Consider the following 72,089-nt stretch of genomic DNA (forward strand, 5'->3'; position numbering starts at 1 on the left):
ACTAGAATTTATGCAAGGTACTGTAAGCTCAATAAATTTTTAATGCTAAAAGTAATTAAGGGACTGATAAAGACAATGGTGCCGGTCTTAATTTTCTACATCAGAGTACCATTCCAAATTAAAATTGGCATGCGTTTTCTATCTCTTTCATCTCCCATTCAAGCATATAATGTTATCTGAATTCATGCAGAATACTAATCTACAAGATAAGCTCAAGATTCAAGTTGGAATCTCAACTTCTTAATAGATTTAAACTATATAGTTGAGCTAATAGAACGCAAATGTTGTTTAATTGCTAATATAAACTTTTCTAATCTGTCTGCCTATAAATACAATGACTTACTGGTAATGCTTGAAGAGTGATAAGTGCCAGTCCAAGAAAGACTGCGTCCAAACTTGATGGCCTGCATAAAAGGAACAATGCATGTAGATACATAATCAGCATGATAGTATTAATTGCCACTTTGCGTGTAAAAAACATACTAGTACTAAAGAAAGGAAGTTAAATAATAACAAGCAGTTCCCATGATTTCATGTAAAAGGAAATAGGTACCTAGAATAGGATAGAAAATCACCTGTCTTCAAATAAAAACTTTTGTTCCTCCAACCGACGTGACAGAGCTCCAAATGCAAGGCTGGCTCTCCTGTATATCTGTCCATCAATTTTTCAAATCAATATAACCGCATGATTTGAATAATAATCAAACAAGACAGCACTTATTACTTAGCACAAAGTAGTAGGGTCAGTGAGAAAAAAGTACATGTTCTTCTACTTTCTCAGCGCTGTCATTAGTAATCCCAAGTTGCTGCTTTACAGTGTAAAATTTCTTATAGAATAGAATCTTTCCAATTGGCCATGGGAGATCAGAATAATATATCTCTTTGGCAGAACAACCATCAGTTCCCACCCAGAGTTCATACGTAAGGGCATCAGAAATCCAGGAGCTGATCATTGCCTTTGTAGATATCCATTCTGGGTTTGTGTGAAATTCAGTGTCCAAATCAGTGATGCGATCTTCTTTCAGTCTTTCGATAATGCCACCCTTCTCATTATTATAGATCACATACTCACCAGATTCAATGTAAGGGATTTTATCTACACAAAAGCCATAACCGATACCATGATTTTCATCTTCTTGATATATATGTGAATGCTTACATGCATACTAAAATATAAATGCGAAACAATAAACCAACAGAAGTGCAACCATAGAAACTAAACTCGTTCTTATATTAATTCAAATATATTCAGCAAGTGAAAAAAGAAACAGTTGCCAATGTCAAGGCTCCAGCACAAGCACAGTGGCAATTGTTCTGGCCATGTTTGTCCAGTTACATAAGATATACCTTAACTATACAAAGAAGCCCATTTAAATACATACCAAACACACAAATCCTATATATTTTTAGCTACATACATATCCCAATTGTATACATAACAGCACCATTCACAGAACCAACGATACATCCAAAAAAGTTGGGAGGGACTTATAGCATGGGTACACAGCCACCGTGGCAACCCGTGCAAATGATATAATGACGTGTAAGATTTTGTCCGCCCATCATTGAATTGTTAGCACAGGATGCCTACAGTGGCAGTGTACCCTTACCATGTAAGGTACTCTCCTACAGTTGCCAATATAATACAGAACTATATGAATTAAAAAGCAGTTGGTAATTAAGAACACATTCAAGTAGCAAGCTATTCCTCTTCACTTGTATGTAAAAAGTCTTAGGTTCAGTTCTCGCCAAATGCGAATTTGAGTCATATTATTGCTAGCTCATTGTGAAGCTTAGCGTAGATAATATTGTTTGTTCAAAAAATAAATAAAGTAACAAATCCAAAACCCATATGCCATGGAAGTTGGAACAATCAACTCAATGCATGTAAAAATAAAACCCCAATTCAAAAAATTAGCAGCAACGAATTTCAGACCACCAAACCTGCCAAACCCTCCCAAAAAAAATAAAATCAAATTAAATTAAATATTTGCAGAGAAGGGAAAGATTTGATTACCAGAGTCGGGGTAGGTAAGATTGAAATCTAAGCGGAAAGGAACTTTGGCAAATTTGAGGTAAAAGTAGACGGGCAAGCATGAAGGGCATGCAGTGGGCAAGCCGAAGCAGGACTTTCTCGCGACGAGAGTGTAACCTTCCATATAACCTGTAAAACCCAGTCAGATGCTGCCTTTCTGAATTCAAATCCAGAAGCAAGCAGGTTAGGGTTTTTTTTCTTGTCAATGGCGGGTGTTGCAGAATAACAGTGAGAGAGAGAGAGAGAGAGAGACTGGGGAGGGGGGTGGGGGGCTCTTGCCTCGGGGTTCTGGGAAATTGGGTGTTTCCGCAAATGGGTCGTGGAGTATTAAATGGGCCGGATCCAAGCCAAGGCCCAACTACCAAAAGGCCTAGGGCATTCACTTCAATTTTTCGTTCAAACTACTGTATCCGATGAGCCGCTACATGCCAAAACCCTAAACCTTTGGATAGGAACGACTCATTTCACTGGTGTCTTCTCCCTCTTATTCACTGGTATATTTTCCCTCTAATTCCCCCAATCATCATCGACTTTCGGTGACCTCTGCAACTTGACTTCGAGAAGTCATTTCCACGACTGGAAGCACGAGATTCTAATAGAATGTCGTCGGGATTTGCACTTTGAAACTTGACAAGTAATTGAGGCATCTCTTGTGCTCCTTACAGTATATTACCTTAACTAGTTGCGTTTGTTGCTTAGTTTATGTCTCGTCCAACAAACACTCATCTTAGTACTAGTGGCAGATTCAAGAATATTATTGTGGGTCAGTACGAATAGTGCAACGTGCAAAATCTTTTGGACAGTTGAGCGTGCAAATTGGTAATTAATCAAGCCTTAGGCCTGAGGTTATTTGTCAAGTCATATTGCACACATGTCTTCATATGCTAATAACTTCCGAGCTAGCATGTCGACTTATGTCAATAGTTTTTTAACGATCATGCCTACAGATGTCAACATGTGCCAACTAAACATATCGACAAGATGCCTATAGAAATGTATACAAGGGCATGAGACTAGTAACTACCCTGCCTAGTGCCCCTAGAGTCAATTCGTCAAGCATTTGGAAAGCAACTTTTAAGGGCATCTTAGATTTTCAAAGCGTTGCACCCAAATCTTCCATTGAGGAATTCTTAGCTTGGGGTGTTGATAGGATACTAAGAATGGTTATCCAAATTAATGTGGATGTGTATATTTCAACTAGGTCAAGGGACCCTTGTTAGATGTTTGACACTTGTCATTAGATTAGAAGATTAGTTGTAGTGATTATTGTTGTGGAATCTTAGCTTGCAAGACTAAGATAGATATATATCAAACTAATTGTGCAAGGTGGATTATTGTAGACATCAAAATTTTGATGAAGTAAATGTTTACCAACAGATTAAAGTTTCGATATATTATGGCTTATGTGGCATGCGCCATGTGTCTCACAAATCGTATACATGGATGTGACTTATCCATATCGGACGAGACATCAAGAAAGACCAGTGTCAACACTTGGCGGAAATGAATTATTCGATTTTAATTTAATTAAATCAAATATTAATTGATGGGGTTAAATCACAAACTAAGCCACATATCAAGTCTTGGTTATTTCGTCAATTAATCAAGTCCACATTCAAGGTCAAATCTATCCATAAGCAAGGCTTAGAAAGTCCATAAATAAGAGGATCCAAGACAGAGAAAGGGGTTAGAAAATCATTCAAACACTCGGACTAATATTTGGAGTTTTGCTTACCTACAATTTCTCACTCTAGTCCAATGTGAGTGTTGTGCCCAGTTTAATATCGTTTCTTTCATGCGCTCAATCTAATAGTTAGCGAGAATTATCCACAAAGCATCCCGAAGGAAAAGCAAGTCCTAGAGAATGTTTTGTTATTCTTCCAGCAGCTCATAGGTGCTTGGTCTGGTGTTATGTTAAATGCTTCATCATTAATGAAGTGTTTCCGGTGGCTTTGAGGATGATCTATTGAGGTGCTTCTTGTGGTTGTTGATGTGAAAATAAACTCGACACACAAATTCCTATTAAACATGTAATTGTAGTATTAAGCAAGTAGGGATCGTTCTAGACCGGGGATTAACTAGGGCTGCTAATCAACACAAATAAGACTTTAAAATACTAAACTAGACTAAAAAAACACATAACTAGACACTTAAGACTTAAAATTGACTCAAAACAACACAACTAAGTGAAATTGACTTCAAACATACTCTAAGGAGTTATTTGGACGAATTCAAGACTATTAAGACTCAAAACGGTAAATTGGACAAATTTAAACATTTTTCTAACTAATCTAACACACTTAATTAAAAGGGGAATTGATTTGGACGAAATTAATTAAACTAAACAGATTGCAAAACTAAAGAAAATTAGGTACGAAATCAGGTGAATTGAATGGTGAAATATACTAGTTAGAGGGTCCTTCTCCACACATGACATGTGCAAACAAACCAATTTCCAGTTATTATTCCTTTAAACCATGAATGACAACACCCCAAGTTAACCGTGATAGCACAAATTAACCATCATATTTTCCTTAATTCATTGAATTGGATGGAATACGCATCGCAACCAAATTATCCTTCTCAAAGTCCCCTAACTATGAAAAGCATGATAGAAAGACATATCAAAGGTCATTAAGTTCCTTGAAAACCATAAGTATTGACGAGGCATTCGTAACTATGAAAAGCATGATACTCCTGCCTAGGATTCACTTAACACAATCATGACTAGTGACTTTTACTACTTGTAAATATAAGTTCATAATGATTAGGTAAAATTCCCTTATACTCTAGCATCAAGTTCATGCATGCAAATTAAGTATGCATCCTCAATCAACATACATAAACAAGTTTTAATAACTTAGATAAGCAAATCACATTCAAGACTCAAGAAACAATAACTTGACGTAATCAGTTCATATACAGCATATAATCATGGCTTCGAATTCACTTCCAACTATAAAGAAATTAGTTCCTCATGTCTTTGAAAACATAAAACCAAATTAAAACAAACATTGAAACAAATCTAAGGATAGAAAGAACCAGAAACGTCCCAGCAACTCCAATGGCAAATTCGAACCCCCTTGGATTGCAAGCCACGACACAAAGCTCCTTCATTCCTTCCTTCCACGCAAGCACACCTTTGAACTCTCTGAAATCTCTCAATTGTATCTGAATATATAGGTGCGTGGGTAGTCTGAATTATGCAGCAAAGATGTATATTTATAGCTAGGGTTATGCACAATTTCTGAAAGGAAAATGATTGCACAATCCTTGGGGAAAAGGTTAGGGTTAGGGAGAAACCAAGGGGGAAAAGGATTAAGGACTTGTTTGGTATCCTATTTGAAATTTTTATAATTTCTCAAAACATTTCTTAAGAATTTTTCTTGAAAACAATTTTCTTTAAGACTCAAAAACTTGTTTGGTATGCAATTTAAAAAATTTAAATCTTACAACTTAAATTGGACAAAAAGATCCATAGAAAGGGGGTCGAGAGAGAAAGAGAGAGAAAGAGGAGAGAGGAGGAAAGAAAGTAAGAGATGATTGGAGAAAAGAGAAAGAAGTGAGAAGATCGGAGGAGATAGAGAGGAAGAGGAGTGAGAGAAAGAATTGAGAGAATGAAGAGAGCGGATTGGAGAAGAGACAAAAAAGGTAAAAGAAAAAAGAGAAGGGGGAGAGAGAAAGAAGAAAAGAGAGATAGATTTGGAGTGAGAGGGGGGAGGGAGAGAAAGAAAAGAGTGAGCTTAAGTATCAAAACTTTAAAAGCTCACTTTTTGTGTTTTTAGATAATAGACTATATTTTTGAGTTAGTCTTGAGTTTAGTTTTTGAAAATAGTCCTACCAAACAAGTTTTTAAGGCCTAAAACTTAAAAATTGTTTTTGAGTTTAAAAAGTTGAATTCAAGTAGAGTACCAAACAGGCTCTAAGGTTTCCAGCAGATTTTAGGGCTTCTAGAAGATGAAAGGTGTGGCACTCTTTTAGGGGTTCTAGAAGGAATGTCTTATGGAAGATTCTTATGCTTCTAAAAAAGGGGAAGGCACCACCTTTCTAGGGATTCTAGAAAGGGTGGTGCGGCATAAGTTTAGGGGAAAAGATAGACCTTCTCGAAATAAGATATTTAGGTCCCCTTGCAGCTGGATTTAAGGCATGATTAGGTTAGGATAGGATAGGATAGGATAAGATAAGGTTAGTTTGGATAAGATAAGGTTGGATAAGGTTTCATTCTTTTGAGCTGATTCCTTATCTTCTTTGTCTTGGATTTATTTCTTCAACACTTTAGCACATTCCTTGACATCTTTGGTCTTCAAATTCGTCCATCTATCTTGCTCCACTCATAAGCTATCCATTTGATACCCAAAACTGCTCCAAAATGCTCCAAATTGCACTTTCTTGCCAACTTTGTCATTTGGACCTACAAACACACGAAAAAAGATTAAAACACTATAATAAGTAAGAACTAGCTATGAAAATGCAAGAAAACAAGCTAACTAAATCACATAAATATGCTCCTATCAAATTCCCCCACATTCTAAATCGCACAAATATACTCCTATCAAATTCCCCCACACTTAGCTTTTGTTAGTCCTCGAGCAAAACGAAACAAACAAAACAAACAAAACATAACCTAGACCTTCCAATGTTTGCCTCAGGGATTTCCAGTGACATATGACATGTTAAAAATCACTACTCCCACAGATTTTAGTTATCCTTACCCTCGAGCACACACTTAATCATAGTCACCACTCACTAGCTCGCATTTAATCAATTAAAACAACATTTTCATCAAATTTCTCATCGAATTCCTCATCGAATGTACACTCTATTTTCATCAAATTTTCTAACTACACTCCCTATACTAAATATATATGAAAAGATTGATGTAAACATGAAAACTAACACTCACATATGTTATAAACAAAGAAAGCAATACATGTATAGATATGATCTCATGAACGGAATACTACTACTTAGACGTAAGAACCAGGGATACCATATGCTCATACCAATCCCAAACATATTGAAACACACAACAACCAAGATAAAAGTCTAAGGGTTGTAACGGGGCTAAGGGTATTGGCTAACAAAGAAAGGTTAAGGATAAACAAAGGTTCTTAAAGCAATAGTAAGCAAAAATAATGAAATCAACTTAGAATTAACTCTTGAATGTAGCAAATAACTTTGATTTCAAAGGGGAGATTCACATAACTTAGGGTCATGTTCAAACTTTTTGGACCCTTTCTTCAACAACCAATACTTGTGAGTTCATTCTCACTTATTTTCAACTTTTTTTTTTCTTTCTTTCTCTTTTTCTTCCTTTTTTTTCTTCTTTTCACGTTTTTTCTTTCTTTTTTTTTCTCTTTTTTTTTCTTCAACCCGTGCTCATAACCTTCCCCCACACTTGATTTCTGCAATATGTTTTATCAAAAGGAATTCCTTCTAAGTCATGCTCCACTATACTTTAAGAACAAGGGTATGGATAGTCCTATTCTAGGCTAGGTTGAGATAATGTGGCTAACAAGGAAATTAGGCTAAATAAGGCTCAAAGGGGTTAAACCTACAAAACAAATGCATGGGATGAAGGCTTTTTGGCTCTGGTGGTAACTACTAAACAACTTCATCTTGTTATATGTTATGCACTCAATTTAAAGCTTTGAATGAAACGGGCATGAGTTCTAGTATTTTGAACTTATAATGATAAAATGCATTCTAAGTAGTAACCAAGCAAATAATAATGAGATCATACAATGACTTTAGAAAAACAAGAAATCACAGATTAATAACTCTCCAAATAAAGTTTAGGCTCAAGTCTCTCGGGGTTGTATCATTAGTTTGAGTTCCTTCCTTCAAGCATGTTACAAAAACTGATTTTTTTTTTTCCTTTGTGATTACATGTGAATTTGTTAATGACAACTACAACCAAGCATAAACCAAAGAGCATATCAAACTTCCACCCATGTTTGTAACTTTCTTCAACAGTCATGCAATTAAAAACTAAATCCTCATCATTGTGTTGGAAGGTACCATAAGACACAAACAAACACACAAAAACGACTCTAAAACAACTCTTTTTGGGTTTTTCAAAACTTTTTCTAATTTTTTTCAAATTTTCGTATTTTGGTTTTCAAAACACACTAAAAACACTTAAAAACAGTAAAAAAACAACTCTTGTGGTGCTAGGTGATAAAAACCCACGAATTTTCAATAAAAACACTTGTTTACCCCCCACACATAAACCAAACATTGTCCTTAATGTTTCAAACATAGACTCACACATAAACAAGCAAACGACACAACGAACAAACATGACAAACATGGCAAAGTAAAAACAAGAAAGAGTAGAGTTTAAGAATGCAAATCTGGTTATGATGCCGGAGCATCCTAGTTCTTCTTTATTTGCATGGGTTGCCTCCTAAGAAGCGCTTGGTTTAACGTCTTCCAACCAAACAATACCTCTGTTTAAGCTTTATTGGAGCCCACCGCCTGGAGGGGTATATCCTCCACGACATGCTCCTTAAAAGTGGTCATAATATGGCTTCAAACGATGTCCATTCACTTTGAATTCATTTCCGGTCTTTAGACTTTGAATTTGGATTGCACCATAAGGAAAGGCATTAGTAACAACAAAAGGGCCAATCCACTTAGAACGTAACTTATCTGGAAACAATTGAAGGCTGGAATTGAAGAGTAAAACTTTCTACCCTACAACAAATGTCTTGGTATGAATCATCTTGTCATGGAATACCTTTGACTTCTCTTCGTAAATAAGAGCGTTCTCGTACGCCTTGTTCCGAATCTCTTCAAGTTCATTCAATTAAAGCTTCCTATGAATTCCAGTGGCACCTAGGTCCAAATTGAACGTTTTTAAGGCCCAATGTACTTTGTGCTCCAATTTAACTGGAAGATGGCATGGTTTCCCATAGATGAGCCAAAATAGTGACATTCCAATTGGTGTTTTGTAGGCCGTACGATATGCCCATGATGCATCATTCAAGCGCAAGCTCCAATCTTTCCGGTTTAGCCCAACGGTCTTCTCCAAAATCTGCTTGATCTCCCGATTAGAAACCTCGGCTTGCCCACTTGTTTGAGGATGATAAGGTGTTGCCACCTTATGGGTGACGTTATACTTCTTGAGCAACGCCTTAATGGTTCGATTATAAAAATGGGAACCCCCATCAATTATAAGAACTCTTAGCATTCCAAATCTAGCAAATATGTTAGTTTTCACAAAATCTGCAACCACTTTGGAATCATTAGTACGGGTGGCTTTTGCTTCCACCCATTTCGAAACATAATCAACCGCAAGTAAAATATAAACAAAAACATGAGATGAAGGGAAAGGACCCATGAAATCAATGCTCCAAACATAAAAAATTTCGACACAAAATATAGGGACCTACGACATTTGGTCCTTTGAACCAATACTTCCGGTTCTTTGACAACGATCACATGTTATGCAAAAATTTCTAGCATCCTTAAAGATTGTAGGCCAATAGAAACCACATTCAAGTACTTTACGTGCAGTTCTTTGAGTGCCAAAATGACCTCCACATGCATAAGTGTGACAAAAAGTTAAAATTGAATTAAACTCAGAATTATGCACACACCTACGAATGATTTGATCAGGGCAATATTTCCACAAATAAGGATCATCCCACACATGAAAACGTGCCTCTTTCTTAAGTTTATCATGTTGGTGCTTGTTTAGAGTGCTTGGAACTTTCTGAGTGACCAAATAGTTAACTAAATCGGCATACCATGACATACTTACCTCAATGGACAACAACTGCTCATCTGGGAATGTCTCTGGGATAGGCACGACATCCTCTTCATGCACCATACGGCTCAAGTGGTCAGCCACCACATTTTCACTTCCTTCTCGGATTTCGATATCGAACTCTTGGAGAAGAAGCATCCAACGAATAAGTCTTGGTTTGGCCTCCTTCTTCGTAAGTAAGTAATTCAATGCTGCATGATCAGAATATATTATAACTTTAGTACCAAGTAAAATAAGAACGAAACTTATCTAAAGCAAAGACAATAGCAAGAAGTTCTTTTTTCGTCGTAGAGTAGTTCAATTGAGCATCATTCAAGGTTCGAGAGGCACGGTATATGACATGCAGCTGCTTGTCCTTCCTTTGTCCTAAAACAACCCCTAATGCATAATCGGAAGCATCACACATAAGCTCAAAAGGAAGGATCCAATCTGGTGGGACAATGATGGGGGCCGAAGTTAGCATCTCCTTGAGGTGTTTGAAGGCTTTCTCATATTCCTCGTCGAACTTGAATGGGCCATCCTTTTGGAGGAGACGACAAATGGGGATGGAAATCTTTGAAAAGTCATTGATGAATCGCCTATAGAATCCTGCATGTCCAAGAAAAGAACGAACCTCTCTAACCGAAGTAGGAGAGGGTAAGTAGCGTACAAGATCTATTTTCGATTTATCAACCTCAATTCCCCTTTTTGAAACAATATGACCTAAAACTATACCTTGTTTTACCATAACATGACATTTCTCCCAATTTAAAACAAGGTTAGTTTCAACGCATCATTTTAAGATTAATGTGAGATTATCCAAACAATTATCAAACGAATCACCAAATACACTAAAATCATCCATGAATACCTTAATAATCTTCTCAACGAAATCTGAAAAGATACTATACATCGTTGAAATGTGGCAGGTGCATTGCATAAACCGAATGGCATGCGACGATAGGCAAAGGTACCAAAGGGGCATGTGAAAGTAGTCTTTTCTTGGTCATCCGAAGCTATGACAATCTGATTATATCTCGAATAACCATTAAGAAAACAATAAAAAGAATGATCGGCTAACCTTTCAAGCATTTGATCAATGAACGGCAAAGGGAAGTGGTCCTTCCTTGTGGTGGCGTTGAGCTTCCTATAATCGATGCAAACTCTCCAACCTGTTTGGATACGGGTTAGCACAAGCTCATTCTCAGCATTCTTCACCACGTAACTCCCGATTTCTTTGGAACTACTTGAACCAGCGAAACCCAATGGCTATCCGAGATAGGATAAATCACTCCACAATCGAGAAGCTTGATAATCTCATTCTTCACAACTTCCATCATCGGAAGGTTGAGTCGACGTTGAGCCTCTCGAGTTGGTTTAGCCCCCTCCTCTAGAAGTATGCGATGCATGCAAGTTGTAGGGCTAATACCTTTAATGTCAGCCAAGGTCCATCCTATGGCTATTTTGTGCTCTTTCAACACCCGAATCAGTTTTTCTTCCTCTAATGCCGTGAGTATTGAAGAGATTATGACTGGCAACGTTTCTTTGTCTCCTAAATAGACATACTTCAAATGACTTGGCAACGGTTTAAGTTCAAGAATTGAGGCCTGGATCACTTAAGGTAACAACTTATTAGTAGAAACGGGAATTGAAATTGGGATTGGAGACTTACCAAGATGTTGTGGCAATGCCCCTAGGGCAGCCACCATCTCACCAATTTCATCATTAGGCATGACTATATTGGGTTTTAGGCCCAATCCCTTAGCAATTGTTGTTTTAAGGGGATCTTTGTCCAACGAATCAAGATAGTCCTGCGCCAATGAATCAAACAAATCAATAGAAAAATAAGAATGATCATCTTTAGGAAATTTAATAGCTTTAGAAATATTAAAATCAATAACCTCCCCATCAAATTCCATCGTTAAAGTCTCTTTGAACACATCGATCTTGGTACGGGCTGTTTTCATGAAAGGTCTCCCTAGGAGGATCGGTAATGGGGTAGAATGGGCTGAATCTTCCATGTTAAGTACGTAAAAGTCCGCTGGAAATATCAAATTGTTAACCTGCACCCAAACATCTTCCAAAACTCCTTTCGGATATGCATTAGAACGATCGGCCAATTGAATAATCACACCATCGTTTTTAAGCTCTCCTAAGTTCATAGATGCATAAATTGAGTAAGGCATGACATTAATTGAAGCTCCTAAGTCTAGCATAGCATGTTCAAACTTAGTATTGCCAATAACACAAGGAATTGTAAAACTACCCGGATCTTTGCATTTAGGTGGTAGTTTCTTTTGTAACACCGCCGAAACATTCTCACTTACCTGGACCACTTCCTTGTTCGAAATCCTCTTCCTTGTTGTGCAAAGTTCTTTCAAGAATTTGGCATACTTAGGAACTTGCTTGATTGCATCAAGGAGCGGGATATTGACTTGAACTTTCCTAAAGATTTCCAGAATGACTTTCTCATTCTCTTCTTTCTTTGATTGCCTAAACCTACTAGGAAAGGGCACATTTAGTGGAATAGAACAGAAGAACTCAAATTTGGACTTACCTTGATGGTTTGGGATGGTTTGGAAGCCTTAGGGGGCTGCCACAAGGTTGATTCCTCCCTTGCCGTGGCTTTGTCACACTTTTCTTCTTCGAGCAGCAACTTTTCTTCCTCTTCTTGACTTGTTGTGGACATGTTTGGCTTGGTTCCAATCTCCTTACCACTTCTCAAAGTGATGACCTTGGCAGTTTCAAAACCTCATTTTGGATTAATAATGGTTGAGCTAGGTAGTTTGCCTTCTTCTTGAAACTGCCCAAGGAACTCTGAAATCTACCCTATTTGCTTCTTCACTTCATTCATCTCCTTGGCTTGATTTTGTTGGCCCTGCGTTAATGAAGTTAGTAATTAAAGAAGTGTATCATTATCTAATGATGAACCTAAGTTTGTTTGGGCAGATTGTGGATGAGGTTGAATTGGTGCGAATGGTTTTCTATAGAGCCCATGAGGTGGCTGTCTATATCCTCCTCGTTGTTGAGGCTCCTTCCACTTGAAGTTTAGATGATTTCTCCAGCCCGAATTATAGGTGTTAAAGTACGGATCATTTCGTGGCTGATTTTGGCCTTAATAGCCCACGACATTTGCACTTTCCCATCATCCATTCTCTATCAATTAAGGGCATTGATCATTAAGATGCCCCTGCATAGAGCACACTTCACATATGGCCGCACCTTGCACTTTGGATCCATCGACAACTCGTGACAAGAGAACAATGAGATTAGCCATTTGAGATTGAAGTTCGGAAATTGCACTTACCTCATTCACTTGTTGTTGCCGTGGGATGTCTCTTTGTCCAACTCATTCGTATTGTTGTGCATTTAAAGCTCGGTTTACAATTAAGATCTTGGCAGCCACCGGTGTTTTGTCAACCAAAGCACCACCCACTGAGGCATCAAGCATTTGTCTCTCAATTGGAAGAAGTCCCTCGTAGAAATACTGAAGTAAAAGTTCCTCCTTCATTTGATGTTAAGGGCACGATGCAATTAGAGCCTTGAAACACTCATAATATACTAGAAATGATTCGCCTTGGCTTTGTTGAGTGCCACTGATTCTTTTCCTCAAAAGAATGACTATTGAAGTTGGGAAAAACTTTTCTAAGAATGCTCGCTTCATGCTTTCCCAAGAAGTGATAGTTCCGGGTGCCAATTCGTATAACCAATCTTTAGCCTTATCCATAAGAGAGAATGGAAAGGCCTTCATCTTCAGAATGCTCCCATCGACATTGATGGGTGTCATGCTCGAACATACCACTTCAAACTCCTTAAGATGCTTGTTTAGATCTTCCATAGACAGCCCATGGTATTTAGGAATATGATGCAACAAGCTTGATTTCAACTCGAACTCATCGGTCTTTCCTTGGGCAACCACGAGATATTAAATGCAAAGGGGCACAACATTGTCCAACCCCGAGGCTGAAAGTTCTTTGATTGTACGATTGTCCGCTGCCATGACTTGTTCTTTTTCTTCTTCTTCTTCAAATTCAGATTTGACCTCTGAACTTGAACTAGGTGGATTTGGTTCTGGTTGCTTTCTCTTTCTTCTCAAAGTTCGTTCAAAATCGTAATCGAACTCCAAGATGTTTGCACTATGTTGAGAACTACGAGTCATAAACTAGTACCTGAAACAAGGAACAAAAACAATTTAGCAACCAACTAGAAGGCACAGCAAAGACACAATTAAACACACACAAATACACACGCAAAACACTTTAACACTAAAAGAAAACACAAAGACACAAGACACAAACAAGGGAGATTAGCAAGTTTGCTAATCCCCGGCAATGGCGCCAAAATTTGATGTGAAAATAAACTCGACACACAAATTAAACTCTATTAAACATGTAATTGTAGTATTAAGCAAGTAGGGATTGTTCTAGATCGGGTATTAACTAGAGCTGCTAATCAACATAAATAAGACTTTAAAACACTAAACTAGACTCAAAAACACAAAACTAGACATTTAAGACTTAAAACTGACTCAAAACACTCAAAACAGTACAACTAAGTTAAATTGACTCAAAACAGACTTTAAGGAGTTATTTGGACGAACTATTAAGACTCAAATGCTAAATTGGACAGATTTAAACACTTTTCTAACTAATCTAACATACTTAATTAAAGGGGGAATTGATTTGGATGAAATTAATTAAACTAAATAGATTGCAAAACTAAAGCAAACTAGGTACAAAATCAGGTGAATTGAATGGTGACATAGACTAGTTAGAGGGTCATTCTCCACACATGACATATGCAAACAAACCAATTTCTAGTTATTACTCCTTTAAACCATGAATGACAACACCCCAAGTTAACCGTGATAGCACAAGTTAACCATCAGATTTTCCTTAATTCATTGAATTGATGGAATACGCATTGCAACCAAATTATCCTTCTCAAGTCCCCTAACTATGAAAAGCATGATAGAAAGACATATCAAAGGTCATTAAGTTCCTTGAAATCCATAAGTATTGATGAGGCATTCGTAACTATGAAAAGCATGATACTCCTGCCTAGGATTCACTTAACACAATCATGACTAGTGACTTTTACTACTTGTAAATATAAGTTCATAATGATTAGGTGAAACTCCCTTATACTCTAGCATCAAGTTCATGCATGCAAATTAAGTATGCATCCTCAATCAACATACATAAACAAGTTTTGATAACTCAGATAAGCAAATCACAATCAAGACTCAAGAAACAATAATTGGACTGAAAACATATAATCATGGCTTCAAATTCACCTCCAACTATAAAGAAATTAGTTCCTCATGTCTTTGAAAACATAAAACCAAATTAAAACAAACATTGAAACAAATCTAAGGATAGAAAGAACCAAAATCGTCCCAGCAACTTCAATGGCAGATTCAAACCCCCATTGGATTGCAAGCCACGACACAAAGCTTCGTCATTCCTTCCTTCCACGCAAGCACACCTTTGAACTCTCTGAAATCTCTCAATTGTATCTGAATATATGGGTGCATGGGTAGTCTGAATTATGCGGCAGAGATGTATATTTATAGCTAGTGTTATGCACAATTTTTGAAAGGAAAAGGATTGCACAATCCTTGGGGAAAAGGTTAGGGTTAGGGAGAAACCAAGGGGGAAAATGATTAAGGTTTCCAACAGATTTTAGGGCTTCTAGAAGATGAAAGGTGTAGCACTCTTTTAGGGTTTCTAGAAGGAATGTCTTATGGCAGATTCTTATGCTTCTAGAAAAGGGGAAGGTACCACCTTTCTAGGGATTCTAGAAAGGGTGGTGCGACATAAGTTTAGGGGAAAAGATAGGCCTTCTAGAAATCAGATATTTAGGTCCCCTTGTAGCTGGATTTAAGGCATGATAAGATTAGGATAAGATAAGATAAGATAAGGTTAGTTTGGATAAGATAAGGTTGGATAAGGTTGGATAAGGTTTCCTTCTTTTGAGCTGATTCCTTATCTTCATTGTCTTGGATTTATTTCTTCAACTCTTTAGCACATTCCTTGACATCTTTGGTCTTCAAATTCGTCAATCTATCTTGCTGCACTCATAAGCTATCCATTTGATGCCCAAAACTGCTCCAAAATGCTCCAAATTGCACTTTCTTGCTAACTTTGTCATTTGGACCTACAAACACACGAAAATAGCTTAAAACACTATAATAAGTAAGAACTAGCTATGAAAATGAAAGAACACAAGCTAACTAAGTCGCATAAATATGCTCATATCAGTTGTCGATGTTCTTTCAGCGGCTGTTGAAGTGTTTCACAAGACTGTTGAAGTTATGATTAATATTAAAAAAGGCTTGACATGAAAGCTTGAAACGGGGGAGCTATAGATCCACAAAGTTTAGCAAATGAGAGTGCATGAGCCATTTTGGTGTAATGGATGGTCGGGTTTTCTCGTGAAATGAGAAAGCTTAAACCTGGATTCTACGGTTTACTAGAAGGCTTGCAACCGTCAAGAAGAGTTTCTACTGTAGGTACAAGGAATTCTTGCAGCAGGAAGAAGCATACTTGTAGTAGAATAAAGATGGTCTTCTCTAAGCATGAGGTTGAAATGGCATGTTGGAGAAGGTTGGGTCTGTAGATTTGATATTTTTGTAATAGATGAAAGAAAACATTAGAGTGAGAAGAGTGGGAAACTTAGGATTAAGGTTAGGCTTGCAGCTAAGATAGTGTGTCTCCCCTTCTTGCAATCAAGCATGATCTCCCCGTTTGCTTTTGATCCTTGCTCTGTTTTAAAAAATGGTGAAAGCTCTTTTTTGTTTCTCTTCGAAAAAAAGTTGTGTTGGAAACTACTTGTTCTAGTAGGTAAATGGATGGCTTAGAACCTCCATATGTCCTATGGATAATAAGATTATTTCCAAAGGTTAAAAAAGTGGAACTGAATCTATTTAGCAACCTATAGACCAAAGGTTGAGATGGCTTTGCAGTAGGAATATGCTAATGGGTAAAATATGTCTAGTGTAGGAACATGATGAAATACCTTGGTGCAAGATTAAATTTCTTGGGAAGATAAGTTGTAGTGGAGTGGGGGCCAATGACAGCGCACGACTAAAATAACATGTAGGAAAATATGTCATTTGCTTACCCAGCGTGAGATCATTCTAAGTTGGGATTGGACTTTAGTACTCCCAAGTAGGCCAATGTCTCCATTATCAAAGAGTTTCCCATGTGTCTTGTGGACCTCCATAACCTTCCACATCTCAACCCCTCAAGCAAGCCCCATTAAACTACATATCTTGGGTTCCATATGAGTTTGGTAGGTGTTGTGTTTAAAAGAATGTGCATAATCTAGCATGATAAATTTTTTGGTTGAAGTGACATGATAATTAATTAAAACCTTGCTTAACTACTACTTTTTTAGATAAATATGTATAATATAAATAGGATTATCATGAAATTGTATGACTGTGTATTAAAAAAAATGAAATTGTATGACAATATAAAGCTTTTGGGCCTTCAATCGTCTTGAGCCTTGCTTGAAATCTTTGGATCCTAATAATAACTAAATATATGAAAAAGTAGATGGGTCCTATTAGTTTTGGGTATGACACGTGAAAAATGAAGATATGTTTATCACATGCGTATTCATTTTCTTTCATTTTTTATTTCATAATTGTTCCATAACATGTAAGTAAGCATGCTCCCAAAATGGTTAATGATGTTTGAAAAAAAAATCAATGTCAAGACACAAAAATTAATGGGTAATCAAATTTATAAACCAAAACTTTAAACCAAATGATGTTTCACTAATAAGAAAACAAGTATGTTAATCGACACTTAATTAATAATCAAATCATCTATCATTTGGTTTAAAAAATTTGGCCTCCTAACATTACCCAAGCTTAATAGGTCCCGTGTCAAGTTTCTTTGAAAATACAAAAGCTAAATATAATAGTATATTAATCAAAACTTTTCTTGTACATAATCAGTTATGCTTGATGTTACTTGACTAAAAACACAAAGACAAGATGCTAGGTTAGGTAGCCTATGCAAAACAAGATGCTAGGTTATAACTTACTAGCCCTTCATGCAAGCGCATAATGCTAGGTTAGGTAGCTTATTCAAAACAAGATGTTAGGTTAGAACTTACTTGCCTTCATGCACGCGCAAAAGACATTTTTTGAATCACGGCGTGTTAGCGTGACTACACATTTTTTTAATCACATTATTGCTAGCTCATTATGAAGCTAAGCCCACCTCATCCCCTTAGTATAGATAATATTGTTTGTTCAACAACGAAAAAACAATCATCTGACAACTAATTGAATCATATTATTATGCACGGTTGAAAAACCTTTTTTTATAACCGGTACTACACGCCTCTTAAGATATTTTGAACGTGTTTTAAAGTAGAGAAAATAATATTTAATAAACAACTGATTGAATGACATTATTGCTAGTCCATTGTGAGATCCTAATCATATATAAAAACAACTGTAAAAAATTTAATTATTAAAAAATACTATTTATATGATGATAATACCCCTATATTATTTTGTGCTGCTTTTGAACTTTTTTGTTTGGGGGGGCATTTTTGTCCCATTTATTTTGGTGAAGCTCGTGACCCCAAATGGGCTTTCGACTTTATATATATAGTAGAATAGATAAGTATGAATGACAATTTTGTGGATGATCCATTCACTCAAGACTAAACGATACGAAAATAATAGGTTTCGAGTTGTGTTTGGGCCCAAAAATATTGGTTTGGGTTGAGTTTAGAATTGTTCTCAACCTATAGGCCGTGTTAAGGTGTCGTTGGGGGTTATCCAGCCCATGGGCCGCGCAGTCGAATCTAGCAGTGTCCCATTAGGAACCTGTGGGATGTGAGTGAGTCCTATTACAAGAAGGAGTTTCAACAGGATAAGGATGTTGGAGTTTGAGATTGAATGCGGCCTGATAACTAGGTAAGTTCAAAGTCCTAGTAGGAGTAGGACTGGCCAAGATAAGGTTGGATCGGGGAAATGAGTTCTAATCCGAGAATGATTGGGATTCAACACAGGTTGGCTACTATAAATAGGGAGGGAGGACATCGAACAGAGCCCCTCAAATTCAACACATAAATTGCCCTGCACAAACCCTCGCTCTACGCAAAACCTCTCAACAACCTTGAGATTTTTGTTTTCCTTTTTCGCCAGCACATCTTCAGTTTGGATAAATAGCACTGTGAAGGCAACCGGCGAACATCTTTAGTTTGGATAAACAACATTGTTGTCGTAGAATCAGCCACCGTGAAGCACCTTCAATTTGGATAAATAGCACTGTGATAGGGCCGATTGGTTATCTATCCAAGTCTCGGTCGAGAAGGATTTTCGAATCCTTATTGGCAGAGGTCATCTCGTTAGCCTTCTCGACGAAGCGAGGTGTTACAAGTTACTATACTTGGCACATTGAACGTCGACTTGTTTATGATTGGTTATTCGCAAGTAGGTTTTAGAGTTCGGCATTCTGACGGCCGAACCACTTTCACAATCAAGATGTACATTTGTTTTGAGTATTTGTGTCTGTATACTTTGGTGTCGATTCGGCGTGCTTATACTCTCACGAACATAATCATCGTGACCGAATCTGGTGCTGACGATTTGTGAACTTTGTAGAATTAGTAGCTTTGTCTTCAAGCTCTAAAACCTGAAGGCTGAGACGTGTTCCTTCCTTGGTCGTAGTCGCAAGATCAAGAAGTCATCTGTGCGCTCAACGCAACATCAACATATTTTACTCCTCAGCTGACGAGTTGGCACGCCCTGCAAACAACTGAATGACGTAGTTAGTTTATTAGTTACTCGGCCTGCGCGCCATGTAGGCTTAGTAGTTTTTAGGGTTAACATTTTGGCACGCCCAGTGGGACCCGGTGCTAAAACTACAAAGTTTATGACCATCGAGACATGATCAATAAAAAAGAAAACAACCATGGGAAAATCAACGACCGATCTGCCAGTTCAGAGTCCTGGACAAGAGATGTCACATGCGCGAAATCCTATCGTCATTGTGACCCCTGAGGCTGTAAGTGTGACACATCGAGAAAATGAAGTTTGCCTCGATACCCAGCTTCAAAACACAAAAGTACCCAATCGAACCACAGGCGTTTTCATTGAAGGAATAGTAGAGGACAACGACGAAGATAGTGGTAAAGACTCTGACCCTCCGACTAGGTCGTTTCTTCGAAGACGACTTGATGAACAATCTCGACAAGTTGAACAAACAGTTGGTCAAAAAATGAACAATTTGCTCAAAGTGATACGAAGCAATGGTGAGACCTACACTAGATTGCTCGAACTATTAGTCATCAAATTCTTCAAATGATGACCTGTTGATCAGGCTTGGCAGCTTCCACTTAAAGGTAATCCCCTACAGGCCGAAGTAGTATCTACTCGGCCCAAAACAATTGACTTAGAAAGAGGAGAGGATCAAGTAGTAGGTCAGATGGATCCGACCAGAGAGTGGAAGTAACACCCGTCGATATGACCGAGGTTCAATGGATGATCGATTCAACCATGAAAAATGGGTCGAAATTCTCGAAATTCATCCACCCATATCTAGCTTATGTTAAAAAGTTCAAATATCCTAAAGGTTTCAAGATTCCAGATTTTAGCCTTTTTGTTGGAGAATCGTCATCATCTTCGTTAGAACATGTGGCTTGTTTCAATGCGCAGCAGAGATGTCAATAGTGATTTTCATAAACTACGGTTGTTCAACTTTTCGTTGACAGGCTCAGCATTCACATGGTATATCAACCTCCCACCTAATTCTATCCAAAGCTAGGTGAAGTTGGTCGAGAAATTTCACAAACAGTTTTATCGACCAGCAATGGAAATGTCAGTTTCTTCATTGGCTAGGATGGCTCAAGCATCTGATGAGTCACCAATGGATTATCTTACAAGATTTAAATTGACCAGGAATTGGCGCCGAGTACCTCTTCCCGAAGTCGAATTTGTTAGGCTTGCTCTAAATGGGCTCGACGTGGAGTACAAAAAGAAGTTCTTGGGGGCAAACTTTCAGGATGTCGAGCAATATGATTAATTTCTCCGAGAAGAAAAGATATCGAAATCCCCATCCCGAGGAAAGATTTACAAAAAATCCCATTGTCAGCTACGCATCGACCGAAGGCGAAGATTCCCAATACGTCAGCGTAGACAGGATCGAGATAGCAATAGATAAACCATATGTTTGCAAGGTATTGACTCAAATTAATTCCAAGGATGTCAAAACCCGCTCGGCCACTGAAGCGACGGCGAAAACATCGAAAGTTTACACGTTTGATATCACAAAGGGAGAGGCAATTTTCGACCAATTGTTATTAGCAAAGAACATCAAACTTCAACCAGGACATAACATTCCCAAGGCCGAAAAGCTTAAAGGAAAGACGTATTGCAAGTATCATAACTCGACCAAGCATGCCACAAACAACTGTGTCGTATTCCGTGATGATATCCAGAGCTGGATTGACAAGGGCAAGCTAAAGTTTCCCGAAAAACGAATGACGGTCGATGCTGATTCATTCCCTTCGGCAACAGTTGGCATGGTAGACGCCTGTTTTCCCAAGAGCAAAGGGAAAGGGAAGGCCGAGTTTGTCCCAGTACAACATGTCCCAAAGACACATTCCCAGCCACGACTCAAGATCGACATATTTTCCAATAAACCACCTACCGAGTTTTTGGGACCGGCTGTAGTTAAATCCATGTTAGATTCCAATGTAGAAGAAAGTGACGAGCCGATAATTTTGTGCAGCAATTGTAGGGCACACGTTGTAATAACCGAACCCAAGGAGAAACTGCCTCAAACTCAGACTCCAACATCACGGCAACAATCTACGGCCACGGCGGCACCTACAAATGAACCTAGTGAAGGCCAGCACTAGAAAGTGTTCCATAGGCTAGGCCCCTAGAAACAAATGGACGGACGTCTTGATTTTGACGCACCGTTTTATAACGAGGATTATTATTCCCGTAATTCCAGTAGCTCAAGCTCATCAGCGAATCCAAAAACCTTTAGGCCGTCTGAACCACGCGAACAACGTTGGTACAGTTACAATTCTCCCACCGGCATGTATACTGCGCTATCTAAATCTCAAAAACATCGACGTCAGTGTATAGACTGCGTGGCTTGACGGTAGGCGACCCAGACTATTTTGGCCACTAGATGGTAGCCGAATGAGGCAGTAGGAAACAGAGACAACCAACCAACCCCAACAATCATGGCTAAATTACAAGGGCAGAAGGAAACCAATCATGAGTACGAAACTACCATTGAAGAGTCCGAGAAGCGCATTAAACTCCTCATTCGGCCCGGGGAGATGAAAGCTCACTTCTAGCAGTTTAAGAAAGGGGTCGAAAGCTAACTTTCCCCGTTACCCCTGAAAGAGCCGCTAATAAGAGTTCGGCAGAATCTACACCCTCCGTTCATCGGCGAATCCTTGGAATACATGAAAGAGTTTCACAAGAAGTATTATGTCAATGATTTGTATGGACTACCCAAGGCATGTCAAAAAGCTCTTGACCTGGCACTAACGTACCCTGATGCTGAATAGATCAACCAAAAAACCACCGACCCAGCAATGAAAGCTAGATTCCAGCATATACGAGAGGCTAGGGTTCTTGGCTTTGAGGTCGATCCATACACGGACATTGATACAGCCGAACTCCCTTTTTCTCTCGAAGACCTTCAACACCTACAATATCACTTCAAAGTCTTCTTAACCGCGTCTTTATTCGGTCTAATGATCGATGAGAAAGATCGGGTGACACGTTTGGATGCCTACCTGGACACAAGGGAAGCCCGGATCGCCTATGAAAAACATGCTCGAAAAACACAGAAGCAAAGTCAAACAACAGAAACAAACGGGCTCGACAATTACAGTCCTAAGGAAACAAGGTCGGGATCCTTGGCACAAGAGCAAGTACCTGTTGAGACACCCGACCATGAAGCTGAGGATGCTTTAACGTATGATACTATAGTCCTCAATAACCTGGAAGACGACGACCAAGATCCAATGGGCCCTTTAGTCCTTGAGAATATGGAAATCAGCATGGTCCATGTTCTACCTGCTGAATTCCAGCTAACTACACACCAACCAAATTTCTTGGATGGTGATATGGTCACCAAGGAAGCAATACAAGTTGATTTTGTGACCACCACTAAAGATGAGCCAGCAAACAATGACAACAAACTTAAAACAACCCTAGCCATCTTGTTTCCTCGCTCCTCATCGGCTAATCTTCAGCATTTAAAGCCATTGTATGTCACAGCCCACATTGAAGGTTACCCAATCTCCAAAATTTTCGTTGATTATGGGGCGACGGTCAATATCATGCCCGTATCCATCATGAAAGCATTACGACGATCCAACGATGAACTCATTCCTTCAGGAATAACCATGAGCAGCTTCGTCAGTAACAAGTCTCAAACCAAATGAGTACTCCTTTTAGAGGTGAACATTGCAGGTTGCAATCACATGACTGCATTTTTTATCGTCGACTCCAAGATCGAATATAATGCTTTGCTGGGTAAGGATTGGATTCATCAAACAAATTACATCCCTTCTTTTTTATACCAAGTTCTCATTTTTTGGGACTGCAAATCGGTCGTGGTCCACCCAGCCGATAATCAACCATTCAAAACCAACATGATTTAGGCCCGCTATTATGATGATCACGTCGGCTACATTACCCTGCAGGGTATTAATGAAGATGGACGGCCGACTCGGATCTCAGTCCAGAAAGCCATTGAGGTAGGCGATGAGATTGTCCACCATGATTCAACAAGACTCGGTTTGGCAGATTTAATTACTAACATTGATGACTGATGCCACAAGAGAAAGGCGTCGGGCCGCGGTTTCATCCACAATGGAACGTTTGCTGGCTTATTGGTATGTTATTTCCCAACATCCACGATCAGGCATAAACTTAATCAAATTTTTGGCCGACGACGATAACGGCCCAATATTATCATTGAAAAAAGTTTAGGCCGCACCGCCCGAACTCGATGATAATCGACCCTAGGTTAAGGACCCCTTAGAAGAAATAAATGTCGAAACGACCAATAACCTTCGGCCATTATTTATTAGTGCATTGCTACTCCCATTCTATGAAAGTCGAACTTGGTCAATTACTCAACGAGTTTAAAGATTGTTTTGCTTGGAGTTATCATAAGATGCCGATCCTTGATCGGACCCTTGTTGAACACGAATTACGCATCAAAGCTGGTTGTAAGCCTTTCCGCCAGCCCCCTCACCGATTCTCGACTGAAGTAGAGCTCAGTATAAAAGATGAACTAGTTCAACTTTTAAAAGTTGGGTTTATTCAAACCGTTCGATACGTCGAGTGGCTGGCCAATATCATCTCAGTGGTAAAGAAAAACGGCACCCTACGCATTTGTATCGATTTTCGTAATCTGAACCTGGTAACGCCCAAAGATAAGTACCCGATGTCGATCTCCGACTTGTTAATTGACGCCGCAGCACATCACGAGATCTTATCCTTTATGGATGGGCATGCCGGTTATAACCAGATTTTCATCGTTGAAGCTGATGTCCATAAGACCGCTTTTCAGTGCCCCTGGGCGCTCGGCACATACGAATGGGTCGTCATGCCTTTCGGCCTCAAGAACGCCGGTGCCACATACTAACGAGCTATGAACACGATCTTTCATGATTTAATTGGTACCATCGTCGAAGTTTACATCGACAATGTGGTCATCAAGTCAGCACGTCGGCAAACATATTTGGATGACTTTCGTCGGGCATTCCTACCCATGCGCCAGCATAATCTGAAAATGAATCCTGCCAAATATGCTTTCGGCGTATCCGCTGGAAATTTTTTAGGCTTCCTCGTGCATCACCGTGGTATTGAGGTAGACGACAACAAGGCTCACACAATCATTAATGCGCCACCCCCGACGACTAAGAAACAATTACAATCGTTGCTCAACAAGATTAACTTTCTTCGACGATTTATTACTAATTTGGCCGGGAAAATGAAAGTCTTTTCCATGTTTTTGAAACTTAAGGACTCCGACATCTTCAAATGGCGCTCTGAGCACCAAGAGGCATTCATGCAGATCAAGGTCTCTTTAACAACTCCACCCGTCCTCGTCCTACCACGACGGGGCCAACCACTTAAGTTATACATCTCAACGGTCGAAGAATCCATCAGTTGCCTTCTTGCACAAGACAAAGACGTCGGGCGAGAACAGGCCATTTTTTACCTTAACCGAAACCTCAACCCACCAGAGATTAATTACTCCGTTGTCGAGAAGCTCTGTCTTGCCCTATTTTTCGCCGCATCGAAACTCAGACATTACATGCTCCCTTCCGTCACTCAAGTCATCGCTTAAACTGATGTCATTTGTTACATGCTTACTCGGCCTATTGTAAAGGGCCGAATCGACAAGTGGACGATAGCCCTTTCTGAATTCAGCTTGCAATATGTGCCCCAAAAAGTTGTTAAAGGTTAAGCTCTAGCTGATTTTTTTGGCCTAACACCCTTCCCCGTATGAGTTTAGGGGCAATGACGTTGACATCGGCTTAATACAAACACGTGATAATTATTGGACGATGTACTTTTATGGTTCCAGTACTTCAGTCTCGGCTGGCCTTGGGATCGTTATTCAATCCCCCACTCATAATCGTTGGTATTTTTCTCTAAAGCTCGATTTATATTGTACGAATACGAAGCCCTTGTTATCAGCCTCGGCGTGCTACACGATTTGCAGGTAACTCGTGTCTTTGTTCTTGATGACTCCGAACTTGTCATTAATCAACTCAACGGGACTTTTCATTGCATGAGTTGTACTCTGGCTCCTTACCATATGGTTGCCAGCTATTTGGCCGAATCTTTTGACGACGTAACTTTCAAATACAGTTCACGAGTTCATAACACTGATACCGACGAATTGGCTCAAATAACCTCCGGAGCCCAACTTATGTGGGGCAAATTAGGCTAAGAAATACCTGTGTCACGACAAGCACATTCGGCCTTGATTAATCAACAAGTTCTCTGACGTGATTGCGTGATCTGTACACGGGTTATGTCTTTGCCTTCATTGTTAGAACAGAAGGATACTATTGAGGTTTGTGTCGTCGAGGCATTACCAGATGATTGGAGAATGACGATTATGCTATATATTGATAACCCCAACAAAAAACACGACCGACGGACAATGGTTCATGCCACAAACTACGTATTATACCAGAATGAGCTGTATCAAAAAGGTGAGGATGAGTTACTGTTGCTATGCCTCGGCTCGCAGAAAGCTACTCAAGCAATGGCAGAAGTACACGAAGGAATTTGCGGGGCCCACCAATCTAGACAAAAAATACGTTCGCTACTTCGGCGGCACGGCTATTTCTGGCCAAGTATTCTAAAGGATTGCATTGAGTATGCAAAGGTTTGTGTACAGTGTCAAATCCATGGGCCTATATAGAAGTACCGGCCGAATCATTACATTCGGTCACCAAACCATGGCCATTCCAAGGATAGGCTATGGATGTTATCGGTAAAATCACATAATCTTCTGGCGTAACCAAACATGCGTGGATACTCGTCGCAACGAACTGCTTCACCAAATGGGTCGAAGCCAAGTCATATGCTGAGCTAACATCTAAAGAAGTTTGTAGTTTCATTAAAGAAAATATTGTGACTAGATTTGGCGTGCCAAAAACAATCATAATAGATAACGGTATGATCTTTACATCCGACAGATTTAAGGAATATACGGCAAATCTAAATATTCGACTCGAGTAGTCTACGCCATATTACCCATAGGTGAATGGACAGGCCAAAACAAGTAATAAGGTTCTGATTAGTATTCTTGAAAAGATGATAAAGGAAAGGCCAGTTATGTGGCACTTAAGGATAAACGAAGCATTATGGGCTTATCGAACTTCTCTACGGACAACCACTGGAACAACTCCGTATGTGTTAACTTACGGACACGATGCAATGTTGCCCGTCGAGCTAAGTATAAACTCGTTGCAAATAATTGAACAAAGTAGTTTGTTCAGCGCCGAGTACAGTCAAGCCATGAGACAAAAGTTAGAAGATTTAGAAGAAGCTCGGCTTGATGCTTATAACTTATTAATGGCACAAAAGAAAATCGCCGAGTGTGCGTATAACCAACGAGTTAGACAAAAAAATTTGGTGAAGGGGAATTGGTTTGGCAAACCGTATTACCTGTGGGAATTAAAGATCCCAGGTTCGGCAAGTGGTCGTCGAATTGGGAAGGGCCATTCGTTATTCATAAAGTACTCGGCAAGAGGGCATATCATTTCAGAGATTGAACCGGTATCGTTCACAAGTTGCCAATCAATGGATGATTTTTAAAGAAATATTATCCAGTCACCTGGGAATGCGAGAATAAAAGCTTCATTTCATTTCATTAAGTTCATTTCATAGGTCGATCAGTTTACAATCAAATAATTTTAAGGTGATGAAGGAATGAAAGATTTAAGAACAGCCTTTAACTCCAACCACTTCACCTCACCCATCGTGACCTCAGCTTGCCGATTCCTCTTATCCATCTTCAGCTGTTCGACCCGCTTCACACTAGCTGCGTATTCGGTTAAGAAGGATTTGCAGCTGGACTCAAAATCCTTCGCAAGCTCGGAAGCGATGGCAGACTTTCAATTTTGGAGTTCGACGATTTGACGGTCAAGGTCGGCCAGGGTCTCTTTTTTTGCCTTTAAAACTTCGACCTTTGGACAAAGAGCTTCTCGAACGGCTGTTGCAGCTTTCAAATCGTCGTCAGCCCAAAGAGCTTTCTCGAAAATACTAAAATATTCTCAGGTCCGTTCCAAGGTAGAAGACGCTTGAGTGATAGCCTCGACGCTCAATTGACAATAGCTCTGAGATCGTTTATGCATGTACCCACCGAATCAAAGCCTTGGCGCTCGAGGACTTGTGAAACTGAAAGAGACAAGAGCTCTTGCAACTAAACAAGAGCAGTTAATTCAACGGGCTTAGTCGTAGCTGCCGAAGAGCCAGCTGCTCCCGAAGTACTCTATAGGAGAGCATCAAACTCGACTTCCCATGAAGGCTGCACACGAAAAAAAGTTTAGGCGCAAGGAAAATCATAAAATAAGGTAGCAGAGATGATTTGTTTTAGACCTGTCGAGAGGAGACTTCGGCCATGTCTCCAAGTTCATTGCTCAAACCCAGAGAACTTAATGGCCGAGCCCAGTGTTTCAGACTGCTTCTTAATTCACGCGGTCGATGAAGGTTATCTACGTTCGATAGCCACTAAGGTGGCCAGGAAATATAGATAACACCCTTCGGTGCATAGAATTTTCAGTGAAATGAATAACTGGGCACCTGACATTTAGTATTTTTCTCGGTTCAGACTTGTTATAACAAAATTGACAAGAGAAAGTAGTTGAGTCTTACAAAAGTCGAGGTCACTTCTTGAGAGGGGATGCCAAGGTCCTGGTCCTACGGGTGAATTGGAGTTTCTGACGTCGCCTTAAGTTCAATAATAGGCTTTTTCCCACGATTGGCTACAGGATGATCAACCGGGTCGGCCGCCTTAACCATAGGAGGAGGGTCAACAGAAGGAGTTTTGGTTGGTCAAGAGCGACTTGTCGGCAGAATCTCGTCATCCTCAAATAAAAGAGTTGTTAATACTTTTGAATTTAATGAGTAAATGTAATGGCCAACATAGTCATACCTCTTCTAAGATGATCGACGATTGTTTTGGATTCTTGGGGAGATTTTTCCCAATCGAAGGGGTTGCCTCCCCCAGTACAGTTTTTATGGTAGGCCCTGGAGCTGTAGGCGTGTTGACCAATGGTATAGCAACTAGTTCAACCATGACCTCGGGGACTTCAGGTACTGGTTGAGCTTGGGTTGCCGATGGTTGATTCTCCGTTGAAGCCTGAACAATAAGAGCAGAAGGAGAGGCATTCAGAGTAGTTGTCCCGGTGGTGTGGCTAGAGATAACATGAATCTCCCATGCTCCATTCTTTGCCAATTTCTGATCCGTTTTGAGGAACGGGGGACTTCACTTGCCGTCTCGGCATCCAGGTGAGGCCATTTGCTCTGTGTGTTTTGTGTGACGGCTTTGGATTTCTTGGAGGAAGTGGTTAATTTTTTCTTGACCACAGCCGGTGGTGACGGCGTCCACCTATTTCAGTACCCAACCGCTTAAAAAAGCGAAATCTCGTTAATAAAACCGTTCAAGTGTTTGAAAAATAAATGTAGAAATAATTGTATACCTTAGGGCACCTCTTCAGATTGAGAGGCAGAAGTTTTTTTGGGTCAATCGCCAAAAATTTTGTTGACTAGGTCCTCGACTGAAGTGCCAAAAAGGTTATGAGTATATTTTTCCCACCAGTCGCCAAAGGTGTCGGTGCCAAGAGATTTAGGAACAGTTGGTCGAAGGTGAAATTTCTTGCATCATTCCTGAAATTCTTTCTCGGTGTTTTTGCACTTCCTTTTTGAGGAACCAGAGAAACGTCCTCGGCTTAGAAGGGAGCGGGAAGAAAGTAGAGGCATAGGGCAACCTTAGAAGTAGCCAAGCTGTCGGGCAGTAAAGTGGGGGTGGTAGACTTCCCAACTTGCTTGGCGAGCATCGCAACCGAGGGGAAGGTCGCGAGGTAACACGAACGACCCCTAGTTTTGACGAAAACCAGCATCTTTGCTTTCACTCCAAGTCGATGTAGGAAGTTTGATGGAGTGAGGGTAATCCTGACAACGACATATCAAAAATTCATTGTCGAAAATGACATACAAGCCAAATAGGTGTTTGAAAACTTCTTCAGCTCGGTGAGGAGGCACTGGTCGAGGGGCCAACTGAAAGCCGAGTGCTAATGTGGATTGAAGGTTGGAGATTTCTGGCCGAAGTGTGGAGAAATAAACCTGCAGCCAGAGTTGGAATACCGAGAGAGGTCCATTCTGGTGCAGGTCGATCTTGTTAATGGTCGTTTCCGCTAGACAGCGTAGGATGTTGGCGAGGATGGCGGGACTGAGCGCCAGATAGTGACCACTAGCCAGGGCTTCCGCACCGACATATTCTCAACCAAGCATTATTCAACTTGGTACAATAGATGAACTTGTTGTACCAATAAAATAGGAAGGCCTCGTGTTCTCCCTTCCGTAGACTTGCCTCCCATCGACCAACAAAATGGAGGATAAGGGTGTTGTAGTTCAGAAAATTCTTGTGTAATTCTGAACTTCCTCTTTTGAAGGCTTTTGACCTTCTTGGCTCAACGTCTCGACAGCCAGTTCGTCGAACAGCACCTTGAGGTCAAGGTTTGATGGGCATCCAATAAGGGTGGCATTGATCGGAATGCCAAAAGGAGAAGTCCCGATGATAGCCGAGATGTCGAGGATGGTGGGGGTTATAGGGCCGAATGGAATGACCATAGTGTTGGTAGCCGAACACCAGAGGCTTAGAGCTGCCATAAAAAGTTCTTTATCCATGGTAATCTTCATGGTTAAGAGCTTAATGGCGTCATGGATATCGAGAGCCTCCTAATCTTTACTGAAGAATTTTTCCATTTGTACAACCCAGGCTACCCAATTCACACTGGTCGAAGACCAGGATCCTTAAGGTTTTCCCTGGCACCACTTTGACCAATCGAATCCTTGAAGCAAATCAGTGTTTTTTGAATAGGTTGATGATGGATGATGGCACCAGGTCCTTGAAGAGTGGGCCCAGGATTTGGTGAGTAGTTTTAGGTCACTCTCGAAACGCAGAGTCTTAATGGTGTTTTGATCTATGAAGTTCTTGCACTTGTTGCACTCGTTTAAGAGCTCTGAGATGAAGGGTGCCATGGATGAAGGCTTAAAGATTTCTAAGATGAAAGCTCGGGATTTTCTGATTTTTGAAGGTTTTGAATATAGAGTGATGAGAAAACCTCAAGGGTTTTGAAAAGCATAAGATACGAATGGAAGGGATCCGGGTATTTATAGGCATTTGAGACGAAAGGCTAAGTGTTTGATTTTCAAAATCAAGGATAAAATAGAGCGGGAGAGTTGGTAATCATTGTACATGCTCAGAGAATCAAGGCGAAAGGACCAAGGTTTTCGGGGTTTGAGGACGCACAATGGCGTGTTACGACAGGTTTAGTGCAAGAGAGACGTTTCGGCGATCGCATGTTTTCGAGGATCATGATTGAAGGCTGCTAGGGTAACCAGGGAGCTGACACGTGGTAGGACAGTTAGGAAATCGAAATCGTGGGGTTACATCTCATAAATACGCATGGTGGTATTTCCCAATAGTCGGTTTCACCTTTTCAAGGTCGAGGCTCGAACCAAAGAGTATAGGACGGTGACCTTAGAAGCGAATGGGCAATGTTTGGGCCCAAAAATATTCGTTTGGGCCGAGTTTAGAATTGTTCTCGGCCTAGAGGCCGTGTTTAGGTGTCGTTGGGGGTTATCCAGCCCATGGGCTGCGCAGTAGAAGCTAGCCGTGTCTCATCGGGAACCTGTGGGATGTGAGTGAGTACAAAGTCCTAGTAAGAGTAGGACTGGCCGATATAAGGTTGGATCGGGGAAAGGAGTTTTAATCCGAGAATGATTGGGATTCAACACAGGTTGGCTACTATAAATAGGGAAAGGAGAACATCGAACAGAGCCCCTCCAATTCAACACACAAACTACCATGAGCAAACCCTCGCTCTACGCGAAACCTCTCAACAACCTTGAGATTTTTGTTTTCCTTTTTCGCCAACACATCTTCAGTTTGGATAAACAGCACTGTGAAGGCAATCGGCAAACATCTTCAGTTTGGATAAACAGCACTACGACAGGGCCAACCGGTTATCTATCCAAGTCTCGGTCGAGAAGGATTTTCGAATCCTTATTGGTAGAAGTCATCTCGTTAGCCTTCTCGGTGAAGCGAGGTGTTACAAGTTACTATACTCGGCACATTGAACGCCGACTTGTTTATGATTGGTTATTCGCAAGTAGGTTTTAGAGTTCGGCATTCTGACGGCTGAACTACTTTCACAATCAAGACGTACATTTGTTTTGAGTATTTGTGTCCCTATACTTTGGTGTCGATTCGGTGTGCTTATACTCTCACGAACATAATCACTGTGACCGAATCTGGCGCCGACGATTTGTGAACTTCGCAGAATTAGTAGCTTTGTCTTCAAGCTCTAGAACTTAAAGGCCGAGACGTGTTCCTTCCTCGGCCGCAGTCGCAAGATCAAGAAGTTAGCCGCGTGCTTAAAGCAACATCAACATATTTTACTCCTCGGCCGAGCTCGGTCGACGAGTTGGCAATCCCTGCCAACAACTGAATGACGTAGTTAACTTATTAGTTACTCGGTCTGCGCCCCACGTAGGCTTAGTAGTTTTTAGGATCAACAAGTTGATACGTTAATGATTAAAGTCAGTACTAAGTCACCCTTTAAGAACAGGTTAATGAGTCGGGTTATTATCAAATCATTCATTAAGAATCCAATAAGATATCGTTTTCCAGATCTAGACATTAGGTATAATAATTTCTTATATAGTCCCTTATCCCGACACGACCTGTTAATGAATCGGGTTGTTATTGGATCACCTGTTAGGAATTTGTTAAGATAACAAGTTTAACACGACACAACCAATAAAGATAACGAGTATAACACGAAAACAATATGAATACGACAAAAATGGCACATTTGCTATACCTAATTAAAAGCATACATTTTTTTTTTGTCTATTCTCCGTGCCACTTGAAGTCAACCAAACCCATAACCCCACCAGTAATTGTAAGTGAGAGGTCTTAAATTTGAATTTTGCTAAAAATGAATTTGAACTACATTATTGCTAGTCCATTGCGACCTCCTCCCCCTTTTTCAAAAAAAAGAAAAGAAAAGAAAAGAAAAGAGCTTTAAATTGTAAATACCTGCTGAAACGAGCCAAATACATCATTTTTTCAGTAGACCCATCAGATAGGAAAAGGAGGGGGCCAGTGCATCTCTAGGGATGACAATTCTAACCGTTAAATCCGATAACCATGGATAACCGTCTGAATGGAACGGATTTGGGTATGGAAGTTTGGGTATATTCTGGATATGAAGAAAACCCGTTTATATTATTCGGTTATAGTTTTGGATATGGTTACAGAGGTCCCCAAACCGTATCCATAACCGAATCCGACCCGATTAGTAAGTAATATAATTTATGTGTATATATATATATATATCCATTATTCACTCAATCATTACCTTGAGAATACAAAAGTTGCATTTTGTAGGAAAGTAAAGTTTTGAATCAAAATCAATGTGAACTCAATGGTGCTTATGTGAGATATCAAAGACAAACCAACATCATCAGTGTTTTAATTTTTTATACTCAACAAGATTCATTCATTGGCTCATTTTATACATCAAATGTTTAATGACGAAATTAATATCTATTAACTTACAATGTCTTAATTGAACGAATATATTTTTTGTATTGACGAAGAAGGATATACCCGTTAACTGATGAGAAATCTGTTACCCGGTAAATATGGTTATGAATAATACCCGATAGTTAATTTGTGATTATGAATATGATTAATTTTTATGGTTATGGAGACGGATACAACGTCTTAAACCGAACCGTTGCCATCCTATGCATTTCCATCTCTCTCTCTCTCTCCGAAGGGAATCTAGGGTTTGTTTGTAGCAGTGAATCTTTCCTTTCCCGTCAGCTGCTGCTATTACTGGTAAAGGAATCTCTAACGTTTCACCCAAACTTTCCTGTCACAGAGAAGGTCCACCTAGGGTTTTCAAATCTCAACTCTCTCTCTCTCTCTCTCTGTATTTCTACTTAGTCTCCAGTTCTCTGGTACTATTTTCTGGTCATTTTTCTGAATTTAAATGCTTGGATTGTAATGGGTTTTTTTTACTCTTCCATTTCTATGTGTTTGAATGGTTGCTACTGTAAAGTGTGGGGTTTTCACATGGTTTTGGCTGCGTAATATGCTGTTGGGGCATTGCTTCTTTGGCTCCTTTTCATTCATGTATGATGTTTTAGACCATTATCTGCTAGTCTAAGCATTCACTTGCAATGAAGTTTCAGAATTATTATGTTTTTTTGCTGATATTTGGAAGTGAAGAACAAAATTGAAAAGGGTAGAAAACTTTTGAGCAAACAGTATTTGTCTAGGACTATTTGAGAAAAGGTGGATATGAAGACCGATGAAGCGATTATATGATTGAGAATTTGTTAATACCTCTACTTCTTTAGGACAACATATTTTCTTGGACATTTTAGTGAATTTCTCCACAAATCATATGCTGCTTAAGGACTAGGGGCTCCTTGTCACCTTTCTAGTTACTTTGTATCTTGTCTTGCTCTTTCCCCCATATTCTGACTGAAATGCCCCTTATATCTTGGTTTTTCAGGGAGCATGTGAGGTTCCTTATACTATCATACGGGGGCATGTTATTTTCTGATAGCATGGCGACAGAAATTCCAATAAGAATGTCAGAAACTAGTGGAAAATGGGCTCCTCGTAAGAAGACTGCTAAATTTGCATTGTCATCTGCTGATATGGCAGCAGAGGAGTTGAAATTGCTTCTCAGGGGCCATAAGTTTAAAAGCAACAAACAGGAAGTTTCTTCTAATCGAAGTGGAAGTGCACCCCCAAGTATGGAGGGTTCGTTTTTGGCCATCGATAACCTTCTATCCCAGCAGGACACTAGCATGAATGGAAGCTTGGCAAGTCTAAGTAGTGTTATTGAAAGGTGTGAGATTGAGGAACAATTACGGGCTGATCCAGCTTTTTGGCATATTACTGTGCCAATGTCAATTTGAATCCTAGACTTCTTCGTCCACTTTTTTCTTGGGAGAATCGACGTCTGGCAAGCTATATTGGTAGTTTCAGCCAGAACGGGGGACCTGTAGATTGCAGTGGTAGTTTTCTGTTGCATGTGTCTCAAGGATCACTTCATACACACAAGGAAGAATATGAGGATAATCAGTCTTCCCAACACGTTTCTAATGATTGTGTAAATCAGACAAGTGAAGTTTGGTCCGGTGAGGCTGCAGCATCATTTGTAGACCACCAACACCAAAATGCGAGTGATTTAATACAGGTTACCTTGACATTTTAGTCAACAAGGTGCATATATTCCTAGTTATGATTACCTTGAGAATTTCATTCTTGTTTATTTTTAGTTGGGTTGTAATGTCTGAAATATTTCTCTTAAAGAATAGCTTCTATTGTCTAAATGAACTTAAAATTTTGCCCATATTTTGAATCCAGGAAAAAATTATTGTTGGAGAAACTCAGGAGTTGTTGTCAATAAAGTAGTCACCGGTTATTTTGAACTTCGCTTTCCTTACCATATCATGGTTTGTAATTGTAACTTATCTTTTTATTTTCAGGAAGATTTTGGGGGCTCTGCACCACCTGTACCTACTCACTCTTATACATTAGGAGATGGAATACCTGAGGAATTCATTGATCACGGTAGTGATTCCAGTTCTTTGCATGATCCTGTTATTAATGCGACAACCACCATTAGGCCCAGCGTGGGTGCAGATACTGTCGATGCAACAACACTTTCCCCAAATGATAATTCCTCACCAACCTCTGTTTCCAGGAGCACGGCCGTTAATGATGCATGTGTTGCAGTCATTGAACCTGAAATGAAGGCTCTTAACATATCGGACTTGATAGAGAATCAAAAGAAACACGAACAATGGGAGCGCAGTTGCCAGAATCATTTCTTGCAGCAGCAGGCTCAGCAACAAAACAATTTTTGTCAAGTTCAAAGTGGCAAGACACAAATAACTTCTCAAGGAACTGACGGTATATATATTAGCATGGATCCGCATCTCCATAATACATCTAAGTTTGCGGCGGATGTACAACCAGTTCTCCAGACATCTGGGTTCACACCACCACCATATGCAACTGCAGCAGCCTACGTGAATTCAGCTAATCCATATTACTCAACTATTCAAGGACCGGTCTTTCTCCCTCCATAGTATGTTGGCGGATGTGTGAATCCTACTGCTTTTTCTCCATATATCGGTGGATATCATCCTCCGGTTGCTGTCCCTGTGGTTGTTGATGGAACTGTGGGTCCAAGCTTTAATGCTCGAAAATCTGGGGTTGCAACTGCAAGCATCCTTTCACCTGGTGCTGATATGCAACATTCAAGCAAGTTCTATGGTCAACTTGGATATCCGCTGCAATCTTCTTTTTCTGAACCTATGTACATGCAATACCATCAACAGCCTTTTGTGCAGTCGTATGGTGTTCCTAGCCAATTTGATCCATTGGCATCAAGAGGTGGTGTTGACTTAAAGAAAGTGTCCAGTCATGGTACTTATTTGGATGAACACAAAAGCCAACATCAGAGAATTCGAAACATGGGGAATTTGAACCCACAAAGAGGAGGGTTAGTGATAGTGACTTCTAACTATTTTGGAAGTGCACCAAATGTTGGTATTTTAATGCAGTATCCAACCCCTCCCCTTACTAGTCCAGTTTCGCCAGAACCCCCCCCAATAGGTTCAGGCAGAAATACTGGCTTGCATGCATGGCCAGGGCACAGAGGCTTTGAGAGTTATGACGACCCCAAGATTTATAATTTCCTTGAAGAGTTGAAATCTGGCAAGGCCCGCAGATTTGAGCTATTTGATATCAAAGGACATATTGTTGAATTTAGGTACTTTGTTTGTGCTCAAGTTGTTGATTTCATTATTAATTGTTTGGAACAAGTAAGTCATCATGAATTTTTCAATTTCAGTGCTGATCAACATGGGAGTAGATTTATTCAGCAGAATTTGGAAAACTGTAGTGTTGAAGAGAAGGCTTCTGCATTCAAAGAAGTTCTCCCACATGCTTCTAAACTAATGAATGATGTTTTTGGTAACTATGTGATTCAGAAGGTATGTTTCTATGTTTTTTTTTCTCTCTCTATGATGTCAAGGTTCATGCCATTTTATTAATTTCAACTTCATTTGTTATTTCAGTTTCTTGAGTATGGAACCCCTCATCAGAGGAAGGAACTTGCCAATCAACTTTTAGGTCAAATTTTTCCCTTAAGTTTGCAAATGTATGGCTATCGTGTAATCCAAAAGGTATGAGAGGGTGATAAGATGTTGCAGATTGTGTGCGAATGAACTTCATGTGGCATATTCATGTTTGATGATTTGCAACTTTATAATACAACTCATCTTATCGCTTTTATTTTTTATTTCAATGGATGCGGGTGGTCTAGAGCAGTTTTAAAGGGGTCTAATTGTATTGAATTGACTGATAGCTTATCTTGACTTGTCTGGAAATTATGCTAAATTTTAGCTCCATATTGTTGAGATGTTTACGCTATACAATATAGATGTATTTGGAGGTGCTAAATATGTTTTTGATACCAAGTAGTATTACCAGTGATGTTTGAAAGTACAAAACTGAATGTAGAGATCTGTGGGTGTAATTGCTTATATTTCTGATTTTTTTAGATAATATTTATTATTTATCTTTTCCAACATCAAATATTTGTTTTATCAATATTGCTATTTTTGCAACAGCAGTATTATGGTTTTTGCCTTCGTTGTATTGTATTGTGTTTTATAAGAACCTTTTATTGTAGTTATTGGCGCATGAAAGAGTTGATGCACTTTATTCTTATATGTCTGACTTGTAATTCTATCTTCTTGCATCTTCTTTAATTTTTCTGAGACGGGGCTGGGGATTGTAGATGCTTTAATATTCTTTTTAGAATAGTGCACCCATTGACAAGCTGCTAACGATATTTGCCATAATGAAATGGTCTGTTTCTTAAAAAATCAATGAATAAATAAAAGGTAATTGTAAATGGCCGAACAAAAAAGTGTTAACAGTAATTGGAAGCAATGTGTATTACATAATTGCCTTCCCAGCTTAGTGTTCTTGGTTCAATAATAATATGCCTATGTCATTTATTGTTTATGGTGGTTACAGGCACTTGAGGTTATTGAACTTGAACAGAAAGTGCAGCTTGTACATGAGCTGGATGGGCATATTATGAGATGTGTTCGTGATCAAAATGGAAACCATGTCATACAAAAGTGCATTGAGAGCATTCATACAGAAAAAAAATTGGGTTTATAATCTCTGCTTTCCGTGGTTAAGTTCCAACACTTTCAATCCATCCTTATGGCTGTCGTGTTATACAGGTATCACTAAACTTGAGGGGTTGGAACACTTCTCTTCCCCTTTGCCACTCTTCCTTTGGTTACCAGACAAAAATGAACTTGTTTCTCTGTTTTTCGGTTTTGCTGTAGAGAGTTCTGGAGCATTGTACAGATAAGCTGCACTGCCAGTTTATAGTTGACGAGATCTTGGAGTTTGTTGCTGGTCTTGCCCAGGACCAGTATGGCAACTATGTCACACAGGTTTGTATTGGACTCTCTACTATGTTACTATCCATTATGAATTTATGACACTTAGTCTCACGCTGAAGAACAAATGTGCCTTGCTGAACGTTTAATTTACGCATATTGGAACTCAGTCGACGTCTTAGTGGTCATACTTAATATAGTGGTATTACGTATAGGTATCACAGTCATACGTATGTCATGAGAAGATTTGCCCTCTTATAGGATGAGGATAGCCATAAGGTACTAGCAATTTAAACGGTGTAGTTAATTGATGGAGGAAATTTCTTTGACACATGCATGAATTTGTGGAGAAACAGGCATCCAATAGTGAGAATAACTCAGATGGCATAAATTTTTATTGGAAAGGCATGACCCCAGAAGTTGACTAGCTGTTTTGCAATAGAAGAGGGCTTGTAGTTCAGTGTGTCACTGTGTCTACACCAGAAGTTGTCCAAAAATTGCCTTCCACACACCTACTTACACTCTTAGGCACACATGTTTTTAGTAGAATGACACGAGAGAGGTGTTGAAAAACCGTCTCTCTCATTCCTATTTGGTTATCCTAACCTCATGACTCTGTAGGTATACATGTACATGTTTAGCCTTTTTTATGTCCTAATAGTTGAATGTTGATACGTATATTTCGTGTCCTATATGTGCAACACTTCTTTCCAACTATATTTCTGATGTGCTTTATGCTTTCTAGATACAACTACATATTTCATTATCTCTATATACATGTGATTGATCTTTCATCATTTGTTTGGCTAATGAATTTTATTTTTATGCTTGACAGCATGTGTTGGAGAGGGGAAAACCTAATGAAAGAAGGAAAATTATTAACAAGTTGTCAGGTCATTTTGTACCGCTGAGCCAGCACAAATTTGCTTCAAATGTTGTTGAGAAATGTTTGGAATATGGTGGTGCTGCGGAACGAGAACCGTTAATTAAGGAGATTGTTGGGCATAATGAAGGAAATGATAATTTGTTGGTATGAGGAATTCTTCATTGACCCTTTAGTCATAGAGGAAAAATCCATTAGTTGTGTTATTTATATGTATATGCACACACACATATGCCAATTTATAGTTTACAAAGCAGCACAAGTTCATTTGAAGCTTTGCTTAACCTTCATTTCTTTTTTGTCCTAGGTAATGATGAAGGACCAATATGCAAATTATGCGGTGCAGAAGACTCTTGAAATCTGTACTGATAGTCAACTGGTGTTATTAATTAATCGTATAAGGGGCCATACAAACACATTGAAGAAGAACACTTACATGAAGCACATCGTAGCTCGGTTTGAGCAGCTATTTGGTGAAGGTGTGTATTCTTAAACTCTATATCATTGTTGGTGTACTGTATAATGATTACTGCTGCATGGATTTGAATATGGAATACGCATGTTGAACACTCTATTAACTTGGAAAGGAGGAAATGACCAAAATGTAGCTGAAGTAGCTTCAACTACATTTGAAATCTCTTTTCTGTTATTTAATTTTTTTTTCTGTAAATTAGAGAAAACATCCAAACAATTATCAGTTTTATAAAAAGAAAAACACTTCAAAATCTCAATCGGAGAAAAAACCCTTCGACCATCCACTTGTCACGTTCTAATTGATTCTGAAATGGAAAATTCATTTGGTGCCCTTCTTCCATAGCAAAGTGAGAAGGTGGTTTTTCTAAAATATTAGCTTTTTGAAGCGTTCTTCTGTAAAGTGTAATATTATTAGGGGCTTGTATGTCCTCTATAGTTGATCATATGGCAAGAAATGGATAGTTGAAAGAGGAAATGACAGGGAAACATATTTGGCGTGCCTCACTTTGCAAACACAATCTCACAAGTATTTTCGATTATTTGAACCGTACGCTTGTTTTTCTTTGGCTTGCAGAAAATCTATCATGATCGTGATGGCAACAAAGGGAAAATGCCCAAGTACCTTCAGTGAATAGGTGGTTTGTCAATGCATACAGGGAATGTGCACCCAGTTGAAATTGAGGAGAATAACATGAGATTAGTTTACTGTGGCACCTTGTTCGTTGGAGCTGTAGTTTGGTCGTGTAGGCTTGGTAAGCACCTGTTGACCCTAAAAACTACCAAGCCTATGTGGCGCGCAGGCCGAGTAATCTATAAGCTAACTACGTCTTTTGGTTGAATGTGGGGCGTGCCAACTCATCGGCCGAGCTCGGCCGAGGAGTAAAATATGTTGATGTTGCGTTGGGTGCGAGGCTGACTTCTGCGTCTTGCTATTGCGGCCGAAAAAGGAATGCATCTCGACCTCCTGGGTTCTCAAACCTGAAGACAAGGCTACTATTCTTACAAAGTTCACAAATTGTCGTCGTCGAATTCGGTCACTGTAATGGTATTTGTCAGAGTAAACTCACGTCGAATTGACATCAAAGTGTGAGGGCACAAATACTCAAAGCAAATATAAGTCTTAACAGTAAACGTGATTCGGCTGTCGAAATGCCGAACTCTAAATCCCACTTGAAAGTATCCGATCATAAAATAACTCGGCGTGCTATGTGCCAAGTCCAATACACTGTAACACCTCACCTCGTCGAGAAGGCTAATGAGATGACCTCGACCAACAAGGATTCGGAAATCCTTCTCGACCGAGACTTGGATAGATAGCCAATCACCCTCGATGCAGTGCTGTCTATGCCGACTGAAGATGCTGCGAGATCGGTTGGTTCTACAGCAACAGTGTTGTTTATGCCAACTGAAGATATCACCGGTTGCCTTCACAGTGCTGTTTATACCAACTGAAGATGTGTCAATGAAAAAGAAAAGAAAAAATCTCAAGGTTGTTGAGAGAATTTGCGCAAGGCAGTTGTGTGTTGAATTGGAGGGGCTTTTTCCGTTGTCATTGCATCTGTATGTATAGTGATTGTATGCTTGCTTGGCACGGTTAGATAATTGTGTAAAGTCTGAGTGCAACTCTAACTAGCTGAAATAAATTTGATCTATGGCCTTCAGATTTCGCAACTTCTAAAACAAAGCTTATCTAGGCTTTGTCATACCACATCAGAAACCTAGCCCATCTAGGCTTCTGATCTAATTAAAAAACCTCAAGTAGAAAACTTTATCACCATGCAAAAACCTAGTCTACCTAGGTTTCTTGTATCATCATTACCACCTAGGCTTATCACATCTCCACCAAAAGCTTAGCCTTCTTAGACTCATTGTCTTATCCATCACCCAAGGCCATCATCATGTATCCTGATCTTGCCTAAATAAATTTTAAAATCCGTTTTGAACTGTTCTGCACACCCACATCTAGATATCAACTTGAACTGTGCTGACATGTTTCTAGTTGGAAATACATCTCATCCTTCATAATAAACTATTATGAAAAGATAATTATGATAAAACATCATAACATTATCCTTTAATAATAACAAAATGAATTACCTCTATTTCTCATCCGGTGGTGTGAAGCTATGCTCATTCAACGGTCTCGATTAGTGGGCTAAAGGTGTAAATTTGGGTCCAAATAGCACCAAAGTTGTCATGCGGCTTCATGTGCAATTCGACCATCAGTAAGAGAGGGTTGATGTTTTGTTGGTAGGTCGGTCAATCGGGTTGGTTCAAAGTACCATGTTTTGTGACCACCCCTACAAGTATAAGGCTCATTCTGACTCCTATAACAAACTCATACCTCATCTTTTAAACATTACAATGTCTTGCATCAACTTACGGTTTATTGCAATGTCAGACTTTCGTTAAGTTTTCTATCAATTTGACTGTTAAATGATGACATAACAAGCACAAGGCCCACTCCCTTGTCCAATTTTTTTTAAAGGACAAATTACATTTTACCACATGAACTTTAGGTATAACAAACTCATATCTCATCTTTTGAACATTGCAATGTCATACATCAACTTACAATTTGTTGCAATGTTAGATTTCATTTCCTTGTCTATCTATTTGTCTATTAACTACCCTCGCCCATTGAAACTCCATATTGCTGACTTGTCCACGGAGAAGTGTGGCTAATCCCATTCGCTAAATATATACCATTTGCTGAACTAGCGAGTACGGATATTGACGCGATTGTTAAACCGAGTAGCGTAGCTTCGTTTGGTCTTTACTCAAATTTAGATTCACGTTCACGTTTGTATCCGTTCTCTCTTTCTTCACCATAGATTGCTCATCCACTTGGGAATCATTTCGTCCCCGACTTTTCTTCTGTTTCGGCTTTCTTTTCGCTTCCTACTTTTTGAATGCCTACATCTCCCACTTTATCTGCTAATTCAAAAGTGCGCTCTTCAGCTCTAATGACTCGATTGGCGACGGAGATGGCACGTTCGATTAGGATGACACCATTTGGTGCTCGTACTCTCATAGATCTACGTTGAATCTGTTGGCCAACTTCAATTTCTCTAAGTTTCAAAAACTGTCATCGATTGACAGCCCCAAATTTGGCTTAACCTCCTCCTCTAACAGTCTGCTTTGAAGGTTTTCACCATTTTTGCAGAACTCAAAAATTAGAAAAGCTTGAAGCTTAAAGCTTTTTTTTTTTTTTTTTTTTGTTAGCTTTGAAAATCTTTAGGGTTTTTTGGGTTCAGATTTTCCGAGGGGGAGAACAAGGGGAAAGGGAAACAGTTGGAGACGGAAGCAAGGGAGAGAACCACGTGGCGGAAAACTAGAAAAAGACAAGGACGGTGGGTGGACACGGAGGATATTTTGGATATATTAAGCAAATAGGATTGGCCACACTCCACCGTTGACGTGTCAATAGCAAAGAGTTCCTATGAGCAAGGGGGTGGGCCCCGTGTTTACCACGTCAATAGCTAACATACAAATTAACAAACAAGGAAACGAGGTATGACATTGCAACAAATTCATAAGTTAATGTATGACATTGTAATGTTCAAAAGATGAGGTATGATTTTGTTCTCTGACTCAAAATTAAGGTGGTAAAATGTAATTTATCATTTTTTATTTTTTTAAAGTTTGGGTGAGGGAGTGGGCCCCACGCCTGCTACATCATCATTTAACGCCCAAATTGATAGAAAATTTAATAAGGGTCTACCATTGCAATGAATCGTAAGTTGATGTATGACATTGCAATGTTTAAAAGCTGAGGTGTGAGGTTGTCTCATCACGTGCATCTTTTGGAGAGACTTAGTCCTTTAAAAGAGGGGAGTTAATTTTTCTTTCTATACAACAATTGTGATTTAAGCTAAACTGCACAATGGACTAACAATAATAATTTAGTATTGAACCTAAAATCTCAATGACAAGTAAAACTTGAACTACGTGACCTTGCACCTCTTGTTTTTAGATCACTCAATACACTACTTGTGAAACTTGAACCAAACTCTGAAAACCCGATGACCGAGACCCTAATGCCTAAAGCTCAACTTCAGGGTTGTGGCCACTAGAGACTGATCTGGGTGACGTCGTCACTCAATACCAAGGTCTGAAACTCCAGCGCCTAAGACTTGAAACCTTGGACCTCAACCAGTGATCCTCGTGTTAGGGACTTGTATCCCGAACACCAAACAAAACTCTTCCTCGCATTTTGGGGCTGGGCCACAAACTAGACTACACTCCTATTAGAGCCCAAAACTACCAAAAATCGCGAAGGAAGACGCCGCTAGGGTTTAAGCTCTCTCTCTCTCTCTCTCTCCCTCCCCCACCTCCCCTATCTCTCCCTCCCCTTTCAAGGAACAGAAAAGAAAAGCGAACATGTCTCGGCCGGAGCTGCAAGCTCCACCCGAGATATTCTACAATGAAGAGGAAGCTCGAAAGTACACTCGCAATTCCCGAATCATGGAAATTCAGTCGGAGCTCTCCCACCGAGCCCTAGAGCTTCTCGCTCTCCCCGACGACGGCGTCCCCAGGCTGCTCCTCGATATTGGTAGTCCTTCGAAACCCAACTCCCGCAATCTTTCAATTCTGTTTTCGTAAAAAAGTCCCAAAGGGGTTTGATTTTATTCACTGAACGGTGAAAAATCGGAGTGAGTGATTGAGCTTTTTACTGCAGGTTGTGGGTCGGGGCTCAGCGGAGATACATTGTCAGAGAGTGGGCATCAGTGGATTGGTTTAGATATTTCCCAGTCGATGCTTGGTATGTGGTTTTTTCGGGTTTTGCTTATTCGTTTTCGATGTTTTGTTTTGGTTTTGAGCTTCTTTGATGGATTCCATGGTTTGTTTCTAAATGGGAATTACGTTTCTTTGATGATTGGAGATGTGGCATTGGAGAATGAGGTTGAGGGTGATCTTTTGCTCGGGGACATGGGTCAGGTATCACACTTAATGGCTCGTGCTTCAGTTTTTCGTGGACGGAAAAAAGAGGGAAAAACTGCATACAAATATGATATGGTTCAACCTGAAATTGTTTTTCTATCAGCATATCGTAATTGTTCGATTTTGTTTCAGGGCTTTGGACTTCGTTCAGGAGTTATTGATGGAGCGATAAGCATCTCAGCCGTTCAGGTTTACATTGTGTTTTCACTCACTAGTACTTGCAATGATGGATAATGGATACACCCTCACCACATCGAACTTCAACAATCCGAACCGTCTACTTAAAAGCTCTTAGATCATCCTTGCAAAATATTAGCCAAATCGAAAATATTTGAGACATAAATTGACAAACACTTTGTTTTATAAGAAACACTGAAATTTCATTGTGATAATTAAATAGGCAAATGGTTTCGAATTGAATTGAATTTTTGCAAGGATGATTTATGAATCGAGACTTACAAAATAGACGGTTCGGATCGTTTAAGTTCGATGTAGAGTGGGTCCCAATCCCTTCCCTTAAAGGCCCTGTTTAGCTGGATTTTTTTTCCTATCTTAGCTTGTTTCCTTTCTGTTTTGAATATTTTTGCTGAAGTTTTTGCAATGTTGTACCTGTTTTTTTGTTTCTTCAATTTTCTAAACTACTGAGACTACTTCATGTATGCTTTTTTTATGTTTTGATACGGTTTACTATATGAATATTACGCCAATTTCTCTTTATCATTTTGTTCAATGCAGTGGTTGTGCAATGCTGATAAGTCATCACATAATCCACGATTACGATTGAAGTATGTTGTGTTTCTTGTTGGTTTTTATATCCTCGTCATAAATTCTATATCATTATATTCTTGAAATGCAATGAAAAGTGTGCCATGATCTTCTTATTCTTGGACTTTTTATGACATTAAGCATCGGTTGAGCCTGCAATCCCTTTTGAAATTTCAGTATGAATGTTGCTGTCTTAATTCCTTTGTAGGGCTTTCTTTGGATCATTATACAGATGCTTAGCAAGGGGAGCAAGGGCAGCATTTCAAGTTTATCCTGAAAATCTGGACCAGCGCGAGTTGATTTTGAGTTCTGCAATGCGTGCTGGATTTGCGGGGGGTGTCGTTGTTGATTTTCCCAACAGGTATGCAAGAAACCAATTATGTTTTCTTGTGTCATAGGCTGTTAGCTCGTCTGAAACAATGTGGTTACTAGATTACTTTCTAAGCTGCTCATGCATGATCCCACATATCCACTAAACAAATGGCTTCTGGTATATGAACCTTTGTAGGGCTTCTGCATCAGCTTTTGCAAAATGCATCTGATCGGCCTTTATTTATAATACATAAAGGGTCTGAACATTGCTAACAAAAATGCACGTGCATGGAGTTTGAATATTTATGCTTCACGGAAAGGGTCAGGGAACTAGTACAAAATATAGGGCAAAATGTTGGATTCTGACTTCACATGGAATTTTTAATATCTAAATTCTTTCAGTAGCATTTTCCTCTTAACTTAAGGAATATCTTGTTACAGTTCCAAGAAACGAAAGGAGTACCTTGTCCTCACGTGCAATTCACCATCTATTACCACTTCTACTCCCAAGGGAAAAGGCGAAGATGGCGAGGGTTCCACTGATGATGAGAGTAGTGAAGATGAAGAAAATCAGACAGTAAGTTTTTACGGATGCATTTACTATTACTATATTTCTTGTTTTTCTCGAAGTCTAATGTAAAGTCAAAGCTGCTAAACTTAAATCTATCTGTGTGCTCTGACATGAATTTCTAATTTGTTATATTTTATTCGTGGGGAGCAGGTTTCAAACTCAGACAGGCACAGGCCGAGGAAAAAGCAGAAGACAAATAAGAAAGGCAAGGGAAGAGAATGGATACTAAAGAAGAAGGAACAGATGAGAAAAAAGGGAAATGTTGTTCCACCAGACACCAAATACACAGCTCGGAAAAGAAAAGCTCGATTTTGATCTTACACCCGGACTATATCATACCGTTTTGGAGTGATGGCTTTAGTGTTTGCTTTACACAGTTTGTACAGGCGTCTACGAAGGCATTACCATTTTCTCTTCAGTGCTGGAAGGTGCCGTGTAAAGCAGATTATAAACAGATCTCTCCGGGCAACGGATCTGGTTGTTATATGATTCAGTCCTGTAACCTTAACTAGTTTAAGAAAAGAGACTTTATTCAGTTTTAAGACAATCTCCAACATAAAATTACTAAATGCTAAATGTTGTTTACGTAAAGTCTAGACTTATGTATTTGGCTTTCCTTGTCAATAATGTAATACATACCATACATGCTCAAATTAGTTTGAGGACATTGCACAAAGGGCTAATATTGTTGGAAATATTTACTCAAGGGTTTGGGCCACTTCAAATGTTTGTTCATGCACATGCTTTTCACATTTAAAATTTTCTACCGCTTTTGATTAGTGATGTCTGGTCAGAATTGGTTGTTGCTTTCTAGCTAGCTAATTGACATTTTTTGGTTGAGGGATTCTTTTAGCACTTGATCTACTCAAATCGTTTTCTGGGTTGACAAGTGCTTCTTGTACTTGCTAGCTCAAAACAAGCAATCTTTTTGCTTAAAGCCCTAGCTTGGCTTCATTTTTCACTTGGTTGTCCATATTAAATTTCAAAGAGATAGAGTGCCTTCAAAAGCTTTTGAGCTTGCCTATGACAAGTCTTGTGCTTGCTAGCTGAAAACAAGCAATCCTTTTGCTTAAAGCCCTAGCTTGGCTTCATTTTTCACTTGGTTGTCCATACTAAATTTCAAAGAGGAGTGATTTCAAAAAGCTTTTGAGCTTGCCTCTTCTCAGTTATGGAACCCTAGCTGCCAAACTATTTTTCATGCATAAAAATTCCCCATTGAGAAATAGGTTTGCATTGTTTACATGGTCTAACTTTTAAGTTTCAAATCTTCATTAAACCTAGTTTTAGGGTTCAAGTTGGTTTCTTCCTTAAACTATTTGACTGGAGAAACTGCCTTATATGTGTTCAAATTGTTCTAGGAATGAGTTAAGAGAGATATTAATCTCCACATGTTGATTTAGTGAAACTTGACATGTATGAGGCAGTTTCAACTATTTATAATGCGCTTTGAATTGGGAGCTTTAATGAAAAGGGTTTGGGTTAAGTTTAATTTAACAAAAAACTACCTTATACTATTATTTAATCAAAAGGGTTTTATATTTAATTATAATGACAAAACTAATCTACATCACACCTACACACATTTAACACACATGGGCTGAATTAAAAGCCCAAAACGAAATAATTTTTTTTCCAACCTTGCCCCTAACAACAATCCCATTATGTCAGCCAATTCTGTTAGAAATAAATTTCTCTTTATTTTCAAGTATGCCATTCTATCAGCAAGTTCCTTCTCTCTTTCGTTTTTTTTTTTTTTGGCCATTCGTTCTCTCATGGTTTTGCTTATTTATTTTTTTGTTTTCTTCTTGTCGTCCCCCTTCCACCTGAAACGGAATTAAAACCCAACGTGTGTGAAGGAAAGTGGCCACCTTCTCTTTTACTATATATATATATTATTTATTTATTATTATTTATTTGTAATTAGGTGGTCAGATTCTTTTGTTGATCAAACACCACCTTTAATTTTGCTTGTCACTTAGAACCCACTTTCCTAGAATGCAGGAGCCACTTCCATTAGAAATTATCCTAGTTTCATTTTCACTTGGTGAGTTTTGGTAGATTTGCTTGTGGGGTCTTGACTCTTGATGGATAAAACAATGGTCTTATAGATTTGCCTTTAGAGCTTCAGTGTTTTTAGCGATCGGATGTTTCCAATACCACCACCTTTTCCTCATTATATGGCCTTCCCCGCAGTGTTGTTCATGGTTTTGTTCTGTCCTAGCAACAACTTGAAAACAAATTAACAAAAAATGCATCGATATCGTACTAACAATTTGATACTTTACGTCTTCAAGTAAAAGAAAGAAAGATCAAATAGCTACAATATTTCCCCAAGTAAACAAAATTATCAATTATAAACATTGAACACTACCTATTTCTTGAATTGGATACGAGTACTGTCACTATTTCTTAAATTGAAAACTGGTACTATCATTGACACATCCGACCCTGATATCCTTCGATCACCAGGGTAGGCATATGCTGGCCGATACCCGAAGGTGACGAAACCATACTAAGATGCATGAGAACCAAAGAATATAAATAAATACTTATAAATTTAAATATAATTAATATGCAAATGAGGAATGTGTTCAAAGTATACAACTAATTTAGAGCACTAAAAAGAAATAATATAAAATTGAATGAACAAAGAAATGGGCCTACACCAAGAGGACTCGAAGATGCCGATGTGGGAATGCCTTGACACCGGGATTGTACGCCTCGATTCTAAGTCCTGAGGGGGTGCAAAACAAAACATGAGTGGACCAAGTTGATATATAAGTAGTACAAACATAGTTATTCCACAACATACTAACCCCCAAAGTTTATGAAAACTAATAGCATAATATGTGATAGGTTTTCCGAAAACCCTAGCATGCCATAAACCTTTCATAAAATATATATCATATATAGTGTGCTAACTAGTGGTATCATAATTGCCCGAAGGCTCTCCATCATGCGCCCGTAGGCAGAACATACGCCCGTAGGCAGGACAATGACCACTAGATAAGCGTAAAAACATTGCATATAATCTTTCCAACATAATTATATATATCTTAACGAAGCTCAGTAGTTCAAATATCATATCTCAAAACATCTTCATAGTATATAGTCATCCATCATATATACTACAAAGAACGTAAATTTGATAAAGCATGATAATCCAAAATATTCTTAGTAAAACATGATATCCCATAAAAAGTAAAATCTAATTTACTCATGAAACGTTTTATAAAACGTAACCATTAAATCATGATTTTCATGTATGCATTTCTAATAGAAAAAATTATGCATTTTGGAAGGGGTCCACTCACAGATACATCGCCATCGAAGAGCCACGCAAACTAGGGAAGACAGAAATGCCACAATAAATACACCTAAGCATATAAAGGGTTCAATTAATAAAACTCTACCATAACGATTGAATTTCAGAAAAGGGAAGTCATAAACAGATTCGGGATGTCGAAAAACATAAAGGGGGACCTTGGGTACCCTCACGTGCCCTCACGCACGCCACGGGGTGGTGGCCTCGACGGCCACGCGCCACCATACGCTCCATTTTAAGTTGCCAAAAGTTGGCCGAAAAAGTTGCCGATGCTGCTGTAGATGCTGGCGGAGCACAATACCTCCGGCAGAGGAGCATGTGCTCTACACGCCAGCATAGGCGACCCTTCACGGGCGGCCTGGGTTCTGGGTCTGATTGGGTTTGGGCCGGATCCTGGGCTTGGGCTCCCTAGGGTTTGGGCTTGGGGTTTATTGGGCTGAAGGGCCGAGTTGCATGGCCCAAAGGCCTGGGTTCAAAGGATCTGGGTTGTAAGGTCCGGCCTGAGCAACTAGGCTTGGGCCGAGAGTCTGGGCCAAAGGTTTTACAGCCCAAAGGCCTGGTTTGGGTCTCAGGTTTAATGGGGTCAAAAAGGGTTTTGGGCTTGGTAGCCCAACCCAAAGCTTTGGGCTAGATGACCTGGGTATCCGAGTTTGGATCGGTTGACCTGGTTTTGACGAAAAATGAGCCCCGAGGTTCCCGAGCTCCGTTCAACTCGGCTGCTCAACCATACTCAGTGATTAAACCAATGAAATGAAGCTACAAGTGAGAAAGAAGCGAAACATACCATTTTTTAAGCCCAGCCGTGGTCGGGAAATCCAAGTGGAGCTGCGGTCCATTGTCGGAGGAAATCATTGGGTTCTTTGTGCTTCATAGATGAGAGGGAGAAAGAGAGGCCCATCACGGTGGTGGTGGTGGTGCCGTCGTGATGAGTGGGTGGGTGTGTGCGTTGATCTTTGAGGAAGGAGAGAAGAGTGAGAGAGAAAGGTCTGCAAAAGAGAGAGAGGTCCGAGAAAGAGTGAGGGAGCTCGGGAAGAAGAAGAGAAAAGGGAAAGATGAGGTGGGGGTGCCACATGGTAGGCAAAGAAGAAGGGAGGGCCGGGGACCAAAAAGAAAGGTGGGCCCCGCCCAGCTCACCATTTAAGGCCCAAAAGTAACAACCCAAAATATTTTTCACCTGTAAAATTTCCAAAATGCTCTTGTTCCAAAATCCGTAAATAAAAATCAGGACGGGTTGTTACAATCATTATTTCTTAAACTGAACATTGACTATTCTAGTTCTAGAACTAAACATGGATTTTATCACTATTTCTTAAACTGAACACTGATAGTATCATTATGTGTTAAACTGAGCACTCACTATTTTGTAAACTGAATACAACTATTATCATTATTTCTTAAACTGAGCACTCACTATTTCGTAAACTGATCACATGTATTATCATTATTTCTTCTGAACAGTGATATTATTACTATTTCTTAAACTGAACACGGACTATTTTTAGAACTGAATCTGGGTATTGTCACTATTTCTTAAACTAAACACTGACTATTTCTAGAACTAAAAACTGGCTATTTATTAAACTGAACACTAATCATTTCTCGAATTAAACAAGGGTACTATCATTATTTTTTAAACTGAGCACTGATACTATCACTATTTCTTAAATTGAACATTCACTATTCTGTAAACTGAACATTCATTATTTCGAAAACTAAACAAGGGTATTATTACTATTTCTTAAACTGAATATGGGTATTATCACTATTATTTAAACTTAACACTAATATTATCTCTGTTTCTTAAATTGAATACTGACTAGTTCTTAAACTAAACACTAACTATTTTAGAACTAAACATGGGTATTGTCACTATTTTTTAATTTAAACACTGATTATTTCTAAAACTGAAAACTGACTATTTATTAAACTGCACATTAACTATTTCTCAAATTGAATAACGGTACTATCAATATTTTTTAAACTGAGCACTGATACTATCACTAATTTTTAAACCAAACACTGACTATATCTATTATCAATATTTCTTAAACTGAACACTGCTATTATCACTATTTTTTTAAACTTAACACTAACTATTTCTTAAACTAAAAACGGGTATTGTCACTATTTCTGAAACCGAATATTAGTAATATCACTATTTCACTAGTAAAAAAAAGCTCATCTACCACAATGAATGCCCGTGATAGATTGCAATCCACCATGGATACTGCGTCCGTTAGTAATCTGGATGTAATAAAAAGTCTCAGTTTCTACCACGAGCTATGCCCGTTGTCAAATGTGATATAACCACGGATTGTGACCGTGGTAAATTGGGATCTAAAACCATGTGCACTTTGGCCGTTGTGGATTATAGATTGACCACATCTAATGCCCGTTATACAAAAATAAAAAAATATAAAAAATATAAAATCATTTACTAAATATATAGATATATATATATATATTATTTATATACAAAATTGCACATTTACTACGATTTAATAATTCCATAAAAAAATCATGATTCAAATATTACAAACTATACACTAAAGCTAACAACAAAATAATAAGTTATATTAAGAAATACCAAACTACCCACAAAGTATCAAATATGCCTCTAATAACAAGAACATTGTCACTTGAAGACTTCACATTTCTTTGGACACCTCCAAACAAAGGACCTTCAGAGTGAACTACTGCCCATAATGCTTGAGCCTTAACAATTGTTGCGTCTCTATATTTGCATGGACATGAGCATATAGATCAATAGGTGGGAATATACATTTGATCTCAATCAAGAAAAGTGAATAGATATACAAAACTTGAAGCCAAAAGTTAACCAGTAAAGACTTGAACAGATGTACGAGTCTCTAACAGTCCATACAAGAAGCCAAAAATTAACCAATAAAGACTCGAACAGATATATAGAACAACTTTGACAAGAGCATGAGTGTAAAATTAACATTTCATATACAATGAATGGAGTAAATACAGAACTTAGGGTTCGAATAGTGTATGCAAACAAATCAGTAGAGGTTCGTCTTAACCAAAAAATCTCCCAAAATAGAGAAACAGAGCTGCAGTACCTGAGAGAGCTCTCAGAAAGCAGTAAAGTGAAAGAGTTGGCTTCGTTGTATCAATGTATAATCTTCATGGCACTAGTGCAATTTTTATCTACATTTCACACACTGATGTCAAGTCAGAAGAATATAAAAGGAATCATCACAATCCAAATAATTATTGAACCGTACAGATTAGAGAGACGGTTGCGATTGCGAAGAAGGTGGGGGTGAATGTGGGGGCGGGGGGTGAAGGTTGGGGGTGGGACTTTGAGAGAGATATGAGTAGTTTATTTCGGAGAAACCGCCGATGGAAGTGAATGGGTGAGCCTCGGCGGTTGGTGTTCGTCAGATATGGAATTGGTACATATTGGGAATTTTATTTAGATAGAGTGGGTTTGAATAATAACAAATATCAGATATTTAAAAAAAAAAATCATATTATATTATTATATTGGTTGATTAAATAAATTACATTTACAACATTTATGAACTGTGATTGATTTCAAAAAGGTGTTGTGATTATATTTATTTAATCAACGGGCTACCCTTGTAGTCATATCAATTAAATACAATAGGCTTTACTTGTGCGTTATTATTTTAATAATATTTTATTACGGGTCAGTTTTACTCATTGTTAAAACCATTTATTTATTCACAACAAACTTTCAATGTTTGTGGTAAAGTTGGGTTTTCCGCAACGGGTCATTTATGCCCGTGGTGAATTAATTGTGGTAAATGTGGTGTTGTCTTGTAAATTTCTTAAACTGAATAATAGTAATATAATTATTTTTTCAAACTGAACATGGATTATTTCTAGAACTGAACTTGTATATTATCACTATTTCTTAAACTGAACATTGCTACTATCACTATTTTTTAAACTTAACATTAACTATATCTTCAACTGCATGTATTATCATTATTTCTGAAACTGAATACTAGTAATATCACTATTTCTTAAACTAAATACTAGTACTATCTTTATTTCTTAAACTGAATACTGATTATTTATAGAACTCAATACTGATACTATCACTATTTATGTAACTAAACATTGACATTACCACTATTTCTAGAACTGAACACTACCACTATTTCTAAAACTAAATACCGCCACACCATTTTTAGAACTAAATTTGAAAGTATCAATTTTGAGGAAGCACTTACATGAGAAGGAAGCGCATGAGGAGAGGATTAAACTTTTCATTTAGTTGGAAAACTAAAATTTCATAAATAGTGTTAGAAAAATGAGAAAAGGAACTTTAGACATCGATAATTGTATGCAACGAAATAACTGCAGGCTGTTTAGTCATGCAATCACTAAACTCCATTGGTGAGAAAATGACATAGTAAGTACAAATAAAAGTTAAAATATTCAAATCCACTTAATTCATAATTCAATTATAAGTTACAAAAAAAGTGACGCTTTGATAAAAGAAGGGCATGATGCTGCAAATATATATTTTGTTTTATGCGAAGGTGCGATTGTTAACTATACCAAATTTTATTTGAGAAAAGAAAAATGCAGTACAGTTGTACATAGTGAAAAGCTACTTGATAAAAAAGAAAATGATTATATTTTGTTGGAGTGTCAGTTCTTACCAAGGATTAGTCATTTGGTAATATTCTTGAATCTTTGTGTTGATACTTCTGCTACAATAACTTGTACACAAAGCCCAGATACAGATTAGGTTTTCTATTATCTGCAGTTAATTTCTAGCTAGGTCCATTTACCTTTCCCCGCTGTATTGTACAGTTTGTACCGTTTGCCATTTATCAGTTTGTTTTTTAGCCTGGAATTTGAGTTAAAGTACCGTGTGACAACTTCTGGGGCCTAGGCCCCCCACCAAATAAAAGGGACTCTGTCACAGCTTCTAAGTTACAAAACCAGGCACCAATTGATGAAAGAAAATGAAGGAGCAAAAATTTCTCTCCTCCGTTGAGTCCCTCCTGTGTGTGGGTTTCGTCTGCGATCCTAAGGTTACTGAGCCCTGATCTCTTCTTAATCAACTTATCCACCAGGTCCATACTTTTTCCAATCTCATTAATACACAAGATTCATGAACCCAGATCTTCTCTTAATCAGCCTACCCAACAGATCCATATCTTTTTCTATCTCATTAATGTTGCGAATTATATATTAGTTAGAGTGTAAATAGTAGTTTATTGTCCCACATTGGTGAAGTACATATGTAATATCAATTGTAACCCCTATATATACTCCATTTTGGAGATTAATGAATATATAAGAAATTCCCAAATATTTGTCATATATATTTTTGGTATTTACCATGTTTAGTTTAATATTGGTATTCACCATGTTTAGTTCAATATGGCATCAGAGCAGTTCGTTATTGGTGGCCTGTGTGCTTTAATTTCGTGCCCACATTTTTTGTGATTTCATTAAAAAAAAAAAAAAAAAAGAATAGTGGCGCGCTACAGTACAGTGCGTGAACAGTGGTCATCTATAGTGCCGTAAATAGTGATTGCTACAGTGCCATGAATAGTCTGCTGCTACAATGCCGTGAACAGCTCTGCTACAGTGTCTGGTAAATTGTTTTCATTCCGCTGCGTATCTTTTGTGCCTTTATTGTTCGTGATTTTTGTTCAATGGCTTAATATAATCATAGTGTTGTTATGCATCTTGGTGGAACAAATAAATGGATAATAGATACTGGGACCACTGATCATGTGACTAGTGACCCTAGAGTGTTTGATGAGTTATGTGACTATATTCGTGATCCGTATGTTACTAGTGCAAATGGAGCACCTTCTCCTGTGAAGGGTGAATGCACTATCTCTCTGACTCCAACCTTATCATTGGTCCGTGCTTTACTTATTCCTGATCTTAAGTGCAATCTTTTGTCAGTAGGAAAACTTCTTGATACCTTATATTGTTCTGCTCACTTCTACCCTATGTATTGTTATTTTCAAGATATTCAAACTCAGAAGATAATTAGTCATGGTAAAAGAATAGGGGGTTTGTACATCTTGAATGTGGAGGATACTGTTGTTTCTGGTTCAAATAATCATCAAGTTTTAAGTGCTAAAGTGGATGACAGACATCAAATTTGGTTGTGGCATCGACGATTGGGACATCCATCATTCAGTTATATGAAACATCTATTTCCTTCTTTGTTTCGCACTTGTAGTGATTCAGAGTTCAAGTGTGAAACATGTGTCATGGCTAAGAGTCATCGTGCTTCATTTCCTATAAGTGATTCTAAAGCTACTTTGTCATTTGATTTGATACATTCTGATGTGTGGGGTCCAGCGAAAGTTACTTCTAATGGATTCCGTTAGTTTGTTACTTTTATTGATGATTGTACTCGGTTAAGTTGGGTGTTCTTGATGAATAATAAGAGTGATGTTCCGTTACTTCTTCAAGATTTTTGTACAATGGTGTCTACTTAGTTTCAGACCAAAGTTAAGGTCTTCAGGTCTAATAACGAGGGAGAATATGTGAATCACACTTTGGCATGTTTTTTTCTTGATCATGGTATTATTCACCAGACGACTACTCCGTTTACACCCCAACAAAAAGGTGTGTCCGAATGGAAGAATCGTCAAATAATGGAAGTTGCTCGATCTTTGATGTTGGATAAATGTGTTCCTAATCATTTGTGGGGTCATGCTGTTTTGATTGCTTTGTATTTGATCAATCGTGTTCTAAGTAGGGTTCTTGATTTTCAGACACCGTTCGATGTGCTACAACATGTTTTTCTTGTTTCTGTATCAAAGCTTCATCCGAAAGTGTTTGGGTGTATTGCGTATGTGCATGTCTACTCTCATCAGCGGAGTAAACTTGATGCATGTGCTCTCCGGTGTGTCTTTATTGGGTATGCTAACAATCAGAAAGGCTATAAGTGTTATCATCATCCGACTCAAAAAACTTATATTACCATGGATGTCACATTCCATGAGGAAGTTTCGTATTTTGTTAAGCCCTCTTCCTATTCTCCACTTCAGGGGGAGAGGGGGAGTGAAGTGCAGATTCGAAGAGATGGTATGGATGATGTGTTACAGGCAGAGTCGGGAACATAACCTATTATGTTGCGTGATACTGATCAGTCGACTACAGATAGTGATCGGTCACCTGTTATTTTTAGAACTATTTCTACTGACGATAAATCATATGTGCCCATCGAGTTGCCTGTTAGTATGTCTGACGAATTGCCTTCTAATGATCGGTTGCCTGCTGCTGATATGTCTAACGAGTTTCCTGATGATGGTTCGTCTAGTGATGATTCTTCTAACAGTTTGGTACAAGATGGTGGCATACATGAGGTAAATTCTGACGATTCTTCTACTTATCAGTTGCCTCCACGAGCTAATCATGGAAAACCTAAAGTACAATATGAGCCTGATATGCATGCCAAAGCCAAATATCCTATCAACAATTATGTGTCTACTTATCGTTTATCCAAACCATATGCATCTTACATATGTCAGCTATCTAGTGTATCAATTCCAACAAAATTGCAAGATGCCTTGTCTGACCCTAAGTGGGTTAATGTCATGCAAGTTGAGATGGAAGCTTTGGAAAAGAATTCTACCTGGGATTTGGTTCCTTTACCAAACAGAAAAAAAGTCGTTGGATGTAGATGGGTGTTTACTATTAAGCAAAAAGCAGATGGTTCTGTTGACCGGTATAAAGCTAGATTAGTTGCTAATGGTTATACTCAAACCTATGGGGTGGACTATCAGGAGACATTTGCTTTTGTTGCCAAACTTAATACTGTGCGTGTTCTTTTGTCCTTAGCAGCAAACCAGGATTGGCCTCTGTTGCAGTTTGATGTTAAGAATGCTTTCCTTCATGGTGATCTTAAGGAGGAAGTGTATATGGATCTCCCACCTGGTATTGGAACATCTCCTGGAAAAGGTGTTGTATGCAGGTTACGAAAGGCTTTGTATGGTTTGAAACAATCTCCTAGAGCGTGGTTTGGGAGGTTTACAAGTTCAATGAAGAAGTTTGGGTATATCCAGAGTCATTCAGATCATACTTTGTTTCTAAAGCGACAAAATGGTAAGCTAACTGCATTGGTTATTTATGTTGATGACATGATAGTGACTGGTGATGATCAGAATGAGATACAACGTCTTCAAAAGTACCTAGCTACTGAGTTTGAGATGAAAGAATTGGGTGAATTGAAGTATTTTCTTGGCATCGAGGTTGCACGATCCAAGAATGGTATTTTTCTGTCTCAACGGAAATATGTTCTTGATTTGTTAGCTGAAATGGGTATGTTAGATTGCAAACCTGTTGATACTCTGATTGAGCAGAATCATCGTCTGGGCTTATTTCCAGATCAAGTTCCTACTCATAAGGAACGGTATCAGAGGCTTGTTGGGAGATTAATTTATTTGTCTCACACTCGCCCTGACATTGCTTATGCAGTTAGTGTGGTAAGTCAATTTATGCACTCACCTAGTGAAGCTCATATGGATGCAGTAACCCGTATTTTGAGGTACTTGAAGATGGCTCCTGGCAGAGGCCTGTTTTTCTCCGAGAATGGTCATTTGAATGTCGAAGGGTATACAGATGCAGATTGGGCAGGTTCTATCACTGATCGGCGATCTACATCTGGACACTTTACGTTTATGGGTGGTAATTTAGTTACTTGGAGCAGCAAGAAACAAAAAGTGGTGGCTAGGTCAAGTACAGAAGCTGAATTTCGTGGTATGTCGCATGGTGTATGTGAGTTGTTGTGGTTGAAAAAATTGTTGAGAGATCTTGGGTTTAACCTCAAAGGTGCTATGAAACTTCATTGTGATAACAAGGATACTATTAAGATTGCTCATAATCCAGTGCAACATGATCGAACAAAACATGTGGAGATTGATCGACATTTCATTAAGGAAAAATTGGATGCTGAAATTTTTATGTTTCCGTTTGTGAGATCTGAAGATCAACTTGCTGATGCTCTTACTAAGGCTGTGTCTAATAGTGTGTTTTCCAACTCGCTTGACAAGTTGGGCATGCGTGACATCTTTGCACCAACTTGAGGGGGAGTGTTGCGAGTTATATATTAGTTAGAGTGTAAATAGTAGTTTTTTGTCCCACATTGGTGAAGTACATATGTAATACCAATTGTAACTCCTATATATACTCCACTTTGGAGATTAATGAATATATAAGAAATTCCCAAATATTGTCATATATATTTTTGGTATTTACCATGTTTAGTTCAATAATTAATACACAAACCTACCCTCCAATTTGGCTTTCTCTCTCCGCATTCAAACCCACATCTCTGAAATTAACTTCAGATTTTCCTGCTCAACCCCAACCTCCAACTCTGTACTTCCTTCTGATTTGTCTTTACTTCTTCCTTCCTTATTCCCGTATTGGGTCAGATCTAGAGCTGTAGGTCTATTTTGCAGGGATGACAGGATTACGAGAAATTAGATGTCCACCCACCAGATCTAGAACTTTACTATCTTAGATCTGATTTCTCGTAGTCCTGTCATCCTCAACAAATGGGACACTCGCAACATCCTTAGAGCTTCTTGGTAAGAGATGGGTGAGGTTGACATCAAGTGGGTCAAAGATAATACTTTCATTATCACTAAATGATGAGAGTATAACTACCATGATCATTGACCAGGTCTCATGGGCGGTTATGAAGCAAAATTTCTCTATCAAGAGATGGCCATATAAGTTAGCCTTGGAGGAAATTAATATGAATGTAATCTCATTTTGGGTGCAAATCAGGGGTCTCCGGCCTTATCTAAGCTTAGAGAAGAATCTCAGGGTTTGGTGTCAAAGATTGGGAAAGTTGAAACTGTGGAAGACCCATCAAAGGCAAGGGGCTTTTTTAGAGTCAAAGTAGAGGTGGATACTTTGACAGCTTTAACCACAGGGTGTTGGCTCCCGAGGGACAACAATAATGAATCATGGATTGAGTTCAGGTACGAAAGGCTACACGACTTTTGTTATCGATGTGGGAGAATTGGACATTCAAATACTGAGTGTACGTTTGAGTCAGTGAAAGGTGGTATGGCAGGATACGAAAAGCGGACCAAAACGGCACATGTGAGAGACTTCATTGAACCTTCGAAACCTCTGGCTATTACCATGGGGGAACGTAGACATGCGGGAGCAACTTGAGTGGGAACAAGGATCTCAAAACAATAACGAGAGAAACAAGGCTCAGGGGACCCGAGTGAGGTAAAAGTAACTATTGGGGAGGACCACATGCATACTATGCAGCAACAAAAGAAGGGGAAAAGCTTGAAAACGTGGAGTAGAATGCCAAGAATTAGGGATGGACTGACTTTCAACCCGGCCCAATGGATCATGGAAGGAAATGGGCCGATGGCTCTCCATCATCTGGTCATGGGTTTCAAGCCCTTGGTTAGTCAAACTGAGCATGGAAGAATCCAATCAGTCCTGATTGAGGAGATCCAGGAAGGGATCCACTCCTAAATCGACCAGCCAACCCAGGTACAACCTTTAAGCATGGAAAATTTGGAAGGAAAGGGCTACAAGAAATTGTGTGCTGAAGGATCTGGAAGTACAAACAAGACGGTGTTGGAAGCATCAACCAAGGAGGTGGGCCACTCATCTCTGAAAAAATAAAAAACTACTGAGGAGAAGAGAAGGGTCAAGGAAAAAAAAAACAAGGCAGCAGAATGGCTTAAGGGAATGACAAAAAAAGATTACACGAATGAGACCTCTGAAGATAGGAGAAATGCCATGAGGGCCAAGAAAGCGGGATCTTCTTCCCAAGGTGGTGGTGGCTGGCCTTCAATAGCCGCAGGAGCACCATGATACACCTGTTCTGGAACTGCCGTGGTCTAGGGTCTGACACGGTACTTCAAGCCCTACATGGGCAAATTAGATAACACAGATCCTTGATGATTTTTCTCTTAGAAACAAAAATGAAAAATCATAGAATTGCAGGGGTAAGAAGGATGATAGGCTATTATAATGGTTTTGACGTTGTTCGATTGGTAGAGCGGGTGGCCTCAGCTTATGGTAGAATGATTCGGTGCAAGTGGAGGTTATTGAATCGTCTAAGCATTTCATTGATGCTCGAGGCTATCTTATTGACTCAGCAGTGGTGTTTAGGTTTACCGGAATTTACGGTACGTCTTACAGGGTGAAGAAGAAGGTATTCTGGAGGGGAATGATACATAAATTTGGGCCAGAGTGCATTCCGTGGATTTGTGGTGGCGATTTCAATGAATTCTTGTGGGATCATGAGAAATCAAGGGGAGCTGAAGTGCGATACAACCGTCCAAGCTACTTGGAGGAATTTATGGATAAATTGGAGGTTGTGGATTTGGATTCTAATGGCCAAAAGTTCACCTGGAGAGGGACCCGAAATGGGCAATTAGTGGAGGCCTGCTTAAACAGGGGTTTGGTAAATGAATCATGGTTATCTCAATGGCCAAACTCCTCTATTACAAATGGCAAGACTCTGGGATCCGATCAATGTCCTGTTTTGGTGCAAAGTCAGCCAAAGTCTAAAAGGACTAAGAAGTTGTTCCGCTTCGAGGTGTTTTGGGCTAAGGATGGTGAATGTAATGACATCGTGAAAGGTGCATGGGAATTAAGCAGAGCAGGAAATCCTTTACAAAGATGGAATGCAAAAATTTATGAATGCCGTAATTCCCTTGCAAGATGGAGTAATGTTAAATTCAAACAAAGGAGATGGCAGATCAATGATAAGATGGGTCAGTTAGGTTGGCTTCAACAAAACTAGGGTAAGAACTCTGTGGAGATTTAAGCTTTATCCAAAGAAGTGGATTTTTTATGGAGTCAGGATGAGTGCTACTGGTAGAATAGATCAAGGGTTCAATGGCTTAAGGAGGGATACGCTAATATGAAATTCTTTCATCAATCTACTCTGCACAGAAGAAGAAGAAATAAGGTGGTATCCTTAAAAAATAGCAGTGGTAATTGGGTTGAGAACCCAAGGCAGGTTCGACGCATGTTTGATGAGTACTTCATGGAATTGTCAGATCGTCAGGACATTAGGAATGGAGTGAGATTTTAGACTGCGTTATCCCAAAGGTTTCTGACAAGATAAACACTACTATTTCAGAATTGGTTTCAAGTGAAAGAGGTAAAAAATGCCATTATGCAGATGGGGAGTTTGAAAGCCCCAGGCGCTGACAGCTATCCTGGCATTTTCTACCAGGCTCACGGGGATATTATTGCAGCGAATGTGAATGAAATAATTAAGGAATTGATGCATGGAACTGAAAACCCTCAGCACATCAATGCTACTCACTTGGTGTTGATTCCAAAGGTTCAAAATCCAGTGTCTGTGTCATAATTTCGCCCCATTAGTTTATGCAATTATTCCTATAAGGTGCTTTCCAAGGTGTTGGCCAACTGCCTCAAGCAGATTTTGCCGAACTTGATCTCTCATACCCAAAATGCTTTTGTGGCAGGTAGGCAAATTCAGGATAATATTGGTATTGCGCATAAGCTTTTCCACATCCTAAAAACGAGAAAAGCAAAATGTAAATTTGAGTTGGGAATCAAGTTGGATATGCATAAGGCCTACGATAGAGTGGAATGGGATTTCTTGATGGCGGTTATGGAGAAATTGGGCTTCAATGACAGATGGAGAAAGTTGATAATGGCCTGTATTTCTTCGATGAACTTTTCCATCTTGCTTAATGGTCACCCGGGTTCAAAGTTCGGGCCATCTCGTGGTCTTAGGCAAGGTGACCCATTATCCCCTTACCGTTGAAGGATATATTTGTGAAAACAAGTTCATTTAAGCAAAATCTACAACATGCAATTAACAATTAAGGGCAGAATCATGCTTGTATGCACTCAAAAACAAAACTTTACCCATGAAATTCAAGGCCTAATGAGTGTGGTGAACCAAGACTCAACTCAAGAACAAAGTGAGTTGAGAAATATTATACCTTTGTTGATTCCTCTTTGCATAAGCAAAGGCTAATCACCCAAGCGATAAGGCCTTGATTCCTTACTTCTTAGCTCTGTGGATTTCTTGGATGAGGATGGTAGAATGGATTCTCCAAGTTCCCAAAATAGAGAACCTCTAAATCTCCACACCAAGGAGAGACTAGAAGAAGAGATGAGTAACCTTGGAAGAGGGAAGATTGCTAGCTAATCTCCTCCAAGGGGCCGTCCTCCTAGAGAGAAAGGGAGAGACTTGTTCTATCCAATTTCCTCCAAGGGGCCAGCCTTCTTCATTTGACTTCTCCTTCTTCATACAATGATTTGTAAGTAAAGAATTATGACACTAAAAGTGTTGTCCTCTTTAGGATAGACTTATCTAACATGTTCTTCTAATGATACATTATTAATAAGAAGATTGTGAGAATGAGACTACTTAGGTGCATATACAATCCATTCAAGACAATTTATGGGATTGTGGTACTAAGTCGGGAAACTAAAACCTTCGGCATTTCTTTGTCAAGTTTTGGATAGTGTTTGCAAATATATCGGTAAATAAATACATAACGAATATAAATTGATTGATTTTAAGCTATTTGATCTCGGTCTTTAAATCAAATAGCACCACCCACTATTTTTGGCAATTTCCATATCCCTCATCGGAATTCGAGAGTTTTGGAGGAAACTTTTAGTAGGGTATGGGAAGCTCACTATTAGCAAGCCCACCTCACAATGATATGATGTTGGCTAGCATCAATAATAATGAGAGAGTATGCTTACTCATTTGCATCTCTTGCAAGTACCCATCTTATTTGGCCTCTAGAGAATGATGCCTCATAATGATATGATGTTGGCTCCATTGCACTTAGTTAAGTCATTCCCACCATGCAAGTTTGGGTAGGGGTTCAAGAACAACCTCACAATGATATGATGTTGATCATTCTTGTTGCCTACCTTCACAACATCATGTATGCGTATAGGACTCCTCCTGAGTGTAAGTACGCACTTTGTACTCCCCCTGATAGGGTGAAGTCGGTGTACGAGTCACAAACGATCGGAGCCTACCACGGTGGAAGGCCACGAAAGAGTGTTCAAAGCACTCTCACGCTTGTCAACTTAATAATGGTTTGGTTGAGGGTTTTAGGTCTCATCACATATAAGCATACATTTTAATCTTATTAAAACAATTTGGTCCTATTACAACTATTGGTCCATGTGATTGATTTAGTTGTATATGATACTCCCACTATGCTTGTAAAACGGTTTTTAAAGCAACAGTATATGGTACTACTAACATAAGCTTTGCATTCATTGATGGACTATATAGTTGCCTTAGGGCCTTAGGATGACTATGAACCTTTGATTTGATCTAACACGAGCCTAGTGTTGGATCTCGGTCTAGGAAAGGTGATTGATTTTAGTTACGTGTTTAATCACATTAAGGCGTGTTTTCTTATTGGGCGTCGGACCGTACTACTCCAATTTCATGCATATCAAATAAAACAAGAAAATGAGTACTTCAAAATAAAGAAAAGCTTATGCTCTTTTACAACATTTGAACAAATCAAATTTCTTTAAAGTAAAGAAGAGCTTATGGTCTTTTACAACATTTGATCATATCAAATTACAACCAAAATCTAATCTACACATTCCCATGGTTCAAACAATTTGAGAGACGGCCTTTCACATAGCTCAATTATCATAGGCTTAGGTTCATAATCACCCTTTCTTTAATTAATTAATGCTTTAACTAATTAAACTTGAATGCAACATTGTCATTTGGTTTTTGTATCCATATAATTGATTTAGATGGAGCTAAATGAAATGAAAATCCAATTCTCATTTAAAGATACAAAACTATTTTGTTCTCAACTAATTTGGGCCAAAATGCAATAACCTCAACTTTTTGGGCTATATTGCAAAACACAAAACTTTTGAGGTCACTTTGTAAAAATACAAAAGTCCGCTACTTCATGTAATTACAATTAGAACCCAAAAATTTCAACAAATGCAAAAACTTAATTAAAGGAGCAAAACAATTTGTCCTTTAGTGGTTTTAGGCCTTTATGTAAAAGCGTAAACTTTCGGGTCAATGTACAAATACACAAAAGTGTCAAAACTTTATGTAATTGCATAAAAACCCCAAAAGTACCCATCTTATAGGGTTGGCCGGTTATGGTAGTGTGAGTGGTTGGATTGGTTTTTGTTGAAAAACAAAGTCATAAAGTCAAGTAGTTGAAAGGGTTGGTGTTTAAAAAATAGGTATGGGTGTGTAAGAAAAGTATCAATCATGGACAAAATTTCAAACACTCTTTCAACAAATTCAATCAATTTTTTTTCAAAAAAATACTTGTTGATTGAAAAGTCACACCATCCATCATAAAACAAGACTTTCTGTAAACAACGGAAAATTTTGAATCAAAATTCCCAACCTTTTTGTTCTGGCCAAGAACATAACAATAACAATGAAGAACATCCAGGAAAACCCATAAGAGCTCCATGAACATTTTTCACCCAAAAACTCTCAAACTTAAGGGAAATAACATATTACCATACTAGGGTACTTAGGGGGTTCCAAAAGTCACTTTTAACAAGATAAACATGAACCCAAAAATCCACCCTTTGGATTTGACCGAATTTCCCCAAAAACATGACACCAAATTTTAGCTCCAAAATTCATGCTCGTATCAACTACATCTACAACATTTGAGATGGTAAATTTTCTAACAAAATTTACATTCAAAGAAGCAAGAATAAAGCTTGTAACCATTACAACATTCAAATCAAAGACTATAAACTACAAAACCCAAAAGGATTCACCAACTACTAGACCTAGGCTCTTGATCCCACTTGAAGGATATATTTGTGAAAACAAGTTCATTTGAGCAACATCTACAACATGCAATTAACAATTAAAGGCGAAATCATGCTTGTATGCACTAAAAAATAAAACTTTACCCATGATATTCAAGGCCTAGTGAGTGTGGTGAACTAAGACTCAACTCAAGAACAAAGTGAGTTGAGAAATATTATACGTTTGTTGATTCCTCTTTGCATAAGCAAAGGCTAATCACCCAAGAGATAGGGCCTTCATTCCTTACTTCTTAGCTCTGTGGATTTCTTGGATGAGGATGGTAGAATGGATTCTCCAAGTTCCGAAAATAGAGAACCTCTAAGTCTCCACACCAAGGAGAGACTAGAAGAAGAGATGAGTAACCTTGGAAGAGGGAAGATTGCTAGCTAATCTCCTCCAAGGAGCCGGCCTCCTAGAGAGAAAGAGAGAGACTTGTTCTATCCAATTTCCTCTAAAAGAACCCTTAAATGAATTTTGGTTATAAAGTTCTTTATATAGTCACTTCACTTAAGTGACAAAAAGAACCTAAACCCTATTTCATCAATATGGCTGGCCTTCTATGGTCTTTGGGCTATTTGGGCCCTCTTGAATCTTTATTCATTAAGTTGCCATACAACTTAAGTCAATGGGCTAGACATTCGAAGGCCATTAGGCCCTGAGGCCTAAAACTACCCGAGATCTAAAACGAACTTATTCGTTTGATTAATTAACATATTAATTAATCTTAGCCATAAACAATTAAACCATTTAATTGTTCTTACTCAACTCCGTTGTTTCTTCAATCTTTACCTTACACGGTGTACGATCCATTAGGTTCCTTTTAACGAGGCAGTGAGTGATTGTTACTCTTAACAATTGATTGTGAATTGAAACAACATTTCAATTATCCCTTTGATGAAGATTACCAGGGCTTCCACAAACCATGAATGACACCTAGCAGTATGTCATCGCTACCCAAGCTAATCAGAAAAGGTGGAGAACCTATTAAATTTAGGATTGATTACAATGCAATACGGTCTTTCTCTAATACAATACTCTTGACCGCATTGTTTGGTTTGATAGTTTATTCATGTCTACTATTCAATGTGATTCTTTTACTTATATGATTACCTTGAATGTGATTTGAAACGACTTCCTAAATCTCATTCATACTCTGGCTAGAGATTCTTAATCATATCATAGAGTATTCTCCCTCAAACGGTTTGAAGGTTAGAGATCCCTTGTTGTGCATTCACTTGCCTCCATGCCTAAGTGGCTTAACCCTAACTATGCCGTGGACACCCTATGATGGAGTGACTTTGATATAGTCAAAAATCAAAGACCTAACCACAAGACAACTATGATGCCTCAGGTCAAAGGACTACTTTGCATTATCCCTACCATGAGTTCTCATGTGACATGAGTATGAGAACTCCTTGTTGATCGTGTTTAGTGGACTCATTCTCTATTGAGCACCTACATACTTGTCTTGGTGTCAGTCACACCAATGACTAAAGACCAGTCACTCACTGTAAGAGAAGACATATCACGTACTAATCTTAACGGACTATCAATGCCTAATTAGCAATCCTATGATCAGGAACGTTTAAGATATGCATACGAAAGAGAATGGTCTCATGAATCTAACTTCTTTAGGTCACATCCTCCCAATTACATATTCTTTGAACTTATCATTTAAGCATATAACATTTGGGGTGGAAAAAAAAAACAATTTGGATCATTTTAAAAAGGAGGCCTAAACTTCCAATTTTTTCAAATTAATATCAGAGGTATTAATAGTTGACATTTTAAGCCACTCTCGAATTGCCAAAAGGCAATAGCAGTAGAAACATGTAATCCCCCTCTGTCAACAATATGAAGCATGTTATTTTTCTTTGCGAACAATTTAACATTGCAATTTCCGTTTGGTAAGTCGTTAACAGTACACTGGAGTGACTTCTTTCTTTTTCTTTTTCTTTTTTTTTTCTTTGGAGGAAAAACTAAAATGACTTAAATCGTTAACTATTTAATATTTTAGGTAGTAATGTGAAAATTTTGAAAGGTCGCCTTTTTGAAAGTGGCCCAATTAAACATTTTTGGTGTATTACGTGTAATTAACTCTAATTTGTTTTTCTTTGTTTTTTTCTGTGTCTTTTTCCAATGGCAAATTTTTTTTTTTAACAAGTATTATCTATACCGAGAGGGAGGGGGTGGACTTAGCCTCACAATGAGTTAGCAATAATGTGGTTCAAATTTGTCTTTGGCGAGAATCGAACCTAAGACCTCTTACAAATGAAGAGAAATATCACTAGACTGTAATACTAACTACTAAAAGGCTTCCAAGGGTAAGTTAGGTAAGTAGAACTTGACTTCTATTCAAGTCCTTGCAAGTCTACTCCCTCCCATCTTTATGTTTAACGTGCCTTTAAAACACTCATCTGAGTTTCTTCTTCAGATGCGAAAGTTTGTTAAAGAAAATAATGATGAATATGTTAATTCTTCCCTCGACTTCTTCTTCTTCATTCTCTTTTGGTGGTTTTCTTTGCAACCTTCGCTTTTGGAGCTGCTCGATTGCCACAAGATGCAGGTACGTAGTACATTTAACCTTAATATTTACATTTAACCTTTGCAACCTCATTTGTTGCCAATCAACGTCATGCCACAAAAGAATTGACATTTTGGTTAGAAAACATTGATATTATTGTTGCATTCATATTTAGAATAGAAATGTGATTGTGTAAATTCTAGGGAATCTGGGAAAATATCTTATATTCCTATTAGGATTCGATTACCTATTAAATATTGTAATCCTAAAGGGAAAGGTTTTACCCTTCTACTACTATAAATAAAGGCACAATGGGGTGAATCAAACACACCTCACAATTAAATCAATCTCTTTTCTCTCTCAATATTGCCGAACCCCTCTCTCTCTCTCTCTCTCTCTCTAAACCCTAGATCGTTCAATCAAATAGGCCTATAACAAGTTATTAGCACGCTCTTGCCAGAAGTTGAGGAATTGAAGCATCGTTGGAGGAGGCTATCATCCACCAAATTCTTCTGCTAATCAGGTACGCTTAAAATAAAAGAAGATATTTGAAACGTCCAAAAAGCATGAAAACATTCCCCATGATGCATGAACCCCTCTATTTTTATATTTTCCTTTCAATATATATATATATTGTATATGTTCATATATTTGTCAATATATATATTTGTTTCATGCATCGCACAATTAAATTGTTATGTGGAATTTGTGAGTCAAAGTACAAAATTAAATTAGAAGCAAATATGGGTTTCCTAAACCCTAAGGGATTTGAAAAAAAAAAAAAAAGAGGGAAATTGGGCATGGTGCTGCACACCTACTGCACCACCACTATGCGTACTGATACCAAGCCTCGGCCTGGGGTCTAAATGGATAGGCCTGCAGCCCTTCACCCTTGCACCGTGGTCCATAGCCACGTAACAAACCCAGGCCTGCAGCCTTCATTCAAATCCAGCCCAGTTGGTTGGGTGTTTCCCACAACATGCACCAGCTTACAAGGCTGGGCCTTTTCTCCTATAACCCAAACCCGCAGGCCAGCTTTTGTTGGACCTGCTCGTGCCACCCCGTAGGCCCTTGGGCCTGTCCCGTCTCTAGACCCGTGACCTGCAGCCACCCCACAGGTTGCTTTAGCAGCTACCCGAGCTTTTTGCTCACAGCACCAAGCCCAAATTATTTCGGGGCTATATTTTCGATCCAATTATATTATTTTAATATTATTTAGCCTCTACAATCGACTCGATATGACCTGATTTATTGAATTAATTAAAAGTGACCTGCAGTCCATTCATCTGATAACGAATCCAAAATTATTGACCAGAAGATCACTTTTGGACATTAACGATTCAATAATTTATTTTTATACTTTGAACCGTCACATACTTTCGTATTAACGAAGCTCTCACACTTGAGTTCCCGAAGAACCTCAAATCCACTATATCCAAATTAGTATATTGCATTTTGTGTTTCTTGCAGGAACCTCTTATTATGAACTAATTGTTCATAAAACTAAATTGAACCTGTAGTTTCAAATTTAGTGCCTTTGAAACCCGAAGTTTTCATTCAAAACATACCACATGAAACCCGTAGTTTTCATGCATAAATTAAACCACTACATGCCTATAGAACCTGTATGTTCTACAATTTATGTCTATGGCTTACCATATGACTAATCACGTTTTCACCCTCCGTTTTAGGGACATGTCGAACTTGAACAAGCTCAATTTATCCGCTCTAGAAGTCTCTGGAAGAAACTATCTGAAGTGGGTTTAAGACGTGAAGCTCTATCTCACTGCAAAGGGTATTAGAGCCACCATTGAGGCACCCATCGCCGACAAACTTGTTGACGAAGCTCAGAAGGCTACTGCAATGATCTTCATCTGAAGACATATTCATGATGCACTGCAAACTGAGTATCTCGCTGAGGAGGACCCACGCACCCTTTGGTTTGCTCTGGTCAACCGTTTCAATCACCAGCAAGACATATACTTGCCTGAAGCAAGACACGACTAGCAACATCTTCACTTACAGGACTTTAAGTCAATGAATACAACTCTGAAGTTTGTAGAATCCGTTCTCTATTGAAATTCTGCAAAGTGGAACTAATCGAATTAGATCTCTTGGAGAAGACCTATTCGACCTTCCATGCCACCAATATTGTCCTGCAACAACAATATAGGGCACATAAATTCACCAAGTTTTTGGATTTGATCTTTGTTTTACTTATTGCTGAAAAGCAAAACCAACTTTGATGAAGAATCATCAAGCTTGATCCACTGGCTCAAACGCTGCGCCTGAAGCGCGTGTGACCTATTCTAGCAGCCATAAATGACGAAAGAATCGTCATGGCCATGGCAATGGGCGGTAAGCCCAACCACGGGCCCAAGGTCAACAAAATATCGCACCTAAGGGAAGAAATGTGACCCAGCAGCGTCCATCACTCGCCCCTAAGGTCCCAAACTTCAAGAACAAGGGCAAAGCTCCCGTTCAAGCTGCTTCTATTGAACTAGACATGTGATATCACTGTGGATCAAGGGATCGTTGGTTATGCATATGCCGAGCTTCCCCTGAGGCTATTGCCAAATATCATTCTCGTTGTGAGTCTAACTTTGCACATGTGGATCATCCGGAAGATGCAACTACATCAATGGAGATATCGAATTTCCAGGAGGCGTTAGCACCTATGGATGAATAAATTAGACATATTTTTAGGGTGTTTACCCCTAATGGCCGAACCCACTAGGAGTGGCTGGCCCTACCCCCTATTTTGCTAGGTTTATGGTTTAATTTTGAACAATTTTTCTATGTATTTGGAATAATTTGTTGGGTTTTGGTTTGTTTTGAATTATGAGTTGTTATTTGAATGGATATTATTTTCTTGAATTGCTTAATTGAATGAATGGACTTATATTTATACATGTGACTAATTCAATCAATTTATTTCTAGGTATGTCTAGTGGGGAAGTTAGTTGTCTTTTAGGTAGTGCAACCATGCATACCACCTTACGTGAACGACACTATTTTACTAACTTAATACCCAAGAAAGCTCATTTGACAACTCTCTCAGGCCCATCCAACCTGATTGAAGGATACAGAAAGACACGTATCATGTTGTCTAATGGTACAATTTTGACCATTAAGGAGGCACTCTATTCTCCACGTTCCGGAAGAACCTTGCTGAGTTTTAGGGATGTTCAAGATAATAAATATCATCTTGAAACCACTGAAGATCATGGTTCTGAATTTCTTTGTATCACTTCGTATGAATATGGCCAGAAGCATATTCACGAGAAGTTGGAACGATTGCCGAATGGGTTGTACATCACAACCATTCGCGGCATAGAAGCCCATAGTGTGGCCGGCCCTATGCCTGAGTTCCCGAACACTTTGTTGCTTTGGCATGATCGTTTGGGACATCCTGAACATGACATGATGCACCGTATCCTCAAATCTTCACACGGGCATAAGTTACATCCCTATGTTGAACTCCCACCATGCAAAGCGTGTTCTTTAGGGAAGTTAAATACTCAACCTCATATACAAAGATTATTCATGACCTCTCTAAATTTCTTCAGAGGATTCAATGGGACATTTGTGGACCAATCCAACCAACCTGCAGACCATTTAAATATTTTATGGTGTTGGTTAATCCATCGACAAGATGGTCACATGTTTGCTTGTTATCCACACGCAACGCCGCATTTGCTAAACTCCTAGCTCAAATCATTAAGCTAAGGGTTCACCACCCTGATTATCCGATCAAGTCGATTCAACTGGATAACGCTGGAGAGTTTACGTCACAGACTTTTGATGATTATTGCATGTCAGTAGGGATTGATGTGGAACATCCTATGCCCCATGTTTACACCCAAAACGGCCTGGCAGAAGCTTTCATAAAGCGCCTTCAATTGATAGCTCGGACTTTGGTTATGAGAACCAAACTACCGGTATTTGCCTGGGGCTATGCAATATTGCACACAGCTATGTTGTCGTCCTGAGGCCCACCGCTACCCAACTACATTCACCGTTACAGTTGGTCACGGGATACGAGCCTGACGTTTCGCATTTACGGCTGTTTGGGTGCGCCATTTATGTGCCAATAGCGCCGCCGCTACGTACCAAAATAGGTCCTCAGAGAAAAATGGGAATATATGTTGGTTATGATTCGCCATCAATTGTTCACTACTTAAAACCCTTGACAAGAGATCTCTTTACCGCACATTTTGCAAATTGTCACACTGATGAGATAGTCTTCTAGTCGTTAGGGGGAGATAAGCATGCTAACGTTCCCGTAGAATGCTAGGAATTGTCATCGTATGCTTCCACTATGTCTCATTTAGATCCCTGCACTGCCTAATCTGAAACTGAGGTGCATCGAATTATAGATCTTCAGAGCATTGCTCAAAGCATGCCAGATGCTTT

The 72,089-nt window shown here is 38.9% G+C and overlaps 2 protein-coding genes and 2 pseudogenes across 2 annotated transcripts in view; 2 read left to right on the forward strand and 2 right to left on the reverse strand.

Moving 5' to 3' along the window:
- Positions 1-2,312, reverse strand: part of LOC126607120 (mitochondrial outer membrane import complex protein METAXIN-like) — an 8,715-nt gene extending 6,403 nt beyond the window's left edge. The window contains exons 1-4 of the mRNA XM_050274571.1: positions 2,018-2,312; positions 762-1,096; positions 576-652; positions 344-404 (exon numbers count right to left, since the gene is read on the reverse strand). Of these exons, the coding sequence (XP_050130528.1) occupies positions 344-404; positions 576-652; positions 762-1,096; positions 2,018-2,159 (615 nt within the window). The 5' untranslated portion in view covers positions 2,160-2,312. The remainder of the gene's footprint in view (positions 1-343; positions 405-575; positions 653-761; positions 1,097-2,017) is intronic.
- Positions 2,313-28,161: 25,849 nt separating this feature from the next.
- LOC126609248 (uncharacterized) lies at positions 28,162-30,246 on the reverse strand (annotated as a pseudogene).
- A 3,095-nt stretch (positions 30,247-33,341) lies between these two features.
- Positions 33,342-41,091, forward strand: LOC126607119 (pumilio homolog 6, chloroplastic-like; annotated as a pseudogene).
- A 2,418-nt stretch (positions 41,092-43,509) lies between these two features.
- Positions 43,510-46,675, forward strand: LOC126607121 (18S rRNA (guanine-N(7))-methyltransferase RID2-like). Its single transcript, XM_050274572.1, has 8 exons — positions 43,510-43,985; positions 44,112-44,195; positions 44,316-44,371; positions 44,507-44,563; positions 45,110-45,159; positions 45,348-45,500; positions 45,893-46,028; positions 46,173-46,675. The coding sequence occupies exons 1-8, from the start codon at positions 43,814-43,816 to the stop codon at positions 46,335-46,337; spliced, it is 873 nt and encodes a 290-aa protein (XP_050130529.1). The 5' UTR covers positions 43,510-43,813; the 3' UTR covers positions 46,338-46,675.
- The last annotated feature ends 25,414 nt before the right edge of the window (positions 46,676-72,089 follow it).

Source organism: Malus sylvestris, chromosome 16 (genome assembly GCF_916048215.2).
Source record: "Malus sylvestris chromosome 16, drMalSylv7.2, whole genome shotgun sequence".
Taxonomy (NCBI): Eukaryota; Viridiplantae; Streptophyta; class Magnoliopsida; order Rosales; family Rosaceae; genus Malus; species Malus sylvestris.

Bases quoted from the DNA above. Each gene is read 5' to 3' on its own strand.
- LOC126607121 (XM_050274572.1), top strand. From the start codon at position 43,814: ATGTCTCGGCCGGAGCTGCAAGCTCCACCCGAGATATTCTACAATGAA. The intron at 44,564-45,109 runs GTTTACATTGTG...TGTTCAATGCAG, and splicing joins TAAGCATCTCAGCCGTTCAG to TGGTTGTGCAATGCTGATAA. The intron at 45,501-45,892 runs GTATGCAAGAAA...ATCTTGTTACAG, and splicing joins GTTGTTGATTTTCCCAACAG to TTCCAAGAAACGAAAGGAGT.